The sequence below is a fragment of the Artibeus jamaicensis genome, unplaced genomic scaffold (genome assembly GCF_021234435.1).
Source record: "Artibeus jamaicensis isolate MK-2021 breed Jamaican fruit bat unplaced genomic scaffold, CSHL_Jam_final contig_781, whole genome shotgun sequence".
Taxonomy (NCBI): Eukaryota; Metazoa; Chordata; class Mammalia; order Chiroptera; family Phyllostomidae; genus Artibeus; species Artibeus jamaicensis.
In genome coordinates this window covers 5,300,983-5,355,277 of record NW_026521968.1, presented here as the reverse complement: position 1 = coordinate 5,355,277, position 54,295 = coordinate 5,300,983, and the positions used below count along the sequence as shown (strand labels likewise).

Genomic DNA, 54,295 nt, shown 5'->3' with positions numbered 1-54,295 from the left:
ATACATGTATATCATGCTAAATTCATCTTGGTTACTAAAATCTGTGGGTATCAACTGAATTATTTTTCAGAATACTGGAAAAATGCTCAGAAAAAACAGATTTTTTTTTGCTCAAATGGTACTACCTTTTCTATCCATGTTCTTAAAATATCTCATAGTTTGAGCCCTCACACTACATGGTACCTCAGTTTTCCGAAGAAGAACAATGAGCTATAGTTTCTGTGATGGGGCTGAGAAAACAGTTGCCCCTCTTGTGCAGGTCAAGCTACTGTAATTTAAAAGAAGCCATTTTTGGGGTGTGTTCTCCAAGGGAATGTTTTTCTCTGTTATCACCGGAGAGGCTTTTTTTTTTTCTCTGTGGGCTCCAGAAGCAACATCTTGGTGGCCCCTGGATGCAGGAGGAAGGAATCAAGCTGGTAAATTCCATCCTTAAGTAAGGTTTTTTCCATCTGCCCACAGCTGATGCTTCTGCTGCCCACTTAGGAAAGTATGACCTATGAAGTCTTCAGTGAAGGGGCCTAGAAGCACTGGTATGTGTGACATGTGCCCAAGTCTTTGCCACAGCCAGGAGGCAGAATTTGAGTTTGCTCACTGGCAGCTGCTCAGCCCTGGAATGTTAATCCTTACCGAAAGCTTGGATGAAAGGCAGCAGCTTTTAGCAGCTGTGCCATTGGTCTCATCCATCAAATGACCCTCTCCTCTTCACCTTTCTGTTGTCAGTGATTTCCTTTTCTTTGAAGAAAAATGGATATAATTCCTAAGAAGCAGCTTACTTTTATTTATTTATTGAACAAATATGAACCTTTAAAAAAATTCCAAAAGCAATACACATGTTGTAGAAAGATTAAAAAATATAACCAGACATACTGAAGAAAAAAGTTAAAATTACTTGTAAAATTGTAGCAAAGAGGTAATCTCTACCTAAATTTGGTTTAAGTCTTTTTACACCTTCTCTTCCATGTTCCCATAAACACATATACAATTTTTTTAAAACACATGTTTCCAAACACAATGAAGTATCACCCTATAGGCATAGTTTTGTGTTCTGCCTTTGAAACTTAACAAATTATGAAAATTTTCTCATAGTCTTAACTCTTCTTCTATATCATGGTTTCGTAGCATTACTTAACTTATTTAACCAGTTTTCTAATGTTGTACATTAGGGGTGCTCAACTTTTTTGTTCTTTTAAATATTCTAGTATTCACCTGCATATAAATGTTTATGCATATTTTTATTTATGACATTTATAGAATAGACTTTCTGGGCAAAAGCTATGGATGGTTTACGCAGGAGTGTCCAAACTTTTGGTATCTTTGTGCCACATTGGAAGAAGAGTTGTCCTGGGCCACATGTTATATACATTGCGACATGTAATCACAAAAAAAATCTCATAACATTTAAAGCAAATTTACAATTTTGTTTTGGGCCGCATTCACAGCCATCCATCCTGGACTGCATGTGGCCCACGGGCCACAAGTTGGACACACTGGTAAGGTTTCCAATAGTGGAATTCCTATTATGGAGTCCTCACAGTAATGATATTGCATAGGAAAACAAAAAAAATTCATTAACGATAGTCAGATGTTGTAAATATACAGTAATCAATGCAACATACTGCAAAATAAAATGAGAAGTCTTGCAAAAGTTGCAGAATTTAATGAAGTCAATGAAAGTGGTATTAGAAATGTACCTGAATTTTGCAAAGTCACTGACTAGTGTGGATGAAGCAGCATTGAACTAGTAGTAAGTGTTTCAAGAAAATGAATTCAGGATCACAGGATCAGGAAGGCACTTAAAAATATTAATGAAGCCATCAGCATTTCTTTTTTACAACAAAGGACATTCTTTATGATCACATTGCAAAAACGTAATATAAAAGATGCCACATTATATAAGATTGTATAACTATGCCCCTTTCTTCCAACTCTAATATGGATTTGTTTTTTGTTCTTAGAATTAGCAGAGAGTTGTAATTATAACAAATTTTGTGAAAGGTATCAGAAAGTAAATTTATTTCAGTGCTTTTGACTTTATTTTTAAGATAAAATTCCAGTCAGACTCCCTCCCCCATTATTTACTATGTAATTTGGACCTCATTTTAATTTAGATTCACTTTAAGTGGTTGTTTTCCCAGATGACATGATTGTCTATGTAGAAAACACCAAAGAATTTATTAAAAACCTCAGAATTACTGAGTTTAGTAGGGTTTTAATATATAAGACAGACGTACAGAAATCACCTGTATTTCTGTATGTAGTATGCTAGCAGTGAATATGTGGACACCAAAATGAGTAATAAAATACTATTTACAATGGCTTAAAGCAAAAAGAAAGAAAAAAATTGAGTGTAAATCTAGGACTTATTTGCTGAAAATTACGAAACAATGAAAGAAACCAAAGAAAATTAAATAAATAGAGAAACATACTATATTCATGAATTGGAAGAATCAGTATAATACATACCTTTCTCTTTATTATTGTGGTTCTGTTATAGTTGTCCCACCTTTTCCCCCATTACTCTAGTAAATATCTTAATTCTCCCTAAGTTGATAGATTCAATGTAATTCTATGAAAGATTATACCTGTAGCTTTAAAGTTTGACATACAGTATCCTAATTACTATTTCCTAAAGCACTGTAATTATAGTATTTCTCCCATTAAAAAATTTTAAACAGCTTTTTGGAGGTATAATGGACATGTAATAAACTATACATATTTAAAGTGTATTGACTTGTATACACTGTGACACTATCATCTGAATCAAGGTAATGAATATGTCCATCATCCCCAAAAGTTTCAGGGTGCTTTTTTGTAACCCTGTACTGTCCCTTGATGCCTCCTCTAAATTCTCCCTCTCCATCTCTAGGCAAACAGACATCAACTTGTAGTCACTATAGATTAGTTTTTATTTTCTAGAATTTTATAAAAATGCAATGATAGAGTCTACACTTTTTTTTTTGGTCTAGCTGCTTTCACTGAGCACAATTGTTCTGAGATTCATCCATGTTTTAGTGTGTTAATAGTTTGTTTCTTTTTTATCACTGAGTAGTATTCCATTATATGGATTTACTTCCCCATGTTTATTCATTCCCTTGTTGAATGATATTTGGACTGTTTCCAGTTTTTGCTATTACAAGTAATTATGCTGTGAATATTTTTTACAGGTCTTTGCAATGTTTTCATTTCTCTTGGCCAAATACCTAGGAATAGAATCACTGGAGTAAATGGACAATTTCTTAACTTTTAAGAAGCTGTCAAATTGTTTTCTAAAGTGGTTGTGCCATGTCACATTATCACTAGCAGGTATGAGAGGTCCAGTTCCTCCACCTCTTGGCAAGTACTTGGACTGTTAGCCATTGTAATCGGTGTGTAGTGATATCTCATTATGTTTTAATTGTTATTTTCCTAAAGACTCATGATGTTGAATGTTTTTCATTTGCCTGTTTGCTATCTGTATGTCTTCTTTGGTGAAATGTTTGTTTAAATCTTTTGCCCCTTGAAAATTCAGATGATTGTTTTCTTTTTTGAATTTTTAGATTTCTTTGTACATTCTGGAAACACATCCTTTATCAGGGATATAATTTAGAAATATTTTTATTTGGCCTTTGGCTTGTCTTTTCATTCTCTTTAACAGTGTTTTTCAAAGAGCAGGAACTTGAAATTTTGATGAAGTCCAATTATCAGTTTTCTCTTTAATGGCTTGTGCTTTTGTTATTGTATTTAAGAAATTTTTCCATAAGCCAAGGTCACAAAGCTTTACTCTTAATGTATACTTGTAGAGGTTTTTGTGATTATAGTTTTTGTTTCCTTTGTACTCTGAAATTTTGTTTAGAAGAATATTTTGAATTTTTTGGTTTTAAACTTTGTCATTCATTTTAGACATGGTTGAGATTGTGGCTGTATAATTTATAGTGTCAAAGATTGAGACTTGAAGGGGTTGGGAGGTGGGAGAGTGTAGATGCTAGAAGGTGGAAGAGGGACAAATTTTGTCTAGATTCATTAGTCTACTGCCTCCTCTCTTTCCAGAGACCAAACTCCTCATGTTTATGCTCTACTACATTTTTCTTGTCTTATCCTTCCTCTTTCCAGAAGTCCTCTGTCTCTCTCTTTTTCTTTAACCATTCATTTTCCCAATCTGTCAGAAAATTCTATGTGCACTGTCTTCACAATACATCTAGAATCCATCTCATTCTCGTCATCTCCCAATACTATTTTTCTGGTCTATGCAACTGTCATTTTTTAAACTTATATTTCAGTATTTTATTATAATAGACTCCTTCCTGGTCCCCCAGTTTCTACCTTTCTCCCTTAAGTCTATTCTCAGTACAGCAGCCAGAGTGATTCTTTGAAAATGTATGTTAGTTTTCATCCTCTGCTCAAAACTCTCCAAAGCTTTCCTATTTCACTCTGAGTAAAGACCAAAGTCCTTCCTTAGGTGCTCCTTGGGCACTACACGATCTCTGGGCCCCTGGTTCCTTTCTTGCATCATAATTCTATCTTGCTCATTCCAGCCCTGCTGGCCTCCTTTCTGTCTCTTGTGACATGCCAACCTGCCCCTGCCTCAGGGCCTTTGCATTTTCTGTTGTTCCCTCCACCCTCACATACTCACTTGGTTTACTCTCTTGCTTCTTTTAGATATCTGCTCAAATGTAGTCATATTAGAGAGGCCTTCCCTGACTACTCTACAAAAATACTGTTTCCTCCCATACTTTTTAATTTCCCATTAGCACTAGTCATTTGACTTACTACATTGCTTCTTATTTGTTGATTGCTTTTCCTTGTAGAATATAAGTACCCAGAGGACAGGAACTGTGTTCACTGCTATACCCACAGAACTTAGAACAGTGCCTGGCACATAGTAAATACTCAATAACTATTTGTGAAGTGGATAAATGAGTGGGCCTTGTCTGAAAGGGCAGTCTCAGGGAGTGTTTTCTTTAGTAATTTTTAACAATCTAGAGAGATTTAATAAAATCAAAACAAGGAAAAGATAATTATATAGTGGGAGGGATGGGAAGGGGGAAGCTGGGTATTGATGGAGGTACAGAATATTGAATGCTCTGCAAAGTCATATATAATATTAAAAATAATAGCTAGCCAGGAATTGTATTTAAGAGTAACTTTGGAAATAAAAGTGACAGTCTGGTTTAATTTATAAGTTTACTGTAGTTTTTATTTACTTAACATTAAAAGAAGAATAAACTCCAAAAAGGAAGTGACCAAATATACCACATTTTGTGCATCTATTCAGTCATTCCAGAGCATCAGGGCATGATCACTCTTATCATTCTTCACTCATGACTTTTGTGTGAACCTCGCGGCTCTTCACCCGCAGCTTGTTGACCTGGGACTCAGCAATGTCAGCCCGCTCCTCGGCCTCCTCTAGCTCATGCTGGAGCTTTCGGAATTTAGCGAGATTAGCATTGGATTGTTCCTCCTGAGAACAGAGATAAAAATGTGAGAATTAGACTATGTGTTTCTCATTGTACTTGTCACCAAACAGGATTATTTCTTCACCTCACATATTTCCTTCTATGCTCAGTTTGCCATATCTGATTTCAAATCTGGACAGAATTTAAAACTTCAGTTACATTTTTTGCTTTAAAGAATGAGAGAAGAAATTATTTTGAAATGGAAGAGGAAATCTTATTATGTCAAACCCATATAAACCTGAAATCAATTTATGATGTATGGGCTGGGTAGAAAGGAGAGAGAACCAGGTACTCTCCATTACAGAGTTTAATAAGTAAATGTAAGGTCAAATTATAACTTTGGGAAAATCCTACTTTAAAATATTTTGCCATGTATTTTGACTCTGGTATATAAAAAAGGGAAAAAAATGGGGCTAGGAAGGAAATAGGCCACTGTTAGTTGGATTTACTATTTGTGCCTCTTCCTTTCTTCTTTCCTTACCTTACTTCCTATCTACTCCCACCAGATATGTCCAGAAGAATGGGAAACAAGTAGGAAAAGTGTAGATAGAGAATCTTCCAACATGCCCTTATCGCTCCATAGCAACGTGGAGAGAGATGCTCCTAATAACGGTACTGGTAGTGAGTGGATAAGTCAGTTGGGGTAATAGATTTAAGGTTTGGCTTTTGAAAATACTTGAGTTTGTGCATTTTTAGAGGGAGAGGAATATTTACCATGGTATTAAATATAGCTTCTACTGTACATTCTTTGCAGCTATTAAGTAAGGTGGGTTAGTTAGAACTTTCTTCTGCCCCCCAAACCTTTCAAATTGTCTAGTAATAATATGTCCTCTTAATGTCTTACTGTGTAATTAGGATTTGGGGGTAAATTTGTATTTATAAAATAATCTTAAAATCTTAAAATATGAGTTGTATGTTCTTACTTTGTCTTATTTTTCATTAATACATTCTTTTTATATACTTAGTATCCCCCCAAGTTTTCTTCTTCCCTCAAAGGCTTAAAGATACTTACAGCCTCCTCAGCTTGTCTCTTATATGATTTCACCTTTGCCTGTAATTTATCTACCAAGTCCTGCAGCCTGAGAACATTCTTGCGGTCCTCCTCAGTCTGGAAGTTTGAAAAAAAAATTATCTCCATTCATCCCAATGAAATAAGTATACTACAGATGGTAAAATAAGTCACTTTGGTATGATGGCAGTACGCTGGGTAAATTTGGTCAACTCCAAGGCTCCCATCATAGTAATCACAGTTATCATTCTGATTAAATGTCCACTTTGTGTAGGCACTGTGTTTAGTAATTATGTAAGGTGGGGCAAAAGTGGTTTACAGTTGTTCATTTGGAAAATAATATAATAATTAATAAATAATACAAGAATAAACTTTTTCCACTATTCACAACTATAAACCTACTTTTACACCATTTTGTTCACATCTTTTCCAACCCTTCTACTCTGGAGAGATGTTATTATTCTATTTTATAGGTGATGAAACTGAAGTTTAGCATGTTAAGTAATCTACCCAAGTTTTTAAAATAAGAGAGGCCAAATTAGGGCTAATACCCATTTATCTGGCTTTAAAACCTATATTCTTTCTTTTCTTTTTTTTTAACGTTTTTATTGATTATGCTGTTACAGTTGTTCTATTCCCTCCTTCATTCCCCTCCACCCTACCCCCCATCCCCACCATTACCCCCCCCCTTTAGTTTATGACCATGTGTCTCAAGTCCTTTAGATTCTATATTTCCCATGCTATTCTTGCCCCCATCTATTTTCTATCTACTGTCTATGCTACTTATTTTCTGTACCTTCTCCCCCCTTCTCCTCCTCCCACTCCCCTGTTGCTAATCCTCCTTGAGATCTTCATTTCTATGTTTCCACTCCTAGCTGTCCTTTTAGTTTGCTTTTGTTTTAGGTGTGGTTGTTAATAACTGTGAGTTTGTTGTCCTTTCACTGTTCATGTTTCTTTAACTTCTTTTTCTTAGATAAGTCCCTTTAACATTTCATATAATAAGGGCTTGGTGATGATGAACTCCTTGAATTTGATCTTATCTGAGAAGCACCTTATCTGTCCTTCCATTCTAAATGAAAGTTTTGCTGGATAGAGCAATCTTGGTTGTAGGTCTTTGGATTTCATGACTTGGAATACCTCTTTCCAGCCCCTTCTGGCCTGTAAGGTCTTTTTTGAGAAATCTGCTGACAGTCTGATGGGGACTCCTTTGTAGGTGACTGTCCCCTTAGCTCTTGCTGCTTCTAGGATTCTCTCTTTCATTTTAATTTTGGCTAATGTAATTATGATGTGCCTTGGTGTGTTTCTTCTTGGGTCCAACTTCTTTGGTACTCTCTGAGCTTCCTGGATTTCCTGGAAGTCTATTTCCTTTGCCAGATTGGGGAAATTCTCCTTTATTATTTGTTCAAATAAGTTTTCCACTGGTGGCTGTGCCTTTCCCCCTTCTGGTACCCCTATAATTCGGATGTTGGAGCGTTTAAAGATGTCCTGGAGGTTCCTAAGACTCTCCTCATTTCTTCGAATTCTTGCTTCTTCACTCTTTTCTGTTTGGCCATTATTTGCTTTCTTCTGGTCCACTCCATTGATTTGAGTCCCAGTTTCCTTTTCATTGCTATTGGTGTCCTGTGCAATTCCATTCATTTCAATTAGTTTCGCCTTCATATATTTGTCCAATTTGTGGCTATAATCAACCAGTCTGTGAGGATCCCAGTCACCAGTGTTTTAAACTGTGCATCTGAGAGTTTTGCTATTTCTTCATTGCTTAGATTTATAGGTTCTGGGGCTTTGAGATCTTCTTGAGCCATTTTTGGTCTGTTTGCCCCCTTTAAGTGTGAGGAGCAGTGCCTTGGACTCCCAGGTCACTGGGTTGTGACGCTGTATGTGGGGGCGTGGTCAGAGCGGGGAAATGGCGACCCCCTCTGCTGTTTTGGGCAGCTGGGTGAAGAGCAGAACCTTAGGTTGTTCACCAGGGCTGGGCCACTCAGAGTAGCTGGGTTATGACGCTGTATGTGGAGGTGGGGTCAGAGCAGGGAAATGGCGGCGCCCTCCCTGCTGCCTGCTGTGGGGACCCGCTGGGTTCCTGTCCAGTCGCCCACTCCCTCGCTTGTGTATCCGCGCACAAATGTGCGACCACAGTCAACCCGCAGCCCTGCTCCCTCACTGTTTCCCCCTTGGTCGCTCGCTTGGTCGCACTAGGTCCAACCCTGCGCCTGGATTCTGCGCGCCTAAGTTCATCTGAGGGAGTTTTCCTATGCAACCCCACTCCACTAGCTGCTGGTTTCGCCCCTTACCGGTCAGGCTGAAGAATTTGTTGTTAACAGACTTCGGAAAAGTTCAGTTTTCTGTGTTCTGGCTGTGTTTTCTGTTGCTAATATTTAGTTGTCTCTAAACTTGGTTGTGTGAGAAGGCACGGCATATCCACCTATGTCTCCATCTTGGTGGAAGTCTCCTATTCTTTCTTTTCTTATGCTATAATCTAAAGGGCTTCCTGATGTTCCAAGCTTAGTATAGATCTGTGATAAGCAACTATGTCATTTGCCTCTTATATATACCAAGTTAATATGTATCTATTTGTGGGTGACATATAAATTGTCACCAGATCTCCAATTTCCTGCTGGGCAGAAAGCCTGGATATTCTAGAAAGCTATTCGCTTACCTGGTAGGAAAGTTCCTTTACTCTTCTCTCGTGTTTCCGCAAACCTTTAACAGCTTCAGCATTGCGTTTCTGTTCATTTTCAACTTCTCCTTCAAGCTCACGTACCTGCACCCAAGAAAGACACTTATAGAGTCAGTCTTGAAGAATATTAATGTTAGAATATTAAGACCTACTGAAGATATTAGGTGGATGTTCTGATGGGAGTCAATATATAGGAAGAGAGAAGGGTAGAGGGAAGGCCCTTTTCCCCTTCCCAGATTTGGAGATATTGAGATACGTACTCTGGCCTCCAGTTTCTGGATCTGCTTCTTCCCACCCTTCAGGGCCAGCTGCTCAGCCTCATCCAGACGGTGCTGCAGGTCCTTCACCGTCTGCTCCAGGTTCTTCTTCATCCGCTCCAGGTGGGCGCTGGTGTCCTGCTCCTTCTTCAGCTCCTCAGCCATCATGGCTGCCTAATTATCAATAAATCAAGAAAATAAGGAAAGCTGGTAATGGCAGGTAGCATGCATATATATCAGTAAAACAAATGCTCATCTCACATCAGTGATGGCCTTTTTGGCCTTTTCTTCTGCATTGCGTGATTCTTGAATTACTTCTTCCACTTCACTCTGGAGTTGTGAAACATCATATTCTAATTTTTTCTTAGTGTTGATCAGGCTGGTGTTCTGTTAAAAATAGGGGGAATTAGTTACATTTGCAGTTTGCCCCTCTGGGATTTTATAAATGTCTTACTTGTCTTATGCAAGAGACTAATGGCAACATTTCACTAAACTTTAAATATTTGTAAAATAATTATTTGCAAGGTTGGAACCACTCTCCCTTTCCACCATTGCCCCAGGATTCATCTGATTTATGCATAAGGACTTCTGAGATTTAAGAATGTCTGTATTAATTAATTGCTCTGTCAGTTATATTTCAACTGGATATCACTAGTGTACTATTTTTAAAGGTTGGAAATATTAGAATAGTTTTTTTTTGTGAGTGCCTGGCACTGGGAGTTTCTCAGTTGGAAGGAATTTATTCTCTGTGAACGCTCATGGTTTGGTCCCTTGGGGGATGCTGGATTAGCCTTATGAAAACATTTTCTTAAAATTTCAACCCAGTGGTTTTCAAAGGGAAGTTACTGCCTCATTGGGTATTTGGATATATTTGGGCATGGATATGTTTGGTTGTCAAAATGGCTAGAAGGTGCTACTGCATTTAATGTCTGGGCAAGTCAGGGATACTGAGTGTCCTGCAAGGCACAGGGACAATAAAAACAACAATGCTAAATGCTGAAGTGCCCTTGATGGGAAACATTTTTAGATTTGTAGTCAATAGATATCTTTATTCATGTTTAGTCCACATTATGGTTTTCAAAATAAAGAACCAAACCTAATTTTTTAAATAAAAAAGTAATATCCTCTTTTTGGGGGTAGGAAGTCTAAAAAAGACACATCGGAACACACACAAAAACTTCTAGATAACTACAAGAAGGTGTGTCCAACCTTTAGCACATAGGCTGCATGTGGCTCAGGATGACTATGAATGCGGCCCCACACAAAACCATAAATTTATTTAAAACACATTAGATTTTGTTTTGTTTTTATTAGTGTTTGTGTATTTAATGTGTAGCCCAAGACAACTCTTCTGCCCAGAGATGCCTAAAGGTTGGATACCCAATACCACCCATCCTTTTAAACATATATATATTTATAAAAATAATGTACTTTCACACTATAATTCTAATTCATCACTTAATAATACACTGGCATTTGTTTGACGTGAGGGTCCCACCTGGGTGTGCAGGAGCTGGACACGCTCACTGGCATCCAGCAGCTCCTGCTCTGCAACTTTCCTGCCCCTCTCTGTCTGCTCCAGAGATGCCCGCAGCTCCTCCACCTCGGCCTGTAGCAGGTTGGCTCTGCGCTCAACAATCATCAGCTGCTCCTTCAGGTCCTCCTGGCCCCGGAGAGCATCATCCAGTTGTAGCTGGGTATCCTGTTTAGTTAAAAAAAAAAAAGGCCTTAGACACTCAGAAGAGGATGTGAACATCCTTGCAGATGAACTGGAAGAATGTACTGGTGCCAAGAACGGGAATGACAGGAAGCAGCAGGAATATGGTGATATCAATAACACAGATAAGAAAGACTTGTTAGGAGACAGATTCTTGTTCTATTTATCACATTAACTGGCTATTTTTTCATGTGCAAGTCCTGATGTGTATCATTACGGAGCATTTTCCATATGCTCTAACCCATACTAGATACCTCTTGTCTCATTTGATCCTCACAATAACTTATGAAGTGGGTATTTTCACTCTTATTTTGTAGGAGAAGAAACAGAAGTTCTGAGAGGTTAAATAACTTGCCTAAAATCAGATAGCTAGTAAGTGACAACATAATTGAGACTCAACCTCAGGCTTATTGCGGTGCCAATGTCTTGCACTTGCTCTCATATTATACTTTATCTCTGGGCTTCTATTTGTTCTTTTATATAATATTCTTTAAAAGTACTATATTCTAGTGCATTTAATTTAGTTACCTCCATATTATGAGCTATATAATTTGTTTTTTAAAAAAGTATGGTGTAACAAGAAGGTGTTTTGAGGAATGGAAGACCAGTAACTTGCTTGACTTATCTGAACTGTTAAATGTGGACTTAGTTACCTTCAGGATTCCTTGGGTGTTCCTATAGTTCCTCAAGCTCTCTGCAGCCAAACGGTTGGCATGGTTCAGCTGGATTTCCATTTCATTCAGATCTCCTTCCATCTTTTTCTTGACTCGTAGAGCATCGTTCCTGCTCCTGATCTCAGCATCCAGCATGCTCTGCATTGACTCCACAACTCTAATATGGTTTCTCTTCAGCTGGTCAATTTCCTCATCCTTTTCAGCAATTTTCCTGTCAATTTCAGACTTGACTTGGTTCAGCTCCAGCTGGATGCGCAGGATCTTTCCCTCTTCATGTTCAAGAGATGCCTTAACAAAACAGTGATCAATTAATAATAGAAAATAACTTGAATATTTGGACTACATTGTGAGCCAAACTCTTATTAATGTCAGTTTATGTAATTTTACAAAGTATAATACAATAGTTCTAGGATCCTGCTAAGTAAATCATTTTGTTTATTCAGTCATGGGTTCTGTATTACAGACAGTATTACTGTTCTGTATTACAGGACAGTTCTGTAATACAGGTGCTCAGTAAAGTATAAAGTGCTATACAAATATTATTCATGTAAGTACTAACAAAAATTATATGATTAAACTTATGTGAACTCTTCATCTGTTTTATAAATTGAAATGTCCATGTGTGATCTTATAGAAATTCTCAGCTTTAAAATATGTTATTTTCTGATTACATAATACATGTTCAGTATAGAACACAGGGGTAGTATATAAAAACAAAGGGTAAAAACCTCATGTTGTGCCTCTACTCAGAGATAACCATTTTAATGTGATACATTTTTTCTATTTATATATAGTTCTAAATAATAAAATTATATTGTATCTGCAAGCATGTATATTGCTTTAAAAATTATCTACCATAAATAAATATTTCTCCATATTACAATTGTTATATTAAATCTCTGTATAAAATTCCATTTTATGATATTCCATAATTTTCTTCTTGGATTGGACATCTTTGTGCTTAAAGCTTTACTTCCACTTAATATTATTTTCTTAGAAATAGAATTGATGGGTCACAGTATTTACATTTTTAAGACTTTTGATTACTATTACCAAATTACCCTTCATAAAAGTTATACAAGTTCAGCTTATTGCCAGCTTGGTAATAAGGTATATATTTTATCACTGCCCACTTTGAGTGTTTTCACTGATGTTTGTCTTTGATTTTTCCCCCTTACGATGTAGTAATATGTACCTCTGCTTCCTCTAAGGCAGCCTGAATGTCACATTTCTCTTGTTCCATTTGCTTCTTTATTTTCTCCAATTCGTGGATTTGCTTTCCACCCTCAGCAATCTGCTCAGTGAGGTCAGAAATCTCCTCTGTGGATGAACAGACAAGGGAGAAGTAGTGAGCTGACAACAACAAGGAAAGGTCCAGTCAGGCTATGTGGGGTAGGTAAATTCAAGAGGACTCACGCTGCAAGTTCTTATTTTCTCTTTTTAGGGTTTCAAGTTGGTCCAGGGATTCCTCATAGGCATTCTTGATCTTGAACAACTCAGTGCTGAGAGAACGGGACTCTTTCTGGGAAGCCTCAAGTTCAGCCTGAGTTTCCTCATGCTTCTGTTTCCATTCTGATAGGACCTGAAAAGCAGTAAGTTATCAGCCAGTGCAAGGAGAAGGGGATACCTAGTGACACATGGATAAAGTTTAAGCAAGCTGGGCCACCTTATCAAAGTTCCTTTGCTTCTTATCAAGAGCTGCACAGGCAGCATTAGATCTCTCCACATCAAGCATGAGGTCCTCAACCTCATTCTGGAGCCGCTGCTTTGTCTTCTCAAGGGAGGCACACTTGGCATTCACGGCTTCTACATGCTCCTCAGCTTCCTGCAAACGCTGGGCCAGCTTCTTCCTGAAAAGTTAGGCATTTAAGGAGAATGGGCAAACAACCTCCTTGCCTCTTATGGGAAATGACATGGTTTTCAAACATGGTAGCCAGAACTCCTTTCTAGATTGATAAACTGTATGGAAAGGTCCAAAGTGGTGAACAGTTGGATTCAAGTCTTTGGTACGCCGTTGAATTTTTAGAGACTGCTGTTAGTGCTCCATGTATCTTACTTCATAAGTAATTCAGGATTTTCAGGATTTCTGATCAAGGATGATTTTGGAAAATGTGTGGCTGGGACAATTTCATTGATTGATTTATATATCTCATCTCATTCCAAAATTATTTGAGACTAACTAGATAATTTTATTGGACAGAAATATAGTCAGCATATTTGCTTTCTTAAAGTTTTAATTTTACTTTATTTGTTTCTCTAAAGAAAAATAGCCAGTTTCTTCTAATCATATTTGAACAATCTTTTCAGAGGAAGAAGTTGATGGATAGATCAGGACAACTCATGCAGTTTAAGCAAAGACAGTTATTTTTTTCCTTCTGAATCATCTACATTTTTAATTCCCAATTATGGGCCAACTACACATTCTTAAGATTTAGACAAGTCTTTAGCCCTGATGCCCAAGAAGATCTACTTGAAGTTTTCCTTTGACCTGTATACAGACTAAGGCTTTACTTGATTTAGACCAATCCTAGTCATTTTGTATTATTTGATGGCCTATGAGTTTTAAGTCCTCTACCTTTCTACTGCAATGCTTCAGGTAGGCTCTGGAGTCAGAACATCTGGTTCTAATCCCAGCTGTACCATTATTAATCATATGCCCTTGGGAGTAACCCCTCATAGCCTCAATTTCCTAACCTCTAAATAGGGATAAGAATAATAATATTAACATAATGTTGCTGTGAAAACTAAATGAGCTAATGTATATACAATACCTAACATGTACTGTGCACCAGCAAATGTTAGTGTCTGCTTTTATTATGTTACCATGGTCATCAATATCATCACAACTATTTCTGTGAGTTGCTGAGTTAGGCAGCTAAGAAACCATGTCATTTTCCTCCCCCAGGGTACACAGTACATACTTGGCCTCCTCCAGTTCCTCGGTGCGCTGGATGGCATCCGTCTCATATTTGGTCCTCCACTGGGCAACCTCACTGTTGGCCTTGGACAGTGCCCTTTGCAGCTCAGCCTTGGATTCCTGCTCCTCCTCGTACTGTTCCCGCAGCAGGTCACAGTCGTGGCGGGAGGACTGCAGGGCATGGGCTAGGGCGTTCTTGGCCTGGGGAAGTACCAATGCAGCAATTTACATTCATTTATTTAGTGATATTTAATTTACACATCCAAAGTAGAACCTAACTGGACAGGTTTAAATTTGATTAGCCAAGAAGATCTTAGATAAAACTCACTTTAGTTTCTTCTTCTAGCTGACGTTTCATGTCCTCAATCTGCTGAGTAGATGTTTGTTTGCTCCTTGAAAGCTGAGAGACTAAAGCATCTTTCTCATCTAATTGTCGGGAATATTCACCTAAGAATAACAGGAGTAAAGTAATTCATTAATGGCATTAAAAATTAGCCCAAAGCTTTTATATTTATATGTATGAGGTCTGTCCAGAAGGTATCCAGCCATGCTATATGAAGAATAGAGACCTTTATTGAAGAAGATACAAGAAACAAGAAACATTGTACATAGGACAGTGGCACCTCATAGTAGGTACCCTTGAACCTCACACGGTTCTCCCAGTCACCATCAGCTGCCCCAACATAAATTCCTGAATCTCATCAGCAGTCTGAAATCCCTTCCCTTTTAAAGGTGATTTTAGTTTCTGGAAAATCAAGAAGTCACTGGGTGCCTAATCTGGACTGTATTTGGACTGAGTTACCTGGGTGATTTGATGTTTTGCCAAAAAGCTCTGCACAAGATGTGATGCATGTGCAGGCGTGTTTTCATGATGAAGCAGCCAATCACCAGTTGCCCATAGCTGCGGCCTTCTGAATCATCCAAATAGTTTCCACAGAGTAATGTTCAAGCTTAACCCAAAATTTAATGCAGATTCATTGCTCTACTTGCTCAGTTATTTAGAATGTGACAGCCATACAGTACACACACTCACTCAACTGCGTTAGTTGTTCTACCCACTAGTACCATGAAGTTGCCATTCACTCTCCTTGGCTGCCAGGTTACATTGATGTTGTGCACTGTTCTTACTATATTAACAATAGCTGGACTTTTTTTGGACAGACCTTGTATACATATATATCAAATATATACTTCCATATATTATAGAACTGCTTAGAATTGGAGATTAAAGAGTATAGTTTCATAGGAGTGTAACTTCTACGAAACAAGTATGCTTGCTTGCTGATTCTTATTTTTTTCTTTCTGATCTGCTCAGCAAATTCAGATAGTTTGTTTATTCCCTCTCTAAAATGGGAGTATTGCAGTTAAGAACCTCTGGAATTGGTTCTGTCTAGTACAAAGTTTCAGGATTCATAGAAAGGTCTTTACCTGCCTCTGTCTGCAGGCGAGCTTTTTGAGCCGTCAGGTCATTGATGAGTCGGTGCTGCTCTTCTTCCTTCGATTTCAGTTCACTCACTTGATCCTCTAGTGTACGGCACATCTTCTCAAGGTTTCCCTATGGGACATGTGGCAGCAAAGGATGAGACATTGTATGCAGTAAAAAAAGTTAAAACTTGATTCTTATAATATTTTTAGAGTGAATAAATTTATGTGTGTGAGTAGAGGGTTATGGCACCAACTCTAAGAAACATGCTGGTATTCAAGCATGGTGAGTGCATAGTGTCCCTAGAGAGGCCATTGTTGGAGCCCATTCATTAGTCCCAATAAGACTGACATTTGATTAAAGTGGATTGTGAAATAATCTTAATGGGTCATGTCTGGCATTTAAAAAATGAAATAGAATGGGATATATTAGAATAGAAAATATTATATTAGTGCTATAAACTGCTTGCTAACAATGTTTAATGACAGAGAACATGGGTGTTCTTATAGGCCATTATTTAACCTCGTTTAGAGAGTGTATTGGGTACCTTGGATTTGGAAATGGCCTCTGAGTTACTGCTAAGGTCATCGATCTCCATCTTCAGCTCACTTTTCTCCTTCTCTAGCTTCTGCTTGACCCTCTGCAGGTTGTCTATCTGCTCTCCAAGTTCAGCCACACTGTCTGCATGCTTCTTCCTCAGGGCGGCCGCCGTGGCTTCATGCTGCAGGGTGGCCTCCTCCAGGTCCCTGCGCATTTTCTGGAACTCAGCCTCCCTCTTCTTGTTCATCTCAACCTGGGCCGAAGTGGCCCCCCCAGCTTCTTCCAGCCGCTCACTGATCTCCTCCAGTTCCCGGGAGAGGTCAGAGCGCTGCTTCTCTGCTTTGGCCCGAGAGGCCCGCTCTACCTCAATTTCCTCCTCCAGCTCCTCCATGTGGGCCTGGGAGTGACACAATCATATTAACATAAGTTCATCTCAACTTCAGGTTTATTTTCAGGGTACAGGAAAATGGAGGTGAGATGACTCACCTGCAGCTCTTTGATCTTTTTCTGTAACTGAATTTCTACTGCTTGCTCATCTTCAATTTTGCTTAGTAGGTTGCTGATTTCAAATTCTTTCCTTTAGAAAGAAGAATAAAACATATTAGTGCCCATATGAATTTAAAGATGATATCACCTAGAATTTTTTTCTGGCATTCCTACTTTTTAAGTTTTTCATCAAGTTGCTGTTTGTCATTTTCTACATCCATTGTGGATTCTTGGGCCAATTTTAGGTCTCCCTCCAATTTCCTCTTTGCTCTTTCTAGATCCATCCGGATTTTCTTTTCTTGTTCCAGAGACCCTTCAAGCTAGTAAGAAGGTAAAATGTGTTAAAATTAAAAGTATATTTAAAAAAAATCTTTCAAATGATTATTAAAAATATACTTACATCATCCACTTGTTGTTCTAACTTGGTTTTGGCTTTGGTCAAGGCATTGACTTTGTCCTCTTCTGCCTGCAGGTCATCCAGGGTCTGCTGGTGGGCCTCCTGGAGGGCCTTCTTCTCCTTGGTCAGCTTAGCTATGGTTTCATCCAGGCCTGCCATCTCCTCCGTGAGGTTTTTTACCTAGAAAGTCAAGGAAGAGAATATTTCTACTATCAAGTAGCTTACTGGATGGTAGAACCTCTATAGAGTATAACAGAATATGTTTCATACCTTGTTCTCTGTGGCATGTTTCTCCTTTTCAACCTTGGCCAGTGTCAGCTCAAGGTCATCAATGTCTTTCTTTAGTTCTGAACATTCATCCTCCAGTTTCCTCTTCTTGGCTGTCAGCTCAGCATTGATCTCTTCCTCATCCTCAGCTCTCTCAGTCACCTCTTTGATTTTGGCCTCCAGCTGGATTTTGTTTTTAATCAGCTGCTCACACCTTTCTTCTGCATCAGCCAAGCTATCTGCTTCCTATGGGGAGATTCCGTGAGATATTTAGAGAATTTGTTACTTATTTTGAACTTGTTTTTGCACAAAACTGTAGTGTTCATTGAATTTTAATGAATTTTTCAGTATGAATATAAATTAAACTTAATTGAATATTACTACATATCCTGGAGAAATGCCGCTAATTACAAGTAAGACTAGATTTAGAAGCAAATTAGTCTGAAAAATAATTGGTGTGAAGCAATTGACTATTTTAAAGAGCAATGTGTAAAAGAGTGAAATGAACAAAGGAAGTTTGGGGTTTTGTCCCAAAGTTGTTACCACATGTATGACCTTCATTGTTTTATTCTTCTGACATTCAATTATCTCATATGTAAGTAAGGCGGTTGGAATAAATCATTGCTAAGAGCTTTTCAGCTATAATATACCCATATAAAGATTTGACTTAGTCAAATTGGTTAGTTTTGTTTTTGAGCATTTCCTACTCACTTAAACAACTAGTTACTAGATTGAATTTAAAAGAGAAAGGAAAAAAATTTATGCCTATGAATACCTTTCCATGCAGCATTTCTAATACTTTCAAAATTTTTCTCATATTCATAACAGTGCTGTAGTTATCCAAAATTTTCATTTCAATTTTTAGAGTTAACTTAGTCTCAAAGTGAATTTTAAAAATATAAGAGTATGTACTTTTGAGAATCCATATTAGCTCAACATTTTTATAAATCACTGAAGGACTCAAATGAAAATTACTTTAGCCACTAACTTACTAGATTACACTGGCCTGGGAAATTTCTTAAGCTTCTCAGTGTTTGTTTTATTTATATCTTGAGGTTTTTAAATGCTTAAATGGATGATAATGGGGACTTCCCAGGGTTCTTTTGCATCTATTTTTCACAGTGATACACAGAACAAGTATTTACTCACTGATTGAAAATAATGCACACCAAAGAGGTTAAGATGAAGAGACTGATCCTATGCTTTTAGGAAACTGTAACTTTCATATTAGTAAAGTTATCAAAAGGAAAAGTTGAAAATAGCTTAAAATGTTTAGGAAAACTATTCTTTTCACAGGTTTCTTCATGATGTTGAGCTTGCTGGACCAAGTAAAGTTATGTTTAGCCAGAGTGCAGATGCCAAACCTACTATTCACTGTGACTTCAACTATTTCTTTATCTAACAAAGGAAAACAGAGGCTTTAAGGACTTGGCATCTGTACTGAAGGAGGAATCATAGAGTACACTGAAATACCCTGGTAGTTCAGCACAAGTACTGCATATAAATTTAGGGAGCTAAATCTTGGGGGCTGAGAAAAAGAAATACAGAGAGGAATAAGATTAACCATCTTTCTTGAATTTAAATACAATCTTATACACTTGCATTAAAAAATAGGACTATATTTTAAGACAGGAATGAAGCAGGCAAGGCAAATGGATAAAATGAGATTGGGGGCTTGTGTTTAAACTGCTTTCTTTATGTTAAACTTGTGATTTGTTATGTACATTCTTCTATCTTTCCTTTTCTACTCATAATTTGGAAGCAGTTGTGCCTTCCTCATAGAAATATTGTAAATTAAGTGAAATACTAAAAGAACAACTTGAGATTTTCTTTTTCATGAAAAGGTCATTTGTAAATCTAAAGTATATGTGAATTCCAGAAAAGCTTCAGTAACATTATACGTTCAAAATACAGAGTACTCACAGCTTGAACCTGAAGTTGCAGGTCATTTTTCTCTTTTAAGAGAGTGACCATTTTTTCCTCCAATTCCTTCCTTTTTGCTTCTGACTTGGCCAGTTCATCTTTGATTTTCTGAAACTCTTCCTTCATGGTGGCCATCTCCTTCTCAGTCTCTGCACTCTTGAGGAGGGGCTTGATCTTGAAGAACAGTTTCATCCAGGGCCAGTGCTTGACGTTCATGAAGGCACGGATGTTGTACTGGATGCAGAAAAGGGCTTCTCTGGAATGACATGGAAATATCATTGTGCATTGATCTAAAAGAGACAATGTTATTATTTTTATATACAAACTCTCCTTTTGCTGACCCCTCATATATAAATTATATGTCAGCCCTGGCTGGTGTGGCTCAGTGGATTGTGTGCCGGCCTATGAACCAAAAGGTCACCGATTTGATTTCCAGTTAGGACACATGTTCGGGTTACAGACCAAGTCCCTATTTGTGGGTGCCCAAGAGGCAACTGTACATTGAGGTTTCTCTTTCTCTCTTTCTCCCTTCCCCTCTATCTAAAAACAAAATAAATAAGATCTTTTTAAAATCTTTAAAAAAATCAATTATATATCAAATTCTGTATGTTATATGCAGGCTTTACACACACATGTGCATGCATGCACACATCTTCACACCCACACTCAGAGTAAGCCTCAGTGTAATCACCTTGCTAATGTGTGCTGATCATATTGAATGATTCTGGGTTTTCAAGTTCCTATCACATTAGCAAATAAGCTGACTTTAGAGGGGGACTACTTTACATGTATGAACATCATTTTAAGATCATTTGAGATATTACAATATTAGTGATTTGGGAGTGGATGTGGCAATTATAAATTGATTGTGTGCTTGGCTTTGGCATATGGATGTGAACTATGAAATGGCATAGGTTGCTTTCTGAATTGCCTCACCTAAATTGAGCGTATTATTTATTATACTGTGTCATCCTTGAAGCCTTTCCTCTTATTTAACTCACCACTGCATTATCCATGCTATAAGCTTCTGTTGGCTTCTTCAGAAAATATACGGGCTTTTATCAAATTCTTTCAAATGACTCATTCTTACTTGCTCAATTTTTAATATCTGTAGGGTATTTAGCATAGGCTGAGCTTCAAAATTTGTTTTATTTAAATAAAATTGTAAAATAGTAATAAAAGAAACTCCCTCTGCAAACTGTAATAATAGACTGGCAAGGTTTGACTGCCTTGTAGCCATGTGTATTTTTCTTCAAGCTTTCTAAAATGGAATTATATTCTTATGGGTCTAATTTATAAGAACCATAACTCTGAAAAGGCAGATTCTGTGATACAAATCTTAATGGAGACACATGTAAAAGACTTGGAGCCACTTATTATGCAGACCTAAATAAGTACTTAATGAGCAAAATGAATGCAACATGGTGTATAAGGACAGGGAATGCAGTAGTGAAGTATAGATAGAGCTAAATGAGGTTAATTAGAGAAAGGAAGAATGGAAATTTTGAATTCATAAATTGATATATTAGGATGAAGGGAGAGGGTTTATGCAAACCTAAAAATAGGAGATAAGCAAATTGTTTAGCTTGGCTGCAAAGGCCTTAGGCCTTAGCTAAGGATAATCTATTGTTGTCTTTGGCAATGATAGATTAGGTGGGGAATAGAGAGGGCTTGACAGCCACCCAAGGTAACTTGGATTTGATATGGGAGACCTTGGAGAACCACAAACAGATATGATATGATGAAAATAGTGCTTACTGTACATTATTCCTGCAGCAGCTCTATGTGAGATGGATGGGAAGGGAAAAATTGGAGGGAGGGGAGAAGTTTTGGAGGGAATTCAAGTGTGAGACTATAAGCAAAAACTGATGAGTTGTAGGAGTGAGTTCTGAACTGGATGAAAAGCACATATTAGTCATAAAATGAGTTACTGAGTGAGGAAGGCTGATTAATAGTCTCTAAGGGATCTTACAAATCTGGTATTCTGCATAGTTATTACCTCCTTTGCAACATCTTCTGATATTCTACCCTCATTAGGAATCCCCTACAGACTGCTTGAGTCCGTGTTATAATCTGGGCCAATTTGTCATCTCTCATTTCTTCCAGAAGACCCAGAAGGCCAGCTTTGAAGAAAACCTTCGAAGAGAAAAGGAGAGTCACAAAACATCCCCTGTACTACATGAGGCAGAGACATGGTAGAAGGTATGTGGACAGTTGCAAATATGTAACAGCTATACCTTTGTATGTCCAAATTTATACTGGGTGTGATCAATGTCAATAGAAGCAAGAAGTTTCTCAGAAGCCTTCTTGCTGTCAATGAACTGTCCCTCTGGGATAGCACTTGCATTTAGAACTTTGTATCTGTTAAATCAAAGAAAGAAAGGTTAGGAATGTGTGATTGTATATGAAAATTAAATTATTTGAAAGGAAATATCAAAAAAATCTCAGAGAAAAAGTAAAATTAGAAAATTCAGATAGTAAAACAATATGATTTAAGTTTATATAGTAAACCAACATGATTTTTCTGTTGTCTAATGTATGTCTCCTTCTTCTTTTTAAGAAGTGCCACCTCTTCAAAACTGTTATTCTGTTATCCCACCACAAGTTTATTTTATTTGGCTTTTTAATTTTATCATATTTACAAAGCATAAGACATGAAATATAATAAACAGAGGTTAACAATTAAGATGATTAAATCTTCACAGCATTCAGTGAAATACAACAAAGAGAGACTGGCCTTTGTTTAAAGTCTCCGTATAAGATTCTGCTTGGGAATCCCTTTCTGCAGATTCTGATGCCTTCCAACACACCATTACACCTCAGCTGGTGCAGGACAAGTCCATGCTCCATGGCCCCTAAAAATATGTTAAAGTACTTACTACTGGGCATTGAATTTTCAAACTTGTGCCTGTTTGATTATTTCATGCTCTCATATCTTACCAGGAGTTTTAGTTTCATTGGGAATGATACACCGTACGAAGTGAGGATGTGTGCTTCTCAGATTGGTCATCAGTTTATTTAAGTTTTCCTAGAAAACCAGATAGAAGAGACTTAATGAAAAAGTTCTAGTTCAGATTTCTGTTTTGCAATTATATAGAACTAAGCTATGTATTCTCTTAACTATTAGGCATAATTCTGAGGCTTCAGTTGCTCTATATTTTAAGGGTATTAAGATCCTAGCCTGCCAAATAACCAAAAGGCCAAAATACTGGGAAGCAATGCAGCTCTCCAAGGTAGAAACATATCTTATAAACAAACTGAGAATTCAGTAGCCTTGATGCACAGGAAGTGTTCTCAACTGGGAGTCAGAAGACAAAAGACTAGCTTTGCTCTGCCACTAATGAACTGAACTGCTTGACTCCAAAATTCTTTGTCTTTTGGACCTCATCTGAAAATAATTGAGATTACTTCTGAGGTTTCTTTCATCTCTCTCAGTGCTAATAATCTTCACAGTACTGGTTTACCTTGGTAATGTAGGATAGTAATTGTTCCAACTTTTGCCAATTCTTCCTTGGTTTATTATTCTGTGGGTCCTGAAACATATTTTTATTTTTTTTGTATTTTTTAGGAGTCTAAAATCATGAGACTATATATCCTTGGGTGGGTGGATCTTAGGTACCTGAAAATGATCCATAGCCTTAAGAATTTAGGAGGGAGTTATTCCAGAATTAGAGTAATTGCTTATGAAAGATGATGGTGTTTTACTCAACCATAGAAAACTCACAAGTAAATATTTCTCCATATTTCCTAGAGATACTCTTTGAGAAGGTTAAGTTGCTGCCCTCCCCCATCTCAATTGATCATTAGGAAATAAACAAAAGTAATGAGTTTCTAATTTTGAAAATATGTATAACGGTAAGTTGAAACAAAGATCTGTTGGGTGAGATTGGGTGAGATAATGCAGATTAGTATTGAGGAGGAAAAAGAACAGGGCAGTTTTCCTGTTTAGGTCACAGGTTAGATCTGCATTTTAGTTTTAAAAAGAATGAGGCTTAGCCATACAAATTCATACAAAGCAGCCATTAGACCAGGTATTTAATATATTCCTCTTTAGAAGAGCCTGTTTTTAAGCCATCTAAGAAAGTAACATTATTTGTAGTAAAATTATTGTTATGTTAACCTCCAGAGATATTTTCTAGCTCAATCATACATTTAAGTCAGTAGGCTTGGCTTTAGGTTATTTTTTCATTTATTACAGAAAATTAAATCCACCTCAGATGACAAAGATGTGTTATGGTGGAAGGATGTTTTAAAGTGTATCTCAAGCTCATTCTCAAAGAGGGACTCAGGAACATTCTCAAGGGCAACATTAGTTGAATAAAAGATACAGCCTTCCATAGGGATAACTTTGAAATTCAGCCACGCTTCTTTCAAAATCAGCCTTATTATATAATGAGAAAGCTTCTAAAGACTTTTTGGCATTCTTGAATACATCAGATGATCATAATGAGGAGTAATGGGGAATGCACTGACCCTACAGGAGAACTATTGCTTTGGCTGTATCCTGACAAGAGTGAATATTTGAAGTGATTTCTATTAACATTCCATTCACTCCTAATTTATTCTGAATCATATAGTTGTGATAATTCATAGAAACTTAATAGGTTTTTAAAAAATTGTATTTATACTTTACCCTGAAAAGAGCTGACACAGTCTGGAAAGAAGAGCCTTTCTTCTTAGCACCTTTCTTCGCACCACTCTCTGAGGTTAAAACAAAAACAAATACCATCAATTAAAGTAGAATCCCAGAGGATGGTATGTGGTATGTGGTATGTGGTATGTGGATGGAATGGTATGTGAGCATTCTTTGGGAATAGGTTTAAGTGAAATGTAGGGCACAGAAAGTACCTGATTCAGCACTAGCATATGTAGAAAAGAGACTGGCCAGAGTCTTCACTGAAGACTTCTGGTACAGCCCAACCACTGTCTCGTTCAGGGGGTCCTTGTTCTTATCAAGCCAGCCAGAAATGTTGTAGTCCACGGTGCCTGCATAGTGCACCAGTGAGAAGTGGGCCTCAGCCTTGCCTTTGACCACCTTGGGCTTCTGGAAGTTGGCAGACTTGCCCAGGTGCTGGTCATACAGCTTGTTCTTGAAGGAGGTGTCTGTGGCCTTGGGAAACATGCACTCCTCTTCTAGAATGGAGAAGATGCCCAGCGGCTGAATTCATAAAAATTAGACATTGATGTCAACCTATCTTGTCTCAAAAGATACAGACATAGTGGCTGTTATTTGATCAAATAACATTATGATCATTCTCTAATTAATTTTATTTGTAAAGCAGTCACAACTCAAGTCCTTTAGTTAACACTGGAATGGTTTTTCCGCCATTTTTCACATTCAATCCACAGCATCACTTTTTTTTTTATTTTTTATTTATTTATTTATTTATTTATTTATTTATTTATTTATTTATTTATCTATCTTTAGAGGGGAAGGAGAGAGGGAGAGAAACATCAATGTATGGTTGCCATTCGTGCATCCCCTGCTGGGAACTGGCCTGCAGGGAACTGGCCTGCAACCCAGGCATGTGCCCTGACTGGGAATTGAGCCGCGATCCTCTGGTTCGCAGGCCTGTGTTCAATCCACTGAGCTACACCAGCCAGGGCTTTTTTTTTTTTCACAGCATCACTTTTAACTTTAAATAATTTTTATTTTTAATTATAGTTGATATATAATATTATATTAGTTTCAAGTATATACCCCAGAGATTAGACATTATATCATTAAATGACCATACCAATAAATCTCATACCCATCTGACATCATACATAGTTTTTACAATATTATTGAGTATATTTCTTATGTTGTATTTTATATCCCCATGACTACAGTAGCTACTAGTTTGTACTGATTAATCTCTTCACCTTTTTCACCAATGACCCCCAACATCCCTCTTATCTGGCAACCATCCAAATGTTCTCTGTATCTATGAGTCTGTTTATTTTCTGCTTATTTATTTGTTTCCTTTTTTAGATTCAGTTATTGATATATACTTATTGCCATCTTATTTATATTTTTAGTCTTTTTTTCTTTTTAAAGGAGACCCTCTAACATTTTATATAATATTGGTTTGGTGGTGGTGAACTCCTTTAGCTTTTTCTTGCCTGGGAAGCTCTTTATCTGTCCTTTGATTCTAAATGATAGCTTTGCTGGGTAGAGTAATCTTGGTTGTAGGTCCTTGCTTTTCATCACTTTAAATATTTTTTGTTAATCCCTTCTGGCCTGGAAAGTTCTGTTTAGAAGTCAGCTGACAATCTTATGGGAGCTCCCTTGTGGGTCACTAACTGCTTTTCTCTTGCTGCATTTAAGATTCTCACCTTGTACCTAACCTTTCACATTTAATTATGATGTGTGTTGGTGTGGGCTTGTTTGGATTTATCTTGTTTGAGATTCTCTCTAATTCCTGGATTATATGTGTAGTTCTGTCACCAGGTTAAGGAAGTTTTATGTCATTATTTTTTCACATAGGTTTTCAATGCCTTGCTCTCTCTGTTCTTCTGGCCTCCTCTTGAAGTGAATGTTGATGTGTTTGTGGTTGTTTCAGAGGCTCCTTATACTTCCCTCATTTTGGGGTCCTTTTTTCTTTTTCTACAGCATCATTTTTATTAAAAGAAGAGTGAATACAAACTCTAAATGTCAGCACACCATGTTGGGGGGTGATCTCTTAAAAGGTTCTGTATTTATCATACTTTTTTCCTATTGAGTGATTTAAACTATTGTCAAAATTTTATTTTGCTATGAAAAGAACTTAGTTAGAATGATGTTTACTTTATATGCAATAATTAAACAGAATAAATAACCTAAACCTTATAACTAAACACTTTGTTCCCTCTTTTGTAATAGTTGAAAAGAAAAAGTTATTTTTAAATAGTAGTTTTCTAATTGGTTCTGAAATCAATCTACTTAAGATTAAATTAATACTTTCTAGAACCACTTAGGACATTTGGAAAAGTTATCCTTACAGTTAAGTCATTCTTTAGAAGATGCACAGACCTTCTCAATGAGCTCAATGCAGGCAGCCAGGTCCATCCCAAAGTCAATGAAGGTCCACTCAATGCCTTCCTTCTTGTACTCCTCCTGCTCCAGCACGAACATGTGGTGGTTGAAAAACTGTTGCAGTTTCTCGTTGGTGAAGTTGATGCATAGTTGCTCCAAGCTATTAAACTGTACAAAACAATATTTCCAACATTAAATGGATTTTATAGCAGCTAAGTTCACCAGGGGAAAATGTTTTATTGAAAACATGTAGAAGATAGTAATGAAATAAAATATAAACTAATTGTTTTTGTCTTAAAAAACCTAGGGAAAATTATTATTTTTGACATGAACCCCTTTTTATGAATTCTGGGCATTTCTTAAAGGCATAACTATTAGTCACACAGCAAGAGTTCTCATAGACTATACCCCCTTCTATGTCTAAGATTGCATGGACAATAATATCCATTAAAAGTACAACCATGATCCTATGAGTTATGGTTCAGATTTAAGGGTGAAAGTAATTCATTAGAAGACTTCACTTCTTTTACCACCACTCTGTCCAATACAAGATAAAGTTCAAATTTTCACTTTTGACTGTCACATTATTAAGGAAAGATTATCTAATTTCTGTTCTATTCATATCAAATATTTGACAAATCCTCCTTGTCAGGTCTGTGAAAGGAGGGATCTGATGTGGTATAGCAATTGAAGATATGAGTCTTTGTTATAGTTTACATCTTCATTCTATAGATGATAAAGCTGATGTCCCCGAAGGGAAATGTTATGTGTTACCTCAAACTGGAAGAGAAGACTGTGAACTATCTCTGTGTTTGTACCCGTAGGCCTTTTCTCTTCCATGGGAGATGCCTTGTGTATGGACCAGATGATAGAGATTTCTAGCTAGATTTCTGTCCTGGCTTTGCCTGATAATGGCTGTAGGACCTCTAGCAAGTGTTTTGACTTTCTTCATCTCAGTTCCTCCACATGTATTAATAATTAGCAGTAATACTAATTACTTCTTGATAAGTTGTTTTGAGGATTAAATGTAATTTTTTTCTCATTAAACATTGTTTAAATGGGTCTCAAAATTCTGTAACAGATTTTTGGTCAAGTTGTTTCTATTAAAAAGTACTATTTAAAAACTAATAACTTAAAAACTGCCACACATTAAAAAAACAAACAAAAAAACCCCCACAGCACATTCTCCTTTCCATTCTAAAGGTTTTATGATGCATTATAATCATTAACCAGTCTTTTACTATTAAACTTAAATGGCCAATTGAGACAAACAGTTCTGCCACTGTTCTTCTATCCTGATTAAGACTGGGGTGGCAGGTGTTAGGGATAACATTTATTTAGCTTTCTGAGCTTTCTGGGCAAACTTGGTGACTTTGCCAGCTCCTCGAAGAGCTTAGTATAGTGTCAGAATACACTGACTTCTCAACAAATGCTAGCTACTGTTATTATTACATTCTGCTACCTCTTAGATATTTTGGAAGTAAGTCTAGGAGCAGTGTTGGAGAAAGCAATGTAAAAACCACAAATGTAAATGAATAATGATAATTCTAGTATATCAAAGTCCAAATTACCTTCCTCCCACTTTTTATTAATATGGAGGTAACTCACATCAAAGATCTCAAAGCCAGCGATGTCTAAGACCCCAATGAAGTACTGCCTGGGCTGCTTGGTGTCCAGCTGCTGGTTGATGCGGGTGACCATCCACAGGAACATCTTCTCGTAGACGGCTTTGGCCAGAGCACCCACCGAGTTGTACACCTTTATGGACAGAGTAGTGTTTTTGGTGTTATTTAAGGAGTAATGTTTGTTGGTATTATTAAAGGCCTGAGATGTGTGTGATTCATTGGAGTCATAGCACTAACCTGCTGTACAGTCTGGCCTTTGGTGACATACTCATTACCAACTTTGACCCTGGGGTAGCAGAGGGCTTTGAGCAGGTCAGCAGAGTTCAGACCCTGGAGGTAGGCTGCCTTGTCAGCAACTGCAGAAACACAATTCAAGAAATGTTTAATGATATATCTTCTTTAATCTATCTTTCAATTTTTCTCCATCCATTTTTTTATTATTGAAATATACTCTATAACTCGATCTATAGAGGATCAGATGAGGCCTCTGTACATTAGACAATATATTTACTAATAAGTGGTCAATCAGTTACACTGGTCTTTGGTAATTTATTGCAAGCAGATTTTTGAGTAATTCATCAACTTTACACATATGTTCAGTGTTTATGGAAATATTTTTAAATAAGGCACAAGCCATAACCCCAGCTCTTAAGACACATTAGGTATAGTTGTAGGGATAAGATAAATAAATCTTAATATTCAGTGTTAGGGATGGTTGAAAGAATATTTGGATCCTTATCTTAGTTTTGTTCCCCCAATTTTATCTTATTGGTTCAGTGTTTTTATCTGAAAATATGGGAGTTAAATTTTACTACAGAGTCTCTAAAATTCTGTCAGTGACTGTAATAATATAAATGCCATGTGTCAGGTATAAGAGAACTGCTAAAAAGTTTGGGGGGAAGGAGAGAATGCCAAGCTGGCAGGCCAGGGAGGGCTACAAGGAACAGATAACTTTAACTTTCATGTTCCATATCCTTTACATACATAGAGTATATGTTTGTAACTTATCCTTAACTTATATGTTTGTAACTTATCCTTTAACTTATATGTTCCATATCCTTTACATACATAGAGTATATGATTTTTTCTCAGTTCCTTTTTTATTTTATTTGCTGCCTAGACTGTCTACAGGTTAATATATAGACAACATACACATGCACACAGATGTTTAGGAACATCTTTCACCCTGAGCTGTGTTTGAGTATATCCTGTATTCCCAGCCATTTGATTTACCTAGGCAGTGCTGAAAGAGACCACTATGTCAAGTTATCTTATATACCTTCACATGGTTGCCAAGGTAAAAGCAGGAGTACTATTCCATCTCATTGTCTTTCAAATGACCTGACCCCTCAGGTTGCACTTTTTTAAAAAAGATTTTATTTATTCATCTTTAGAGGGGAAGGAGAGAGGGAGAGAAACATCAATGTATGGTTGCCTTTCGTGCGTCCCTTGCTGGGAACTGGCCTGCAGGGAACTGGCCTACAACCCAGGCATGTGCCCTGACTGGGAATCAAACCGCGATTCTCTGGTTCACAGGCCTGCACTCAATTCACTGAGCTACACCAGCCAGGGTTCAGGTTGCACTTTTTAAGCTACCTCCTTACAAGCGGCTTATTAGGGTTCATTTTAACTTACTTAGGCTGGATAGATATTTTGAAGATATGGACATGTGAAGGAAAGGGGGTGAAGAAAGCATGCAGTGTGTATAAATATGTGTATACCCTTCAGAAGTATAGCTACAAAGGAGACTTAAGTTTAGAATAAGCTTTTTTTCTTGCCATATACCCTAATTTGTACCCAGATGGAACCTCATTTGGTACCTTCAGTGCCGTCTGGCTCAGCTTGCTCCTCACGCTGCTTTTGCTTGAATTTCATGTTCCCATAATGCATTACTGCCCCTGTGAGCTTATAGATGGATACTTTCTCTTCAGGAGTAAAGCCCAGGATGTCAATGGCGCTCTTCCAGGAGAAATGAGAGAACAAAGATTAGGACAAAAGAGACTGACTTATTTAGGAGAATTTATATCGCATCCTAAGGCAACCATACCTACAGTGGGTTTGTTATTGTCATTCCCATACATAATGGATTTTAAAAATAAGTATGTGTACACGTGTTTGTGTATAACTTACATCTGTGGCCATCAGTTCTTCCTGGTCATCAATGCTGGGGACTGTGATCTCCCCTTGACTGACGAAAGCATAGTCATATGGGTTGGTGGTGATCAGGAGCATTTCTGAGTACACAGAATTCAGGGGATATCTTTTATATTGGAATGTATGAATAAAACAATTAACCCCTAGCTTATAAATTTAAGTTCTTTCTTACCAATTAGCTCTGGCTTCTTGTTTGACATGATCTGATAAAAAATATGGTAACTTCTTTCTGCCTTCAGCTGGAAAGTAACTCTAGACTTTTCTAGAAGATCTGGAAAGAAAGAAAGGGCAATAGATACTGAATTAGAATAAACTATAAATGCAGTTGAGATATTAAATGAATTCTTGTCTTGACTACAGTTGGGGGCATTATATAGGCTCCACTGAGATTTCAGTTTGGATATCAATCCTTTTGGGTGCTACATATATGAATTCCAAACACGTATGACAACTACCTAAGGTTCTTACTATCTAAGATCAGAGACTGAAGCATACCTGCTCTGGGAAAAATACACTTTTTCTATGGGGACCTATGGCCTTTGTTTATATTTAATCCTTAACATCCCTCCCTTCTTTAGGTCACCTCAGATTCTGTGGTCATGGGCCTTCCATAGAAACACCAAAGCTCAGATCAAGAGCAAATCACAGAAATTTATTGTAAACCTATAGGTAACTTGTAGGAAACCATAAATAGTCCTAGTGTTTGTCCTGAAAAAAAAAAGTCATAGTTTCCTCTGAGGCAGGAATTCCTGAATGTGCTACAGAACCATCAGTCTGAGATTGAGGTAAATGGAACACACAGTGGATTATGGATAAACCTGGCAGCAGGTTCAGTGCATACCAATTGTTGCAAAATATTCCAGCAAATGAAATAACTTGACTCTCTGCTTTGATTGTCAGTGATCCTGTTACTCACATGTTTCAATATCTGCAGAAGCCAACTTTCCTGTAGTACCGAAGTGGATTCTAATGAATTTACCCTTGAAAAGAGAATGGTTATTTAGCATTAAAAATTTGAAGCACACAGTGATGTAACTGAAATGATAATTCTGGCATTTAAGGGCCGAGAAAACCCATCTGTGACCAAGAGACTTACAAAGCGAGAAGAGTTGTCATTCCTCACAGTCTTGGCATTGCCAAAGGCCTCCAGTAGGGGGTTGGCACTGATGATTTGATCTTCCAGAGTCCCCTGGAAAGACAAGAGTGCATGCTCATATCTCAGGCTCCAGACTTCCTGAGAATCCCGACAGTCTTGTTTCTGACTCTCGCTCTCAGACTCACGTGCATTTTGCCAGGTTCCTCCTTCTTCTTCTCTCCAGTAACTGCAATTGTTGCAAAGTACTGGATGACACGCTTGGTGTTCACAGTCTTCCCCGCACCAGATTCTCCACTGTCAAATAGAAACCAGAGAAGAGATCAGAAGTGCAGCTCACATTGTCAATATCTACGATGATCACCACAAACCAGAGAAGAAGAAAAGTATCACATACGTGATCAGGATGGACTGGTTCTCACGATCTGTGAAAGAGAAATCACGACCATTAAAACAAAGTTTTAAAAAACTAAAAAACAAATCAATATGAAGATTTTTGAATCAGTTTAAACACAGCTTGTCCTCTGCCTATAATTTTTGTATTGTGTCTAGCCCACCCAAATAGCACTTGCCTCTTAGAGTGAAAATGAGAGGCAAAGAGTCACCTATTTTTTGTGTGTGTCTTATTAATTTTTGTAACTTTTGATATGGGAAATTTCAAACATATACAAAGATAAAGACAATAAAAGTAGATGAAATAAAGAAGCCCCATATGCCCATCATACAGCTCAATTATTATCATTTGGTCAATTTTTTATAATCTGTATCCCCATCCCAATCTCACTGGATTGTTTTAGAGAAAATCCCAGGCATCATATAATTTCATATGTAAATACTTCAGTAAGAATCACAGAATTTTGAAGTTTTAAAGAATTTTGAAGAAGCTGAGACACAGACAAGAATAAGTGACTTTTCTGATAATTATGTAACTTGTTAAGGTCAATGATATTCAGGCCTTTTGACCTCCAATTTATATATTTTTCTGTTAGCTGCCTCCTTCCCAGTTATTGGTATTATTAATTCGATGCTGGTGATATTAAATAAGGAAGAGTTCTGGAATTTACAAATATTTACAATATTTGTGTTCATTGACTCTTCTTTTGAAGGCATTTTTTTAGAGATTGACTTTACTTTTATTATGAATAAACACAGTCTCAGATCAGTACAACTGTTTCAGAGCTGATATTAGTAGAAATTATTCCAAAATTGTTCTTAGGTCACAAATAACTAGTACATCACATAAAAGGAAGAAATTTCAACCAATAATGGAAAAGATATCCTGTGTGCATTTCTATGGCAATGAATTCATGCATTCTCAAATTTTGCCTGGTTAGTTATCTACCACTTATCTAAGAATTCAGTCAGTGTCTTGGAGAGAACCATACAGACTGTAGACAGTACCTAGGACATATGGGTGTATCAAATTTATGGTGTATACTGCTACTAGGAGAGTACTCAGGATGTAAGAGAATTTCTCTTCAGAAGGATCCCAAAATGCTTTATGTAAAGCATTATCATTTATTTTATTTCTTTTTCTATTTCATATATATTTTTAATTAATAAAAATATTTTTATTAGTTATAAGACTATGTTGATTTATACCAATTTTCTGATATGTTGAAACTCTAATTCTATACTGATAGATTAGAGATTTTAGAGAATTCTCAAATCTAAAAATCTATTCAGAGAAATAGATAAAATCTGGATATTATTTAGATGTAGATACAGATTTTAGAGAACTTTAAAGTTCTATTCAATGAAGTATATACAGGTTTTGGAATGTATTTAGATTTCTTTTTTTAGCAGAAAAAAATCACAAAAGATCATTATAAAATTTAGTGGGAGCATAGATATAAAGACAATGTTCTAGTCTCTTTTGGCAATGCCAAAATAATATCATCCAGGTCCATTGCCACAGTTTTGTCTGGTTTTATACATAAATCATGTTTGGAAAGCACAAATAATCTTGAATTTGGAGCGGTTGCAAAGCTTGGGTAGGCCTTGGTGTAGGGGTGTTGACAGTGTCGGTGCAGCTGCTGAGTATTAAAACCTTTGAAATGAGCCAGCATTTGGATGATTTCTGGAAGGTAGTTAGCTTCTGTTGACAATGAAAGAACAGTTTACTGGCATGAATTCCTCATAGAACTTCTGGTTGGTTTGTAATAGAAGGTTCCTATTCAATTCTTTTCTCTGTCCTCCTTTAAAGGACAATTTAAAAACAAGTACAACAATGCAAACAAAAGAACAAAACCCTATCAGTTATAAAACCCCATGAACCAACAGGAAATTTAAAATATTTCCAAAGGCAATAAATTTGCCGTGTGAAGGTAAAATATTTTAATGCTATATTTATGCTTATAGTGCATAAAAAACAAAGCTTTTTGTTTCTATTTCAATAAGGCAAGAATAACAGACTTTGAAATAACTTAAAAAATATTTTCAAAGAAAGATTTTTATTTTCTTCCATTGTAATAGAAAAAATTCCTTCAAAATCTTTGGGAGGAAAGCCATAGCTTTTTTTTCCAACTCTTGTATTATTCCAAAGGTTAACAATATTAGCTGTGTCATTTAAAGACAAAGGTAAGAATTCACAGAGCTTTTCAGCTATAGCTGGTTAACTAGTTTCCTTGATTGCTGTGGATGTGGATATTTTTAAAGAATCTGTTTCATCATTTTTCTATCCAGATTACAAAGTAAAAAATAAGGGAATGCAACAGACATGTTTACAGAGTTCTGTTAATTATTTCAACTAAGCTTCCAGTCACTAGCTGGTTTAGCTTGGGCAGGTCAGTGAACTTGGTGAGCTCCACTTCATGCATCTGTAAAATGGAGATTACTGGTTGCTGTTAAGCATATGTAACATAAGGGCTCTGAAAGTTTTTTGAAAACAGTGAATCCCATGCAGCTGCGGTGTACTATTATAATCAAGGCCCAGACAAAATCTGTTTGTTCATTAAATATTCTTTTGCCACATTTCTATAAACAGATGACTCATTCACTCACCAGTCAGCATGAACTGATAGGCATTGTCCGAGATGGAGAAGATGTGGGGCGGGGCCTCCTGGCGCTTTTTGCCTCGGTAGGCGGCCACCACCTCGGGGTTGTACACTGGCAGCCACTTGTAGGGGTTGACAGTGACGCAGAAGAGGCCCGAGTAGGTCTGAGAAAATCAGAAAACACAACATGTGGATGTTGTTTTTACTCAGAGAGATAAATGGAATGAGCAGATGCTCACGTAGATCATCCAGGCTGCATAGCGTTCTTTGAGGTTGTACAGCACTCCAGGCTCATGCAGGTGGGTCATCATGGCCATGTCCTCGATCTTGTCAAATTTCGGGGGGTTCATGGGGAACACTTGGTCATCTTTCACTGTCAGAGTCTGGCAAGTAAAGTAAGAGACCAGTTTGTATTAATGGTTGGTGGTAGGGCTTATGTTTATCTGTTTGTTTTGGCTACACTTCCAGATGCTGTCCTTTAAAAAATATTCATTTCAGAGTTTGATGCTAAAAAAATTCTGTTTCCTATGATGAACTTGGAGCCTACATATTCAAAAAGATTTTTCCTTCCACATCCCTTCTCCCAGGCTTATCAGTTTATGTCCGTAGGCTAAATTTCTTATTTTTTCTTCCCATTTATTACAAGAAACTTCAATTTTGATGGGGGAGTTATGAGGGTGTTAATACATTATTTAACTTAGTAAATAATACTTCTTCTGGTAGGAGAAGTTAGTTTTTATTGCTCCCAAGTGTGGGATTTAGGCTGGGAATTGGGGAATTAAATGGTAGGGGCCAATGCTAGTGGGTTCAAATTCTGTGGAGAGTTGGGAAGGTGAGAAATGAGATTACTCCTGAGAAATTCCTTTGCCTTCCACTTGCAATTCATACATGAACTAGAAAGGTGCTTGTATTGGCAATAGGGTTAATGATTCCTTACCAAGGAAGGCTTCGACTGGAAGTGAGGAGATAGAGAGATAAAACAGGAAGGATTTTCTCTTTATGTTTTTACTTACTGTTCCACTTTCTGTCTTTACAGTTACTTTTCCTCCTTCCTTGCTTTGTATGATGCCCTTCACATAGGATTCCTTGGGCTCCACAACAAAGACTGATGTTTTAGCATCAAAGGGCTTGTTTTGGGCCTCAATCCGCTCCTTTTCTGATTTTCGAAGGTAGGGAGCGGCTTCACCAAAAACAGCCATCTCAGCATCTGAACTCATGGCTGCCACTTATTTAGCAGGGGATTCTGCCTTGGGGAAGAAATGGGAACATAGAAACCAGAGTCATACATGTGAGTTAGCATTTAAAATGAAAGAAATGTTGAACCTATTGCTTAGGCTGTACCTATTCTTTCAAACTGTCATTACCAGTGTTCTAACACAGAAACACTAACACAGGACTGGTTTGGAATGAGATTGTCACTTGAGTCTTCATTTTTGGCACTTTGAAAACTCCCTCCCCAGATTGTATGTATTTTGATCCTTTGGGCTAGGGTACCTACAATTGAATGAGAATGGAATCCTTGCATGTTCTAAACTGTAACAATATATATATATATATCTAAAACAGTTTGGTGGATTGTTGCATAGCAACTTTCATTCTTTAACTCCCACTTTTGCTTCTGCATACTGTTTTCATCTGCCATATGCTAGGAGTTAGGAAGGAAAGTATGGTGCAAATTAAGGCTAATGTTTTCAATGGTATTAAAAATATCCTTACCTGTTCAGATGGCCCTTTTTTTTAACTTGCAAATCAAAACATTATTTCTAACATCTACTTTATGTTAATATTTAGTATCATGTCTCTCAGGAGATTGTTAAAAGACCTTGTAATAAATTCTTAGTTCTCTAGATTTGTTGTTATTTGGTTTGTTATCAAGAGATAGCATTGCCTTAACTCCAAAGTCTCTTGATACTCTCTTTTTGGCATGAGAGATTTCAACTGTTAGTTAACAGATATAACCATAGAGAAATGAGAGCTTCAGCATGAAGAAGGCCTCTTCTTGCATATTCCACAGCTGCTGTTCTTTCCATCCAGAAAAAGAGACAAAAAATTTAAGAGTTCATCATATGCATGTAAGCCATTGTCTTCCGATTGATAGATATGCCTCTACAACAGTAGTGTGCTAGATTGATTGAGTCTTTCCTGTCAGGTATACATTACTTGGGGAAGGGCCAGGAGCTCTTCTAACTTAGGTACTATATTTAGCACTCTATGGTTGTAATACTTATGCATTTTTGATGAACAATAATATTTGAAAGAACAAGTAACAGTGAATCTTTAGAAAGCTGAAATATGGTTTTAACAAGATGTTTGTTTTTTAACATTTTTAGGTGAGAATTTTTGGGGGGTGTTTAAAAAATCTTGGTAAAATGATTTAAGTGTTTAACATTTTGCAGTAGAGAGAGGTCTAAGTGCAGCTAAGAATTCACTGTCAAAATTCACACTGGCCTAAATGGCCTTTAATTCTGGAACTCAAATGAGGGCAGTCTCTGAGAATAAGATGTTTTGAAACAATTTATAAGCTGTCATTCATTTGGAAGCACCATCTAACATAGTTGCAAAAACATAGAAATGGTGTATGATTAAGAGCTGTTCCCCAGCTTCATTAGACTAAATCCCCTGTGTCATCAATAACTGAATAAAACTGAGTCTTACCTCTGGAATTCCAGATGAAAATACAGGTTCAGAAGTGTCTAACACTGTAAAAAAAACAAGTTTTTAAGGGAAATTTTTTATTAGCTATGCTCTGAAATCTAGTAAGATAGTTACGGAATTAAAATTTCCCTGGTCTGAAGTTTAGCTCTGTGAAAATAAAAGTCAAAGTTGGGTGGAACAGTTTCATGCTGAGAGATGGGTCATGAGGTAAGTTCTTCCCGCCCCGCTGGGGTCCTTCAAGTTCCAAGGCTCTCATCACTTACCTCTGGGTTCTTGGAGATAAGACAGTAGGGATCTGTTGTGCTTATATAGGAACTAATGTGCTGATGCTGCAGCTATCTTCTCTTTGTTAGGGCAAGACATTTGGCAACATGAACCCTCAGTATAATTTGTACTGACATTTGGCATGTTTGGATATAATTAGAACTATTCATATCATTTTGAGTATGTGAACCAATCTCCTATAAATAATTTTACAGGGCCAAACTGCCGGCAGAGAATGCTTTCTAGTATGCTGGGAAGGTTATCTTTGACAGTGCCCGGTGGGGCCTCATAGTAAGTTCCTAAGAGCTATATTCGTTTGGCAAATTCTTGCATGCATGCCTGCGGCAACTTAATGATCAGATACTCAGCAACACATTGCTGTCAGGGCCCTGGCCACTTTTCCTTATTTGATACAACAGGAACCCTCCAATTCATTCCTTTGGGTCACTGCCAAGGCTCACCCTTGGAGTTTGGACATTGTGAGAGGAGATTCTATACTGAGTTTCTATCACTGGGCCAGTGCTCATCTCAACATTGAAAAAATTATTATTTCATTAGAAAATAATATATATTCATTTTAGAAAAAATAAGCAAAGAGAAAAAATGTCTATAATCCCAATATACAGCAATAATGTAACATATAGACATGTTTTTTTTTAAGATTTTATTTATTTATCTTTAGAGGGGAAGGGAAGGAGAGAAACATCAATGTGTGGTTGCCTCTCGTGAGTCCCCTACCAGGAACTGTCCTGCAACCCAGGCATGTGCCTGACTGGGAATCAAACCGCGATTGTCTGGTTCGCAGGCCTGCGCTCAATCCACTGAGCTATGCCAGCCGGGGCTCCATATAGACATGTTTTAATTAGGGTCATACTATATGCACATATACAGTGTATATATACTCATATATGTCTTATAATCTGCTTTTAAAATTAATAATAATGTAATTTATATCCATTTCTTTAATCAAATTATATGAGGTCCATCTGGAAAAAGTTCAGCCATTGTTAATACAATGATAATGGTTTGCATGACTTCACTGTAACTTGGCAGCCGAGGAGAGTGGACTAGAATGCACATATGTGAACAATGACAGCTTCACTGTAGTAGTCAGTGGGGGCAGTAAATGCTATTGAATGAGCATGTGTACTGTGTGGCTGTTGCATTCAAAATAACTGAGCAAGTAGAGCAATGACTCCGCCTCAAATTTTGCATTAAGCTTGAACATTCTTCTGCGGAAACTATTTGGATGATTCAGAAGGCTGCAGCTGTGGGCAGCTGGTGATTGGCAGCTTCGTCATGAAAATGTGCTTCTAATGCATCACTTCTCATCCTGAGTTTTTTTTTTTTTTTTGTGAAACATCAAATCACCCAGGTGACTCAGCCCCCTACAGCCCAGAATTGGTGCCCTGTGACTTCTGCTTTTCCCAAAACTAAAATCACCTCTGAAAGGGAAGAGATTTCAAACTGTGGATGAGATTCAGGAACATACAGTGGGGCAGCTAATGGCAACTGGGAGAGCTCCGTGAAGTCTCAAGGTGCCTACTTTGAAGGGAGCTAAGGCATCGTTGTCCAGTGTGCAGTGTTTCTTATATCTTGTATCTGCTTCAGTAAATGTCTGTATTTCTCATAGTACAGGGCTGGATACTTTCTGGACAAACCTTGTATCATAATAATAATTTTTAAATTAAAGTCTTTAAAATTTAATTTATTGAGGTGACATTGGTCAAGAAACTTACGTATGTTAGAAGTATAAAATTCTGCAGTACATCATCTGCATATCTCATTGTGTGCTTACCATCCAAAGTCTAGTCTCCTTTCACCACTACCCTCACCCTGCTTCCCTCCGGTAATCACCATACTGTTGTCTGTACCATTGAGCTTTTTTTTTTTTTTTTACTCCCTTTACCTATTTCACCCAGCCTCCAAGCCATACTCCCCCTCTGACAGCTATCAGTCTGTTCTCTGTATTTATGAGTGTGTTTCTATTTGTTTATTTTGTTCATTAGATTCCATATGTCAGTGAAATCATAACGTATTTTTCTTTCTCTGAATGGCTTATTTCACTTAGAGTATTACCCTCTAGGTCCATCCATGCTGTCATGAAAGGTCAGTTTTCCCTCTTTTTTTTTTTAACAGCTGAGTAGTATTCCATTGTGTAAATTTACCACAGCTTTTTTAATCCACTCATCTGTGTTGATGATCACTTGGGCTGCTTTCAAATCTTGGCTTTTGTAAATAGAGCTGCAGAGAATATAGGGGTGCATATATTCTTTCAAATCAGCATTTGGGGTTTCTTCGAAGATATTCCCAGATATGCAACTGCTGGGTCATAATGAAGTTCCATTTTAATTTTTTTTTTGAGGAAACTCCATATTGTTTTCTACAGTGGCTATACCAATCTGTATTCCCACCAACAGTGTATGAGGATTTTCTTCTCTCTGCATCCTCACCAACACTTGTCATTGTGAATTCAATCATGATAACTATTCTGACAGGTGTGAGGTGTTATCACGTGGTGGTTTTAATATGCATTTTTTGATGATTAGTGATGTTGAACATATTTTCATATGTCTACAGGCCATTTGCATGTCCTCTTTGGAGAAGTGTCTATTCAGGTCCCTTACCCATTTTTAAATTGGATTGTTTGTGTTTTCAGTTTTGGGTTGTTCGAGTTCTTTGTAATTTTGGATATGAACTCCTTATCAGATGTGAATATGTTCTCCCAGCAGTGAGTTGTCTTTTCATTTTCTTGATGGTTTCTTTTGCCATGTAAAACTTGTTAGTTTGATGTAGTCTCATTTGTTTTTCATTTGTTTCCCTTGCCCACGGAGATATATCAGAAAAAATATTGCCACAAACAATGTCTGAGATTTTACTGCCCATGTTTTGTTCTGGGATTTTTATGGTTTCAACTTGTACATTTAAGTCTTTAATGTATTTTAAGTTTATTCTTATGTGCAGCGTAAGGAGAGGTGGTCCAGTTTCTTTTCTTTCATTTTTTTGGCACATATCTGTCCAATTTTCCCAACACCATTTATTAAATAAACTATCTTTAGTTCATTGTATGTTTTTGCTTCCTTTGTCAAATATTTATTGGCTGTGAAAGTGTGGGTTTATTTCTGGGCTCTCTATTCTGTTCTGTTGATCTGTATGTCTATTTTTATGCTAGTGCCATGCTGCTTTGATTACTATGGCCTTGTGTTATAAATTGATATCAGGTAGCAAGAAACTTCCAACCTTCTTCTTTCTCAAGATTGCTGAAGCCATTTGGGGTCTTGTTTTGGTTCCAAATGAAGTTTTGGAATATTTGTATTAGTTCTGTGAAATACAGCATTGATATTTTGATAAGAATGGCACTGAATCTGTAGATTGCTTTCTGACCTACAGACATTTTAATGATGTTCATTCTTTTTATAAATGAACACAGTATATATTTTCACTTATTTTATCTTCCTCAGTTTCTTTCTTAAGTATCTTATAATTTTCCAAGTACATGTCTTTTACTTTCTTGGTTAAATATATTCCTACATACTTTAGAAAATCTTTTTTAAGGTCAGGTATATTGAGCTATAACTTATACACAGTAAAAATTATCCCTTTCAGGTGACAGTTTTATACAGCTATTTTTTAGATTCTATTGGAAATAAAATGTAATCTTTGCAATAAAATTTACCTTTTTTGTTGTATAGTTCTATGATTTTTGACATGTGCATCATTTCATGTAACCACCACCACAGACAGGATGCAGAACAATTACATTTCAATGAGTTTTGATAAATATATGCAGTTGTGTAACTTCTTATATATATAAATTATGTGAAAAATCAAAGCCCTAAAGATTAAGCTCAAATTCCCTTTTGATGACTTACAATGCAGGTACCTCCCTTTTCTCTAGAGGTAACCACTAATCTCAGTTTGATTTGTAATATTCCAGACCTCTTCTGGGCATTTTTTTTTTTCTGTGAAAGTGGCTTGAGAAAAGTGATCATTTAGAAAATATATAATACAGATACTTAAATGTTATAAATAGCATTATAGTTTACAATCTACCAACTTGCATTTATCATTCTGTACACTTGGGTCATGTTAGATAGAAGGAAAAATTAAAAAATATACATAAATAGACTGGTATAATGATCCCATCATATACATCATCCAACAGTATATGTTTCATATATACCCCTACTTTCTACCTTCATTCCTGAAGTATTTTCATATTACTCATTTAAAAAGTTTCTGTGTAGAATTCTGTAACTTCTAGATTGTAATAATTTTTAATGCAACCTGTAAAAGGTTTTTCTTGGTTTAATAATGATCTTCACTTTGCATGTCAATCTTACAGAAGTTCAAAATTTTTATCTAGTTAAAGTTATAAAAACTTTTCCTTTATATTTTTGCTTTTTTTGTGTGTATTGTAAAAAAGGCCTTCCCTAATGCATGGTCATATGTGGGGGTGACTTTCCTCATAAGTTCCCCCATCTGCCATGGATAAGAGTAATCATGACTGAGACATGATGTAATCTGCTTGGGGAAGAGAAGTGGCCATTTTCCCAGAGGAAAAAGGCCTTGACCAGTAGCCAGTTTATCAGGGAAAAAAGGCATTGAGCCCCCTCCTCTTGGGCCTTTTATTGGGTTGTAATACACAGGAATACAGGGCGGCAAGGATCAAACAGTAGATAATATTTCAAAGAAATCTGAGAGCTTAGTATGAGTCAGAGTCTGTCAAGAACAGAGTTTTAGGGTTTCCTGTTCAAACCCTTAACATATGAATGAAAGTACTCTTAGCAGAGCAGATTTCACAGGTTTATCAAGAAGTCTTTGTGATGCCAGATTTTCCCCCAGATTTTTCACACTCTCTAGCAAGGCAAGGAGCTGCACCCTTTTCCATCAGGTAGTCAGGCTTAAGGGGATTAAGCACTTTTCCCAGAGGACATAGGGACTTGGGCTTTATCAAAGCCTGGGGTGGGGGGTGAGAGTCCATTGCCCCCTCTTTGTTGTAGTCCCCCCCCCAGTCCTTTCATGAAGGCCTCCCAAGTGATGGAGTCCGGCTTAGGTTGTCCCCCACTGTGAGGGGTCTTACCTGTCATTGACTTCTGACCAAGCTTTAGGGCAGGGAGAGGAAACTGAGGCAGCGTTTGCTACCAGAGACAGGCTTTGTCTCCTGCAGCTCACATTCTAGAGGTAGTCACTAGCCCTTAGCCACAGGGAGTTCAGATGCAATTTCTAGAACCAGGCAGAGCGGTCTATAACCGCCATATATATTTTCTATGGTTTCAAATTAATGTTTTTAAAGAAAATACTGAGATTTGTAATCTAGGTTAGAGAAGGGGAGGGGCACGGAGGGAGGGAAGGGGAGAAACAGAGAGTGGAGGGAGAAAAGCGAATATAATCTGTGTCTGGATTCCATATTCTGTACCATGTATTTGTGCCAGTAGCACATATGTTTTGATATCTGATAGGGCAGATTTTCCCTAATTAATTCATTTATTTCAAAGTTGTCTTGACAATTCTTACAGTCCACTGTATGAAATTTAGAATCAGATTATATTGAAAGTCCTGTTGGGATTTCGATTTAGATGAAATTGAATTAATTTGATGAGAGTTGATACCTTTACAAAAGTGAGTCTTTCAATCCGTAAGTATGATATCTTGTTGTTTATTCCAAGTCTGTTTAAAAATGTTCTTCAGACTTTTTTTAGTTTTTAAAATTTGTTACATTTATTGGGGTAACATTGGTTAATAACATTATGTAAATTTTAGGTGTACAACTTGATAACATGACATCTGTAAATTCTGTTGTGTGCTCACCACCTGAAGTCAAGTCTCCTGTCAAGGAGGTACAATGTGTATTCATAAGAATTTATAGTTTTTTTATTGTATTTCAACTAGTTTACCCTCTTTGTCCCCCTGCACCTTCCTTTCACTCTGATAATCACTATTAGTTGTCTGCATCTATGAGTTTGCTTTTTATTTGTTTTGTTTGTTACTTTTTGTTTTATATCCCCAATATGAGTGAAATCGTATGGTTCTTGTCCTTTTCTGTATGACTTATTTCACTTTGCATTCTAGGGGACCAGTTTGTTTAAGTCTGGCAAATGTGACTCAGCTCTGTATGGAAAACCTACAGATGCGAAGTGGTGGGCAGGAGCCAGACCTCCAAACCGAGTTTCCCCATGGGAATCAGGCCTAAAAGATGCATACAGACTGTTATGGCTTGCTCTTTCTAAAACTCCATTACCCTGGTCTAAAACAACAAATGTGTGTTGTCTATCTTCAAGATAATATCCAAAGCCTGTATGAGTTTTCCCAAGAGCTAATCAGCTCATTGCCATTCCCCTTTGTATGTTATTTGTATCTTTTTGGTTGTATCTAAAATATAGACAATAATATTCTATGTAGTAGGTAATAAATCTTTCTCTGATGAAAGATTCGAGGAAAACAATAAAAGCCTGTCTAGGCAAGGGTTGGGTGCTCCCCTTTTGAGGGAGTGGCCAAGGCATCCGTAGGCACTCTCCACTTGAGAGTAGTCGTGCTGTTCCCTTTTGTCTCCATAGGATTGTTGTCACCTGTGCATTCATTCTCATCGTCAGCTGCAACAGGTGGACTCTGCTGGCCAGGGCCCACTACATTGCATAAATACTCTTAAGATCCTAGGTGGGGTTTTTTTTATGAAAGTCTTATATATTTCTTATTAGGTTTATTCATAAGAATTTATAGTTTTTTTTTATTGTAATGGTGAATAGGATTATTTTTCCTATTGTACTTTCTACTTGATGATACTGGCATGTGGCAGATGAGTTCAGGTAGTCAGAACCTCAGCCTTGTTAGTGGCAGCAGTATGCCCACGAAAGTTTATTTCCCATATTTCTTTGAATGAAGTAACCATGTGACACTAATGGCTAATGAAATGCAAACAGTTGCTGGGTTGGGCTTTCAGAGAAGCTCTTTTATCAAAGAGAGCAGACTCCTCTTGTACTACCTTTCCCGTTCTCTCTTATCCTTTTTCCTGTGTAGAATACATTGTAATGGCTCTAGCTGTAGCCTGGAAAGGAAGATCAAGAGAATTTCAGGCCTTAGCTTTGCATTTTGTTATGTGAAGAAAAATAAACCACTAATATTTATAAGGTGCTGTTCACTCAGATTTTCTATAACATACAGAGTCCCTAACAAAATGTGGTGTTTTTGAAAATTATTGGTTTTTCTGTTATCTTATATCTGAACCCCCAATGAATTTCCTAATCACTTCTAATAATTTATTTGATTCTCTTTGGGTTTTGATGTATCATGCACAAATAATCACAATTCTATATCATCTTTTTTGATAATTTATACATTATCTTTTCTTCTCTTATTTCACTGTCTAAGATATTTAGGACAATATGAATAGTATTAATATATTATTGATACTAGGATACTTCTATATGTATTCTATACAAGTAATTCTTACTTTGTTCCTGACCTTAATTGGACTGCATCTAATGTTTTACCAAGTATAATATTTGCTATACAATTTATATCTAGTTTGCCAGTAATTTTGATCATAAAAATGAATTAAAGTGTTCCATTCCTAGGTATATGCCGAAGAAAATTGAAAACATACACTTATACAAAAACTTATACAAAGATGTTTACAGCAATAGTATGCATAATAACCAGAAAGTGGAGACAATTCAAATGTCTATCAGTGACAAATGGATATACAAAATGTGATATATTCATTCAATGAAATATTACTCATCCATAAAAGGAATAAAATACTAATATATGATACACCATGGATTAACCTTTAAAACACTATGTAAGTGAAAGAAGCCAGATATATGCCCATATTTGATTATTTCATTTATTTTTTCTCATTTTTTATTTAGTTATTTTTAAGTATTGTTTTTTGTCTATTTCTCCCATCCAAGCCCCGCCCCGTCCCGTGCTCCCCACTTCCACCCCCCACCCCCCCAGCCCTCGTCCCTGCGTCCCTCACATTAGTTCCCCGAAATCCCTCCCCCCTTCCCCGTTAAATTTCCTTCCCTCTCCCCTCTGGTCACTGTCCCCTTGTTCTCTATTTCAGTGTCTTTGTTTTTATTCTGCTTGCTTGTTTATTTTGTTGTTTAGCTTCCTGTTAAAGGTGAGATCATATGGTATTTGTCTTTCAGGACCTGGCCTATTTCACTCAGCATAATGCTTTCCAGTTCCATCCATGTTGTTGCAAAAGGTAGTAGCTCCTTCTTTCTCTCTGCAGCATAGAATTCCATTGTGTATATGTACCACAATTTTTTGATCCATTCATTTACCGATGGGCACCTAGGTTGCTTCCATCTCTTGGCTATTGTAAATTGTGCTGCTATGAACATTGTGGTGCATAGGTTCTTTGAAATTGATGTTTCACGATTCTTAGGATATAATCCTAGCAGTGGAATTGCTGGGTCAAAAGGCAGGTTGATTTTTATTTTTCTGAGAAAAATTCCATACTGTTTTCCGTAATGGCTGTACCAGTCTACAGTCCCACCAACAGTGAACTAAGGACCCCTTTTCTCCACACCCTCTCCAACATTTGTTGTTTGTTGCTTTGTTTATGATAGCCATCCTGACTGGTGTAAAGTGGTATCTCATTGTGATTATTTCATTTATATAAAATGTTAAGAATAGGCAAATTCATAGAGACATAAAGTAGATTAGTGCTAGTCAAAGAATGGTATGAAGGGAGAATGAAGAGTGACTTCTAATGGCTTTTTTTCTTAGGTGACAAAATGTTCTGGAATTAGATAGTAGTTATGGTTGCACGACTTTGTGAATCTACTGTAACCACTGAACTATACATTTAAATGATGAATTTTGTGGTATATGAAGTATATCTAAAGATGCATTAGACTTTATCAGTGTTTTTCTGCATCTGTTGAGATTACTATGTATATTTTTCTCCTTTAACTTGTTAATGTGAATTTTGTGGTAGGTTTTCTCACTCTTACCATTCTGGAATTCATGCAATAAAACCTATTGATACAATATTTTTTAATTTCCTACTGCTTTAAGTTTACCAATTTTTATGTGAAAACTATGTGACTAGGCCGTAGTTTTCTTCGTTTTGATATGAGGATCATTCTAGTCTTGTAAAATGAGTTGGTTCCTATTCATTTCTATTTTCCGCAGCAGTGTGTTTAGGATGTGAATAATCTGTTCCATGACGCTTTGGTAGAGTTCCTTCAGGAACATTCTTGGCCTCAGGAAACTTTGGAGGGTAAACATTTTAACTATTATTTACTTGTTTTCATGACCATTGATTAGGCTGTTCAGAGTTCCTACTTTGTTTTGTGTCCTATTTGGAAAATTTCTATTTTCTTAGAAAATTGCCTGTTTCATGAAGATTTTAGATTTTTTGACATTTTTGTGCATACATTTTACAGTTAAAAACTTTTATGTAGTCGTCTATTCCTTTTTATTCTTTATATAATACTTGTTGTATGCTGCTTTTAATTTTATTCATTTCTTTTGTTTCTTTAGGTTTATTTCATTGGTCTGTACCTAGCATTTTCAATTGAAATTTTCATTTATTTTCATTCTGACTTATGGTCTTACAAGATTATTTATGGTGATAAATTTTTCTTTGGTTACTACTTGGCCAAATCCTACAGGTAGATATGTAATACTCTGAGAGTCCTTTAATTATAATTATTTTAAAATTTTTGTTTTAAAAGTGTTCTCTGTTAGCTGATAATTTTTTTATTGTGTCTGTTTATATGTATGTGTGTGCAATTTGCTTTCTAGAGGTCCCATTAGGAGTATGAAATGTGGTTTATGTGTCTGTTTGTATGTGTGCATTTAAGTAGTAAAATGATTTAATAGCATCCACATATGAATATTATTGGCACCCCATAAACCTCTCATGATCTCCCTCATTATAAGTCTTATTTTCCTCCCTTAAAGGTAACTATGATTTTTACTTTATGATAATTTCTCAGCTTTTCTTTATAGTTTTATTATTTGTGTATACATCCATAAACAATACATATTTTTGCCTGTTTTTGAGCTTCATATGAATAAAACTTTATTCTTTAGCATCTTACATTTTTTGCCCAACATTAGTATTGTAAAATTTTTCCATGAAGTTGTATATAACCTTATTTTAATTACTGTACAGTATTACATTATATAATAATATGACAGTTTATTCTACTGTAGATAAAATTTGGGGTTCCCAGTTTTTTTGCCATATTTTCTAATTTTATGTATTTATTTTTCAGCATGAGCAATAGCTCTCATCTCTGTGATATCTTGTTCTAGAAATAGTTGATATTTCTTTTGCAGCTTTGTATACAGGTTAGTTGTTGTTTTTCCTTTTTCTTCTCCTCCCCCCTTATTCTTTTAGCAACTTTATTCAGGTAGAATTCTACATACTTTAAAAGTTATATATTTTAAGTATACGGTTCAATGAGTTTGAAAAAATTCAGGCAGTTGTGTACCATCACAGTTCAATTTTATAACACTTCCATGAATCCCAAAAGTTCCCTTGTGCCCATTTGCCATCAATTTAAATTCTAACCCCCAAACCTTATGCAAACACTGTTCTGCTTTCTCTCTATATAGTGTTGCCTTTTGTAGAAATTTCATTTAAATGGAATCTTTCTGTTCTATGTGCAGTCTCTTGTGTCTAGCTTTTCTCCCTTAGCCTCTTTTGGAGTTCATCAGTGTTGCTGCACATAAGAGTAGTTCATTCATTTTTATTGTTTAGTAGTATAGTCTGTTGTATAGATGTGCCACATTTTGCTTACCCATTCACTGGTTGAAGGACATTTCAATTGCTTATACTTTTTGGCTATTATGAATAATGCTGTTAATAATACTCCACATTTGTTTTTATTTCTCTTGGGTATGGAACTAGGAGTTGAATTGCTACGTTATCTATGTTTAACTTTTTCAGAAATTGCCAGATTCTTTTCCATTGTGGCTATACCATTTACATTTTCACTAATAATATAGGAGGGTTCTAGTTTCTTTACATCCTTACTAATACTTGTATTGTGTTTTTTTTATTATAGCCATTGTATGGGTGTCAAAGTAACTCATTATGGTTTTCATTTATATTTCATTAATGAATAATGATTTTGACTACTTTTTCATGTGCTTATTTGTCATTTATGTATTTTCTGTAGGTGAATACCTTTCCAATGTTTAGCATTAAAACACAGATCATTTTTCTAAGTTTTTTTAAGGTTTTGTTTATTTATTTTTAGAGAGAGGGGAAGGGAGGGCAGAAGAAAGAGAAACATCAGTGTATGATTGCTTCTCACATTCCCCCTACTGGGGACCTGGACCATGACTCAGGCATGTGCCCTGACTGAGAATCAAGCAGGCAACCCGTTGGTTCACAGGCCAGTGCTCAATCCACTGAGCCACTCCAGCCAGGGCCATTTTTTATTATATTCTTGTTAGAGTTCTAAATATATATGTATATTCTTCATAAAAGTCCTTTATCAGATATATGATTAAAATATTTTCTTCTGGTCTGTGCTTATTTTATTTTGTTTTTGTGTGTGTGTGTGTTTTATGTTTTTTAGTTCTTAAATTGTATTTATTAGTTTATTATTTATTTTTCATTTAATTGTTGTTTAAGTACAGTTGTATCCATTTTCCTCCCACCACTCACCCCCATTCCAGCCGTCCTTACCTCCCACCCTCAATCCTACCCACCTTTGGTTTTGTCTATATGTCCTTTATACGTGTTCCTAAAACCCCTCTCCCCTTTCCCCACATTACCCCCTCTCTCCTCCCCTCTGATTACTGTCAGTTTGTTCTTTATTTTACTGTCTCTGGTTATATTTTGCTTGCTTGTTTGTTTTGTTGATTAGGTTCCACTTATATGGTATTTGGTATTTTAGTTTCATATGGTAAGATCATATGGTACTTGTCCTTCACGTTCTTAATGGTGTCTTTTGAAGAACAGAAGTTTAAAATTTTGATGAAGTCCAATTTAGTATTTTCTTTCATAGAGTATGCTTTTGGTATCATATCTTACAAATATTTTCTAATGTAAAGTAACATTTTCCTTTATATATTTGTAATACTAGATTTTATATTTATATGTATATTCCATTTCAATTTAATTTTCATGTATGATTTGGAGTAAGTGTTTATGTTCATTTGTTTTTAAATGTGAATATCCAATTGTTTCAGTGTCATCTGTTGAAAAGACTATCCTCCCTGTACTAAATTATCTTGGTACTTTTGTTGAATATCTTTAATGATTTTACTTATTTTAAAATTGAATCTGGTTTTTATGTAGTATATAAAGTCTGTCTAGAAGGTACCCAGCCATGTAATATGAAAAATAGAGACATTTATTGAAGAAGATACAAGATACAAGAAACATTGTACATAGGACAATGACACCTCAGTTCCCTTCCAAGTAGGTACCTTGGGACCTCACACAATTCTCCCAGTCACCTTCAGCTGCCCTGTCATATTTTCCTGAATCTCACTGAAGGTCTGAAATATCTTCCTTTTCAAAGGTGATTTTAGTTTTGGGAAAAGCCAGAAGTCCAGGGTGCCAAATCTGGGCTGTAGGAGGGCTGAAAGACATTTATATCGTCTCACTGTTGACCATAAAATTTTATATTTATCTTTACAGTTGAGCTTATTATTTGCATTATTCATCTGTTTTTAGTTTTGTGTATTTGCTCTGTTATCTTTCTAGTACATGTAAGTTAAAATCCTGTACTACAATGGTTCTCAGATCTGTCAGATTTTTGTTTGTATAATCTGTGCCACTTTTTTTTATTGGTTGGCCTTGCATTTTACTTTTGCTAATAATATTCTGCTATATCTGCTTTTACTTTTTGGAAGCATATATAGTTCATCTTTTCCCATACCTTTATTTTTAGACTTTTTAAGTTAATTTATTCTATATCACACTTTTAAAATGCAAGCACCTTCTTTAAGAATCCATTATGAGATCCTATTTTAGTAAGTTAGTTTTCAAAGCAGCAGGCTGGCTGGCATGCTTTTTATGGTGCACACAATGTTTTAAATATCAGTGTAACTAGCAGGATGTTCTGTTGTATGATTTTAGGCAAGTGACCTAACCTCTGCAAGCCTTGGTTTGTTTTTCTGTTAAAGGAAAGTAGTATTTTTTACCAACTCACAAAATTAATATATTAGTGAGAAATATATATATAAAGCAATCTAGCATAGTTATCTGGCAACATAGACAGTATTTGTTAAATATTGGCTATCATCACTCTATTTAAAATTATGTAAAAGGTAAGGTTCCATCACTGTGAATCATGGGATATTACCAGAGTCTGTTAAACAAGGAGCTGATATCATAAGATCTGCATTTTTAAACACAACTATGGTAACAGTGTTGAAGATGAATTGGAGGAGTGAGACAGAGATAAAGAACTCACTTAAGCAGTTGTTGTACTATTTTAGGAAAGAGTCAGGGACCTGAACCAAGCCAACAGCCCTTGGAAAAGAAAAGAAGGAGATGAAATCAAGAGGTATTTAGGTTGTAGACTTGACTGTGCTTGCTGCTGGTGAAATAGAAATAATTTTAGATGTTCAAGAATTACTTAAATTTATTGTATCCCAACACAGCTAAAAATAAAGTAAATTTCTTGAGATTGGGGTAATTTTTTTCATGGAAAGGGGATAGACTTGGAAGTAATAAAAAGGTTAGAGACATAACTTGATGGAGAAGTGCAATATTAGAATTTGTAGTAAAAATACACAAGTTTATAGGAATAATAAGCTTTTACTAGACAATGAAGTAACAAGCCATCCCACCTGCCATTAAACATTTTAGAAATATGGTGATTAAAATAGTATGAAATTAGTAGAGGTGAAGACAAGTAGATCAAAATGGGATCTTCCAGGGATTGGCAGTTTAGTGTATTATAAAAGTGGCATTTCAAACTACTTGAGAGAGGCAAGGACTATTCAATGAATGGGGTTGAGACTTGTCAAAGAGGCAATGCAAATAGCCTATAAATTTTAAAACATACTCAGCTTCAAGAGGTGCAAGATCAGTATCAGCTAGTATATTTCACCCATCATGTTGACAACAATAAAAAAAATTCAATAGGCCCTGGAGAGTGTAGCTCAGTGGGCTGAGCACGGGCTGTGAACCAAAGGGTTGCTAGTCCAATTCCCAGTCAGGGCACATGCCTGGATTGTGGGCCAGGTCCCCAGTGGGGGCCACTTGAGGGACAACCATACATTAATACTTCTCTCCCTCTCTTTTTCTCTCCCTTCCCCTCTCCCTAAAATAAATAAATAAAATCTAAAAAAATTTCAATAGTAGCAAATGGTGGTGTGGGAGAGCAGATGATCTCATATGTTATGGATAAGAGTGTAAAATTCCAGGGAAATTTGTTGCATCTTTTGAAATTCAAAATTTCAGTAATTCCCTTCTTACTGTCTTTTCTACAGCACAGCAGAAAAAGAAGGTATGCCAAGGTTCTGCATTTAGCACTTACCCTAATAGCAAAACTCTGGAAACAGATGTCCGTTCAGTTACTTTGCCCGTATTAAGTGGCCACCTGTTAAGTGATGGTGATCTGATTATGGGTCAGTGGTTGAAACCTGACACCTACTTTAGTCTGAGATTTGGATCAACATAATGCATTTTCCACTTGTTTTCTTTGAGGTGTAACCCTGTAAATTAAAAACCTTATTTAAAATAATAAACAAGTAGAGAGTTTTAGTAGACAATATACATTTTAAATAAACTAAACTGTGAGATATACCTTTGCTAATGCTTATTTATTGGTATATTTCAATCCTTTTCCAATGTGCAAATATCTCTTACACAATTCTTGCGTGACAACTCATTTCTTTTAACTTAGAGTTAAGCTCTTCCAAGGACTGGTTTATATCCCTTGTCCATGCTCTTCTTGCTAGTATCTACTTACATTTAAGCTCAGGGGCAGCATTAAGTTACTGTTTTTAATGATCCTTTTGCTCTGTGAGTCCTGCCAAAAATTAGCTTACAATTCCTAAGATTCCTTTGGCCCTAACAATTTCTCTCTTTTCTCTCTTTAGTGAGGAAAAGCAGAGGAATAACAGATGTTTAAGGGGCATCTCTACCTTTTCTAATATGAAACTCTGTAATTATCTTATTTTTAGCTGATGTGTACACTGGCTCACAGTGCCCACGGCGTCATGGATGAGACATGAGACAAATTCACGTGGATTACCGGGTCCTGTGGAGGAAAAGGGACAGCATGGCTTCTCCCTCTAGGGGAGTGCCTCGGAGTGGCCAGGCAACTCTCAAGGGGAGAGCATTCCGACCCTTGCCTAGATAGACTTTTATTGTTTTTTTTGCAGAGGAGTTCAGGTACAATTTATTAATCATTGTCAGGCAGTAAATTACAGTAGATGGTATACAAAGAACCATCAGGGCTTCTTCTAAGTCAGGGCCTATCAGTTAAAAGGCTATAGAACTTTGGGAAAATAAACTCATTTTCTCCTCTCGCCTTTATCATTTAACTAAAAGCATTCTTAGCAAAGCAGGCTCCACAGGATTGTTAGGGATTCTTTCTCATGACGGATCACCCTGGGGACCGGGCTGCACCTCTGGCTTAAGTGGATTAGAGCCCGGAAGTGCTTCTCCCAAAGGATATTGGGACTGGGCTATGTCAGAATAGCCAGGGGTGAGGGTCCATCACTCTCTCTTTGTTGCAGCCCCCTGAGTCCTTCCATGATGGCCTCCCAAATGATTGTGTCTGGCTTAGGTTGCCTCTCCTCTGAAGAGTCTTACCCATCTCTGACTATCCAACCATGCATTGGGGACAGGGGGATGAAGCAGAGGCAGCATTTGTGACCAGAGACAAGCTTTGTCTCCTTGTGGCTCACATTCTGGAGGTTGCTCACTCATACTTAGCCATGGGAGGCAGTTACAATTCCTGAAACCAGGCAGAGCAGTTCCCAACATAAGCCAAAGGATAAAACTTGCCTTTCATAAAATGCCAAAGAGGAATGTTTTTTAGATTAATCTATGTTATTGTACATAGTTCATTTCTTCTTATTATTGGTGAGTAGTGTTCCTTTGTAAGGATATACCATATTGCGTTCATCTGTTCTTTTGCTTGCAGATATTCTTTCTTTTGTGGAGATATATTTTATTTATTTTGGTTAAATTCCAAAGGAGTGGAATTTCTATATCAAAAGATGTATAGGTATATAATTTATAAGAATTGGTTAAACAACTTAAAAATAAGAGTTGTGCCATTTTATATCCTTACTAGCAATACATGTGAGATATAGTTGCTCAGTATCCTCACCAACATTTGTTATCAGTCTTTATGATTTTAGCCATTATTATGGATATGTAGCCGAGCCTCCTTCTGGTTTTAATCTGATAACTGTAGAATTCTCCAGAATCCTCTAGACTAGCTATATTAAGCACCTTTTAATCTGGTTATTGAACTTTCACATACCTTCTTTTTGAAATCATTTGCCAAAGTCTTTTGCTCCTTTATACTGAACCATCTTTTTTCTATTTATTTACAGCAAAAATACCACAAAATACTTTGGGAATAAATATAACAAAAAATGTAAATACGACCTCTACAATGAAAACCACAAATTATTTTGGAGACAAAGAAGTATAGGTGTATGTGTATGTATACATATGTGTTTTACATATGTATGTGTTTCACATATGCAATAAAGTCATTTGTTGTTTTATGGACTGAATGGTTTTTTTCTAGCCTGTGGTTTGCCCTTTTATATTATAAACAGTGGTTTTGTTAGTGGTTACTTTAATTTCAAAGAGGACAAGTTTATTATTATTTTTTTG

The 54,295-nt window shown here is 36.6% G+C and overlaps 1 protein-coding gene across 1 annotated transcript; it reads right to left on the bottom strand.

Annotated features, from left to right (window-relative positions):
• Positions 1-5,276: 5,276 nt before the first annotated feature.
• On the bottom strand, positions 5,277-35,798 carry LOC119056594 (myosin-8). Its single transcript, XM_053672699.1, has 38 exons — positions 35,595-35,798; positions 34,821-34,964; positions 34,589-34,745; positions 31,983-32,010; positions 31,774-31,882; positions 31,589-31,681; positions 31,409-31,472; positions 30,665-30,763; positions 30,469-30,572; positions 30,159-30,297; positions 28,576-28,694; positions 28,322-28,471; positions 26,711-26,881; positions 24,565-24,874; positions 24,350-24,417; positions 22,657-22,744; positions 22,454-22,571; positions 21,954-22,077; positions 21,716-21,852; positions 19,717-19,972; positions 17,797-18,039; positions 17,530-17,706; positions 17,304-17,449; positions 17,130-17,220; positions 16,651-17,040; positions 16,109-16,235; positions 15,009-15,127; positions 14,685-14,881; positions 13,430-13,613; positions 13,180-13,345; positions 12,959-13,083; positions 11,743-12,051; positions 10,871-11,074; positions 9,634-9,759; positions 9,376-9,546; positions 9,095-9,199; positions 6,445-6,540; positions 5,277-5,437 (listed from the first exon to the last, which is right to left on the bottom strand). Exons 1-38 carry the CDS (start codon positions 35,796-35,798, stop codon positions 5,285-5,287), a joined length of 5,811 nt encoding a protein of 1,936 aa, XP_053528674.1. The 3' UTR covers positions 5,277-5,284.
• Positions 35,799-54,295: the final 18,497 nt, after the last annotated feature.

Bases quoted from the DNA above. Each gene is read 5' to 3' on its own strand.
- LOC119056594 (XM_053672699.1), bottom strand. From the start codon at position 35,798: ATGAGTTCAGATGCTGAGATGGCTGTTTTTGGTGAAGCCGCTCCCTAC. The intron at 28,695-30,158 runs GTACCAAATGAG...GTGTTTCTGCAG, and splicing joins TGAGCCAGACGGCACTGAAG to TTGCTGACAAGGCAGCCTAC. The intron at 9,547-9,633 runs GTGAGATGAGCA...ATTGATAATTAG, and splicing joins CCAAAAAGGCCATCACTGAT to GCAGCCATGATGGCTGAGGA.